General features: G+C 33.1%; 2 protein-coding genes across 2 annotated transcripts in view; both read right to left on the bottom strand.

Annotated features, from left to right (window-relative positions):
• Positions 1-1,147, bottom strand: part of LOC129234358 (uncharacterized) — a 4,594-nt gene extending 3,447 nt beyond the window's left edge. Inside the window, exon 1 of the mRNA XM_054868352.1 lies at positions 666-1,147. Coding sequence (XP_054724327.1) covers positions 666-1,147 — 482 coding nt within the window. The remainder of the gene's footprint in view (positions 1-665) is intronic.
• Positions 1,148-37,504: 36,357 nt separating this feature from the next.
• On the bottom strand, positions 37,505-56,229 carry LOC129234357 (uncharacterized). Its single transcript, XM_054868350.1, has 2 exons — positions 55,526-56,229; positions 37,505-37,700 (listed from the first exon to the last, which is right to left on the bottom strand). The coding sequence occupies exons 1-2, from the start codon at positions 56,227-56,229 to the stop codon at positions 37,505-37,507; spliced, it is 900 nt and encodes a 299-aa protein (XP_054724325.1).
• Positions 56,230-72,089: the final 15,860 nt, after the last annotated feature.

Genomic DNA, 72,089 nt, shown 5'->3' with positions numbered 1-72,089 from the left:
CCAAACGAAACACCAATAATTTCTCCCTTTCAATAAGCTTCCAAAGAAAAAATGCACACTTTTAAAATCAGGTGCAAAGTCACTAGTGCTGAAATCGTTGATAAGTTTAAAAATTGGAACAATCGTCAATCTTTATCTTTACTTATAATAAAGCTGAAAGTCTCTCTGTCTGGATGTCTGTAGGATGTCTGTGACGCGATTAGCGCCTAGACTGTTCGGCCGATTTTCATGAAATTTGCTACAAAGTTAGTTTGTAGCATGAGGGTGTGCACCTCGAAGCGATTTTTTGAAAATTCGATTTTGTTCTTTCTCTATACCGATTTTAAGAAAAGTTTTCCGAGCAAATTGTCACAACGTGGAATAGTAAATTACGAAACCATCATAACGTGGAACCGTAATATGGGCGAGACATTTAACATAACCAATTGTTGAGACATTAATCATCCATTATTTGTTAATGTACAGGCGAACCAAATGACCTTTTAATTTTCTACTACGGGCAAAGCCGTGCGGGTGCCACAAGTCAATAAAAAAAAAAAAATCTGGGTTTTACAAAAACATTTTATTTCAATGATTTTCTACTTTGGAGGGAGGTGAGCTGCCCTCAAGTGCCCCCCTCTAGATATGCCCATGCACACAAGCAAAAAATTAAAAAATAAACTTACTCGACAAGTTTAATGAAATTGTGTTCTTGATATTCAACAACTATGGCGTTGGAGCTCCTTCTGTATATCTCGCAAGTAGCTCTGAGCTGACATTGCGGTTCAATGACACCAAACCTCTCCAAGGACTCTTCCACAGATATCAGGAGATCGAGCAGTTGTTGGGCATAGGCAAGGTCCCTCTTGTTTCTATTCCTGTTGTGCAGCACTCTTCCGTCGTCGAAATTTTTGGCGAGAGGTTTGTTGCGATTTAGTAACATCCCCAGTGCTCTGGCGACAGGTATGCCGGCAAGCCCGAGCATAAGCATGTCGATGAAGCTGGAGCTTGGGCCGAAGTCCATTTGTCTTCGAATTATTGGGAAGTGTTGTGGGAAGTCTTCGTCGATGTAACTGTGCGGCGGCATCAGGTTGTGGTATGAAATCTGACCAACAGATGTCGCCACCACGTATAAGAGGAGTGTCAGCCATGCCACAAAATGAACCATGATTTCTGAAAGCGACAGAAATGGAAGCAATTACGTTAAATATGAAAGGCGTTGAAAATGTCTGAAATCATTTTGTTTGTCTAGCAAATATTTTGAACAAAATGTAGCAAAAAGTAGTATTCAATAGAAAAAAGTTTTAAAAATTTAATTAAAGAAAGAACAGCCTTTTTAAACGAGGAATGCACTTCATATTAAAATGAATCTCTCGGATCATAATATATACGAAGTCAATCATGTACACTTAAATAAGTTTTAAATACAGGGGAAAACACAGAAAGGGAATGAACACTACAAACCATTATTGCATGCACCTATTTTATTAATTAGAGGCTGTTATCTATTTTTCAGGAATCAATTTGACCATTTTGCTCCAAACTTGCAACATGGTTCTTATTACCAAAGAAATATGGTTGATTGTCCTGAGAGATTACGAAACATAGTTTTTGATTTTGTAACATTAACATTGAATATAATAACGGACCAAAAAAAAAAAAAACTGTCCCTTTCACTTTTAAGTTTTAAAACAATTTTAATTTCTCTTGACTCTTGACAATGTTTAAGTCCTGAATCTAATACTTTTAGGGACTGGTGAAGTGACTTAGGAAGTGTTGAACTCATTTAGTGATGATTTTTAGGAACTCCTTTCCATACTTTAATAAGATTATTAGGCGCTTTTCAGTAATTTGACAAATTTCAAATGCTCTTGACCTTGTTGTATTCTGTGGGACTTTAAGGACTTTTGCTTTTATTCTCAAGGTTTCCTATATCGTCTCCTCAGAGCAACAGTAAGATATCTTAGTGTTATTTCTGGGATTAGATATCTTACTGTTGCTCTGAGGTGACGATATAATGAAATGTATTTCTAGTGATGCAGGAGAGAATGTTGGAAAAATGTCAAGCTGCATCCCTTTTTTCCGCTAGTCGATAATGCAATATGAGAGATAACCCGCCCTTGCATCGCCGGCTGCGCAACTAAAATTCATTATCACTCCAAGTCCTTTCAAAACGACCGGGAAAAGGGCAACACCGTCACGCAGGATCGCTGCGAAATACGAAGATTGGGCGCCGCAGATTGGACGCCGTCAATTGTGCGTCGGGAACATTGGGCGCCGAACATTTTGGGCGACGGGAACATTGGGCGCCGAGCATATTGGATGATGGGAACATTAGGCCCAATGTCCTCGGCGCTCAAAGTGCTCGGCGCACATTGTCCCCGGCGCCCAAAATGCTCGGAGTCCAAAGTTCCCGACGCCCAAAGTGCTCGGCGCCCAAAATGCTTGGCGCCCAATAGACGGCGCCCAATCTTCCTAGACCGGGATCGCTGACAGCCGAGGCGGACCCCTTGTCAGTTTTGTCGCTGGGCCAACCTTCACCCCTAAACTTGCCAAGTCTATCCAACTCCGATTCCGAGCCGGGCTCCCTCAGCAGACTGACATCTAGCTTTTGACTAGGCTGACATAGCCTCTCGTCGGCTCTGCCGTCAAGCCTCATATATCGGTCAATGCTAACTGTGATTGATTTGCATAATCTATTTACTTTTCTGTTGCGAATATTTATTAACTGTAATAGTTGTGTAACCCAGTTTTTATTGATTTACAAATGGCTTTGATTTTTGAATCGATTTTTTAGATAGTCATGATTTATTTGTATTTTACTACTATCAGCTAAGTGCTAAACTATCATTGAAAACGTCTGGGCCCCGTTTGAAAACCCGTGGATTATCTTTACTCGGTTCTCCAAACTGTAATGATCGATGCTTTAAGGAACATTTTCTTAGCTGTAAGGCTGAGATCATCCTGAGCTAACTGTTATTTAAAGCTATGAACTCCCGTAAAAGGTTTCAAGAAATGACAATTGTTTAAATCATAGACTAATAATAAGAGTAGACCGAGCTTTCTCATTCTTGCTGATAAAGAAAATTGGTTCATAGATGTATCATGTGACTAGTGGAAAGTCTTGGCGAAGACTTTGGCAGCATGGTTGCTAGATGGCAACATTATCTATAGTTTGGCACTCGACATGTATTTTAAGACAATGTTTTCATTAAAAAAAACTTCCAGGTGCAGAGATTGAACTGTTTTTCTTTTAGTTATGCATTATTTTGACATTAGTTATAGTTTTTGATCAATTTTCGGTAACTTTTATTTCATTTGGAGCTGTCAGCGTTGGCGTGAACGAAATGGCGTAAACGTTTTGCATTAACGCAAAAATGTACTAATCGGTATCTTAAATTGAAACTGTAGGTAAAAATCTTACCGCTTGCTGATTCCTCTTGGTCGCTTGCATCTTTTATTGCTTAGAGAGTTATTGAAATTGACTAAAGAAAATGCACAATACTATCTAAACGAAAAACTCACTATATTAACAAAATATTTACAACTTAAAATAACAAATTTACAAATCGGACTCCATAAAAGATCATTCTTCCGTGTTCCATCAATTCTATTTATTTTATTTCGCGCTGGCGTTGATCGTCTGCTACGATTAACGCCCGCTGTTGCTAGGATATCCACCAGTCACATGGTTTGGTTTATGAGCAGCAAAAGGGTTGCCATAGCTCGGTCTACTCTTATTAGTCTATGGTTTAAATCTAAAAGTTATGCCAATAGGTTTATATAACAATTATGAAATTCTGCAGGAAGTGTAAAAAAAGAAATAATAATAATATTAAATATCATGACTTATTATTCAATATTTTATTGTAAAACTAAAAAATAACCCGTCACGGTGTGACAGGGGCAAATTGCTTTTTTATCAGTGAGATTGATCTCCGAATTTGACGTATTCCAATAAATATCTGTACCTCAAAGCCAGACTGACGTAAATCACCTTTTCACTACTTTTTAAGATAGCGTAAAAACGTTTATTTACTGCGTATAAGGTTGGGACTCGTGCTCTTTAGAAGTAATCAATAAATATAAAGTTTCTTTTTTTGTTTTACAAAATGACGCTGTCATGGCTTAGTGCAGAATTGGAATCTATTCATTCAGTGTGACTACCGATGAGATAGAAAAGCTAACATATGGTTTAGAGGCGGGAGTGGACGCATCAATTCGATTTCATGGATACTACGTTTTTAACCGACTTCAAAAAGGAGGCGGTTATCAGTTCATACCGTATGTATGTGTTTTTTTTTTTTTTGTCCACTCACAGCGTCTCACCTAGTGAACCGATTTTGATGATTCTTTTTTTTTAATGGATAGGGGATGGCTCAACTTAGGTCCCATTACTTTGTTTGACCATATTTGTCCTTTAAAAAAAAGTTATGGGCAAAAAACCATAAATTTCATGCAATTTCCCTATTAAATGATTAAATTTAAAACCCATTGTTATGAAAGTTTGGTGCCATACGACAGTAACATTATAGTGATTGTAATGATAATTTTGAATGAAGGCTTCTCTGAAGCAAGCATTAAGTTTCTTCAGGGGGATGTTTCGATAATAATCGGGAATCTGGCGCTGTCGTCTCATTTTTCGCGTAAATAATTTTATTTTGGTAACCTTGCTGATTTATAGTAACAATATGTGAATTATCGAAATCTTCCCTTCTTCAGTGCTATTGCTCCATAGTGGGGGTAAACCTAACCTGGAAGCGAGGTGATGCAGTGATTAGGATCTGCTTAGACTTCACAATGCTACCATTAGGTTTGCCTCAACTACAGTAGTATTTTTTTCGTTATCATCTATGCCAATAACAAATGATGGGGCTAAGTAAGAATACAGAATTGCATCATGAGCAACTTAAATGCTGTGAAATGTAAATTAGTTAGGAAAAACGTAATACTTAAATGGTTATAATTAAATTAACTACACATTAATTCCAAAGAGGCACAAAGATAAGTTTTTCGTGCCAATCGCTTAAAGTGTAACGCGTGTTTATAGTTTTTTTTTTTTTTTTTTTAGTATGGAGCATTTTTATGAAAAAAATAAGGTGAAGTTTCGTGATGGTAACTTCTTACTATTTCTGAAACACCTACATTTACACTAAAAAGAATGAAATAAAAAAATTTTGAAAAAAAAAATAGAACCGACTTCAAATTTGCTGTAAAAAGTGAAAAATAATTTTATTCTTTAAACACCATCGATAATGCTTTTAAACATAATTTTTGACGTTGGCGCAAAAACGATAGATAAAATCATGCACAGCCATAACTTAACTACAACTGTAAATTTAACCAGGCCCAGTTTCTTCACTATCACAAAAAAATATGCATTGATGACAACATATTTGAATAACGATATAAATGTTTCGTTCGTAATTTTGGATGCTTTTCTGAAAAAAATATGAACGAAGCATGGTTACACTGGATTTTACGTTTTGTTTTTGCGCCAACTTCAAAAATTATGTTTAAAAGCATTATCGATGGTGTTAAAAGAATAAAATTATTTTTCACTTTTTAGAGCAAATTTGAAGTCGGTTCTTTTTTTTTCAAAAACTTTTTTTAAAGTGTAATATCCGAATTACAGGTGCTCCAACATGGAGATAATGCTCTCACACTAATCATTTATAACCTATGGCTTCGTACTATGGTATGGATTGACGGACCTAAGTACATTCATTATCACGAGTTTCATTGTTTGTGACGTCAGAGCGTTACTCCATCAGTGATTTTGGCTATTGTACATATGACTATAGTTGGGGGAAAAGGCTTTATCGGGTGTGTAAGAGTCAAAAATGAAAAAAAAAAGAAAAAAAACGCATGAAAAGAAATTCTTGCGGCCTTTAAATTATATTGTATTGAAAAAATATTTATCGTGTAGTACTTCTTCAAATTCTAACGATTTTTTTTTCTTGTGTGCGAATGCTCATTTAATTAAGAATTAAATGCCTTTGTGCTGAAAAATAATAATGCCTTAACATTAATATGCATACATTTGCAGGAAATAGCAGACACGTGCTTTGGGGGTACAAGAATCCTTTTTCAATGCGAAAGGAGTGGGCTTATGGATGAAAAGACACCCGATAAAAGACCAAATTTTGTCGAGTTAAACCCCGAAACACACAAGTCTGCAGTTTCCTGTAAATTAACGTTGCATTATTAACTTTTACTCACAGAAATCTGAAAGGAACTAAGTATTCTTGCTGAAACCATAAAAACCTCATGTTTATACTAAACGAACTTACTTCACAGTATACAAACTTCAATTTTATGCACATATGGCAGTCTGAGCAGCAAATAAACACTTAATCACAATTTCTAGTTCAGGAATTTATCTATAACATTAATCTTTGCGCGTCTGTACGTGTGTGTCTGTAACCCGATCTCCTCCGGACTGGCAGTCTACTTAGTCAATACTGGTAGCATTGGATACAGGAAATTCAGGGGAAGCTATTTCGCCCTTGCTCACCCCTCCAAACTATAAGGGGCTTTGGCCAAAGATAAGGGCTCCGCGGACATCCAGGAATGTCCAGCAATAATATATTCCAACTATTAATATTTCTTTAACTTGAAAATTTTAAGTTGAAGCTCGTTTTTTCTTTTTTTTTTTTAAAATATACAATACAGACCTCACCTAATTAATTACAGAGCTGACCCAAAACACAATTTTCTTCTAATGAAAAAAAAATTTCATATCTAAAAAAAATAAATAAAGTAGGGACATTTTATCATATTACAAATGCACTAAATTTTAAGCGTAACATATTTAGATTTAGCTTACGAAAGAAATACTTTACTTTTGAAATTTCGCCAAACGAATATATATATATATATATATATATATATATATATATATATATATATATATATTGCTAGTTTATTCAGAAAAATCTTTTGTTTCAATAAATCGTTTCTTTATTGAACAAGATCATCCAGTCAATCCATTGCATGTACATTTTTTTTTCTTTTTTGACGTTTGAATTTCTTTTCCGATAGAAGCAAAAGGAAAAAAAAATGTGTAAAATAGCTGTAATTTTGTTGGTTTTTTAAAGTAAAATTTTTTCCAAAAAAATGTATCTCCTACGGATGTTAAAAGTCTTTCAGTTTTTTTTTAAATATCCTTTAAACAATAATGAGAGAGAAAAAAACCACACACACGCACACATTTCAACAGGTTCTGCGTCAAAAGTTCTCGACAATCAAGTTTTTTTGAAGCAAATCTATCTGTAACATTAGGATTTATATGGGATTCAATTTTCCTCCTCGAATCTAAGTGTTTTAAAACCAGTGTATTAAATTGACTCTTCTATTAGTTTCAGTCGTCAGAAAAAAAAACTAAGAAAATCCTTGCTTGCAGTAAAATAAATTGAGGTAAAATAAAAATAGAAAAAAGAAATCTGAAAAAACTAGTAAAGAGGTGAAACTTTATAGAAAAAAAAATCTGAAAAAATTAGTAAAGAGGTGAAACTGTATTAATGCTAAAATAACAATTTAAGTAATTAAATGAAATGTATATCTTTTCCTTAATGATTTTATTTTGAACAAAAAGTGATCAATTTAAAATTTGGCAGTAATTTACCTAAAAATTAAACAATTAACCTTACACTTGATGCGTAATTCAATTTATATAGTTACAGCTGTTTTTACCAAAAAAAAAAAGAGAAGCAAATGTGTGCGTTGTTTTTAGAAGGAAGATAATGGTGGACAATTTTGGTGCCAAGTTTTGCATAAAGGTGAAGGCTGATGAGGGTGGTTCTTTGTTATGCTGTTGCTTACACCCTATCATTAAGAACATTCTGTCTCAAGGAGAAAGTGTCGTACGTTTCATTTAAATTTTTCTTAGCTTAAAAATTCGTTCATATTAGATGTAGGATTCCTTCGCAAATTCATTCCTTAGAGTATTTGAATGTCTTGAGAGCGATGCGGAAGCATATGTAAAACACTGGCGTAAAATTTTGCAGATCGAAGAATTTGTTACATTCAGTACGGACTCTTTAAATTTTAGTGCATAACAAGAGCGTATCCAGCTCAACATGTAACGGGGGGCACCCCATGGGGGGCCCCGATGGGAGATCACGGAAGGTTACTGTGATCTTCCAAATATTTCTTATTCGGCAAAACAAAATTACGATTTGGCAAAAATATAATCAATCGGCGAAGTTTGGAGTTCCATTCAGCAAATCGAAAGTTTCCACCCTCCAAAAAATTTAAGTTCGGGGCACCCCTAGGCAGGCCCATCATTTTAGCAATTAGGGGACTGGTTTTAAGCTCCCCCTCACTCCAAGATTTTGTAAGCAATGTAATTCTAAAATAAAAGCAGAATTAACCCAACTAAACACCAATAACTTCCTGTTTTCAATGGACTCCCTTTGAAGATGTACACACTTTCATACTCAGTGACAAATTTACTACAGCCGAACGTACTGATAAATTTCGAAATTGAAGCAACCAGCTACATAAAGTTTTTTTTTTTGTTTGTTTTTTGGTTTTATTTAAAAATATTTTTTTTGGAAGAGGGGGGGGGGGGGCACCTGCCCTCTCTTGCCCAATTACGGATACGTGCATGGTGCACGACCTTTTGTTGCTTGATACATTTATTCAACAACCACAACAGGGTGATATCAACTGTATTTTCAAGAAATTTCTTCATATTCACTTAGTGCAACAGCCATATTTAATTGTTAACGTTTCTGTGTCAAAAATTAGATGTGGCCAAATTTCTCTGATTTAAGAAGTTTTCCTTAAAAATAAGAATGGCTTATGAATTTTCGTGTGAGATAGCTTCCAGACAACAAAGTACATTCTCGATTTGCGGAACAGTTTTTTTTTTCTGTGAAATAAATTTTTATCACTATATTTCTCATATATTTCCTTCTTATCTATAATTTTCATAATCACATAAAGTAAAACTGGCTTTTCCGAGAAAGTACCGTCAGAAAATGTGAACACTGTTGTCCTTCCTGGCATTTCTCCCCCCCCCCCCCCAAGAGGTGTTCTGTCATTCTTCCACTCACTAGAGGAATCTTGCAGGATTTAGAACAATTGAAAAGCTATAAACTATTTCCAAATGAAAATAACAAATAAAATCTAATTTCATCATTTTTATATGGTAGTGTCGACCGACCAGTAAGTGACCAGTTACTTAAAAAAAAGGTTTCAAAAGCTCTTACTTAAGATAAAGTGTAGTAACTTTCTTTTACCCGAATCCGAAAAGTTAACGATTAGAAAATGTTGTGTTCGTCCTATAGCCGTACTTGTTCATTCACTGGATTGCTATACTTTTTTCATCCATCCTCCCCCACCCCCTCCTGAAAAACCCCTGGTGCATAACAGTAAGAGTTCTCCCAATTTGTTAAAAATAACTACGTAGGGGAAAAGGGGGCACATGTAAGCATGGTATGTTTTACTAGGACAACGTCAAGCAAAAAATCTTTAAAAATTCTCAAGTAATAGCACTTTTGTCCCTACTTTGACCAAGCTTTCAGAGCAAGGAGTCAGTTTATGTTCCTGTTGTGACAGTTTCTTTGTTTTAGCAGATACAGATGTACTTTTATCGCTGTCTTCTTCGTGTAAAAACATATTTTAAACTAATTAATAAGCTAAATTCAATTAATGAAAACCGTTAAATGAACATTCACGTAAATTTATACCAGTGTTCAAATTTTGTAATTCAATCAAAAATTCTTTATTTTTGAAAGTTAGTTCAAAGGTAGATGCCGGGGCACTTGTGAACGCAACATGTAGGAGCACATGTGAACAGCTCCCTTATCCTCTCCGCAAATATAAATATTACTGTAAGTTTATTATAAGTGTTAAAAGAGATGAAGAGATTTATAATTACTATTTTTCTGCAATAAGTTTGTATATTTATTTTTAATTATCATTAAATAATTACTAATTATTTGTTTTATTATTTTTTTTTTTAATTCGTTAATTACTAAATAGTTGGCTAAAAATTTTGTGGCTCATAATATTTGCGAAGAAAATAAAGACAAAATATTTTCCTTCACCTAAAAACTGAAATTTAGAAAAAAAAAATAAATTCATCATCATATTCTGTATGATGCTTAAACGCACTATATAACAAGAGTATGCTTTACATAGTAAAATATTACTTGTATTCTTTATTCTTATAAGGTTTTTTCTTGTCGATCCATTAATAGTTCTATAATTTGGAAAAAATATTTTCTTAATAGACCAAGAGCTGACCCCCCAAAACGCGATTTATCTCTTTTATGGCTTGTGGCCGGTTAAAATAGTAAAAAATGCAATGAAAAAACTTTGGCTCTAATGCCCCCCACTAATTTTGGGTTACACGGCTGCGTGGGTGGATGAAAGATCAAAAAAAAAGAAAAATGTTAAAGTGATGAGTTAAATGGCTAAAAATTATATAATAACATTAAATTAAGGGGGTCCGGGACACAAAAATCCTCAAATTTTGCATTTTTTTTTTATAATTTGAAAAATTGCTTCGTTTTTTTCTGCTTAAGAGGACGTTTGAATCTTGTTTCTACCTTAAATAGAACGAAAGTTATAGTTATTTTTGTTGCATGCGTCTAACGAATGTGTACATAACTTTGAAACTTTAAACACGTTTTTCTCCATGATGCAATTTTTCCCGATTTCTTGCATTCAAGCTCTTATAAGTCAGGAACCGATAGAGATAAAGTAATGAAACTTGGAGCATATCTTTTTCAAGCAATTTACTTTAATTTTTATTCGGCGAATTAAAAAAAAACGTTTACTGCAAAAATTATGATTTAAAAAAAAAAAAGTATCTTCGAATTTTTCGAAATTTTTCTTCAAACATTTTTTATTTTTTATTGAATCAATATTTTTAAAATCGCCGAATAAAAATTAAAGCTTAGATATTTGTGCGTAATTCATTGAAAAAAAATTGAAAATTGTTTAAGAATATTTTGAGTTATAGCAATTTAAAGCAACCCCATTTTTTTGGAAAAAAACCAATTAAATTTAAATAAAAATTTTTTTTTTTCATATTTATGTTATGATTTTGCTTATTAAATAAATGATGAATCAGTTCAAAAAATTTCAAAACTCTAAAGTACATAATAAAAAAATTTTCAAAATGTGTCCCGGACCCCCTTAATAAGGAAAAACACGTAGCGAATTTCTCCCCCAGCTATGTTGGGGCGAACGTGGTGCCCCCCAGGGATAAAGTATCGATTATTAAACTAAAAAAAAATGATCACTTTCGTGGGGGGGAATTTTACAGGGTATTAGTTTCATTATTTTGATTGCCAAAAAAAAATCCCCCCCCCCCCAGTAACTATGGGTAAATTTGTCAAAAAAAATTTTTTTGTTCCTCTTTATTTGGTCCAAGTCGAGTATTATTCGAATGTTTAAGTTGCGAAAAAAAACCCCAAAGTTTGAACGTTTATTCGTTAAAAAAAAATCGTAGCAATTCCCCCCCACACACACACCTATGGGGGGGGGCTGCTACGTGGTGCGCGGTTTTAAAACGTGGTGCCCCCCCCAGGGGTGAATTATCGATTGATTAAATAAAAAATGATCACTTTCGTGGAGGGAATTTTACAGAGTATACATTTAATTGTTTTAATTGCAAAACAAAATCTCTCCTCCCCAGCAATTATGAGTCTACTAGCTGCATTGCCCGGCGTTGCACGGTCTACCTCAAAAATGTACGTGTATTCGGCGTTCCATACATTTTATACAATTATATAAATTTTCCCGTTTTCATTACATTTCTTATTGCTTCTCCACTACTATTATTCAAGCGCAATGTTATATAGCCTATAGCCTTCCTCAATAAATGGACTATTCAACACAAAATGAATTTTTCAGTTCGAACCCGTCGTCCCTGTAGACCAAGAGCTGAGCCCCCAAAACACGGTTTATCTGTTTTATGGCGAGTGGTCGATTAAAATAATAAAAAAATGTAATTAAAAATTTTGACTCTAATCCCCCCCTCCCCCGCCCACTATTTTTGGGTCACACACTGCGTGGGTGGATAAAAGGTCAAAATAAAAGAAAAATATTAACATAAGTGAAATGGCTGAAAATTATATAATAACATTAAATTAATTAAAAAAACGCGTAGCAAATCCCCCCCTCCAGCTATGTTGGGGCGAATGTGGGAGCCCCCCCCCCAGAAGTGAATATTGATTGTTAAAATTAAAAAAAAAAAAAAAAAAGATCGTTTTCGTGGGGTTGGGGATGGGGAACTTTACAATGTATTTGTTTCATTATTTTGATTGCCAAAAAATCTCTCCCCCCCCCCAGTAACTATGGGTCAATTTGTCAAAAGAAATTTTTTTGTTTCTCCTTATTTGGTCCGAGTCGAGTACTATTCGAACTTTCCCATGACCTCTTAAACTGCAAAAGAAAATTGCAATTATTTATTCGGTAAAAAAAAAACAGGTAGAAAATCCCCCCCCCCCAGCTATGGGGCGAACTTGTTGCCCCCAGGAGTGAATTATCGATTGATTAAATAAAAAAAAAGATTACTTTCGTATAGAGGGGGGATTTTCTCAGAGTTTACATTTGATTGTAGCAAAAAAAAAAAAAAAAAAAAATCCCCTCCCCCAAAAAAATTTTTTTAATTTAAATTTGAAATTTTGAAATATTTTTCAAAATGAAAGGAAGCAATTCATCGTCCGTACATCAGTGTTCAACTGTAGCCAACACAGTGAAGTCGTTATAGCTGTTGGTTTTTCTTTTCGGAGCACGCTGTACCGCATCCTTAACTGAAAACGTAAAAAAATCCTTTTTTAAAAAATAAATTTTGATGTTTTTATATTATGAGTGTTTTAAAGGGTAATTTTAAGTGTAGCCAGCCATTAGATAAAAGATTGAATGTCTTGACAGAAACTTTATTTGAAGGAATAAAAGTTTCAAAGATTCGAAAACACTGAAAACTGAGATTCCGTGATTTAGATTTTTCCGAGTTCTTAACAGAAGCAGATCATCAAGATTGTTGGAACATTTTTATCAAACTAGATAGACACTATCACAACCAATATGATGAAGGTAAATAAATCTATATGAATTACCAAATTATTATTTTAAAAATTCTTTTAACGCATCGGATTAACGCATTAAAATTTACAAGTAAAAAAAATCGTTATTGCAATTTTAACATTAAATCACTTTTGTTTGTGAAATAAACTCATAATTACTGGGGTAGGGGGAGATTTTTTTTTTTTTTTTTTTGCAATTAAAACAATTAAATGTATACTCTGAAATTCCCTCACGACAGTTATTTGTTTTTTATTTAATCGATCGATAATTCAATCCTGGGGGTGGGGGGCACCACATTGTGAAACCGTGCACCGCGTAGCAATCCCCCCCCCCCACAAATAGATGGGAGGAATTTGCTACGAGTTTTTTTTTAACGAATAAACGTTCAAACTGGGGTTTTTTTGCAACTTAAACAGTCATGCATAAGTTCGAATAATACTTGACTTGGACTAAATAAAGAGGAACAAAAAATTTTTTTTTTGGCAAATTGACCCATAGTTACTGGGGGGGGGGATTTTTTTTTGGCACTCAAAATAATGAAACTAATACTTTGTAAAATTCCCCCCCACGAAAGTGATCATTTTTTTTTTAGTTTAATAATCGATACTTTACCCCTGGAGGGCACCACGTTTGCCCCAACGTAGCTGGGGGAGAAATTTGCTACGTGTTTTTTTCTTATTAATTTAATGTTATTATATAATTTTTAGCCATTTAACTCATCACTTTAATATTTTTCTTTTTATTGACCTTTCATCCACCCACGCAGCCGTGTGACCCAAAATTAGTGGGGGGCATTAGAGCCCAAGTTTTTTCATTGCATTTTTTACTATTTTAACCGGTCACAAGCCATAAAAGAGATAAATTGTGTTTTGGGGGCTCAGCTCTTGGTCTATAATGACAGCTGCTGTACAATTCAAACTAACACAGTATTGGTTGCAAACTCTTGAATGTAATTAGTATTTCCGTATTTGCTTCATTATTCAAATACAAATACAAATGTGACGACCAGCAACAGGCTCTTGTCCCAGCTAGGCTGGTCCTAGTCAATTTATTAGTCATCATTGAAGATCAATGACCCTCTTAAAGCTATCCATCCCCTTGCTCATTACCACCTCTTCCCCTAAGCTGTTCCAAGTGCCCACAACCAAAGTAAAGTAGTAGTTTTTTCTTATTTCCCGGTTGGCCTGAGATTTAAATAGATTAAAACAATGATCCCTCGTCCTGCTTTCGGTGCAAAAATTTAATCCATTAACATCATTCATTTTGATAAATTTAAACAGCTGACTCATGTATCCCTTGATCCTCCTTTGCTCCAGGCTATACATATTAAGCCTATTAAGTCTAGTATTATAATCTAAATCTGAAAGTAACCCTTACTAGTCTAGTTACCCTTCTTTGAACCCTTTCCAATACAAAAATATCTTTCCCCAGAAAAGGCGACCAAAACTGCACAGCATACTCCAAATGGGGTCTTACTAAACTCCTATATGAAGGCAGAAGAACGTTCATAGATTTGCTTGAAATAGATCTATTGATAAACCCAAGCATTCTGTTGGCTTTGTTACTAGCAATGCTGCACTGCTGATTAAACTTGAAGTCCTGATTTATTAAGATACCCAGACCAATAACATTTTCTGCCTGACTAATGATTAAACCCTGTAAACGATAACTCATACGCTTATTTCCATGACCTAAGTGTAGCACTTGACATTTCCCTACATTAACTGCCATACCCTACCTATCCGCCCTCTTAGTAATATAATCTAAATCCTCTTGAAGCTGTTTTACCTGTTATTCATTTTCTACAAGTCATAACTTTTACATCATCAGCAAAACAATTCATACTTCCAGAAATATTCTCATTGATGTCATTCATAAAAATAATAAACAAGAGAGGCCCTAAAACTGAACCCTGAGGAACTCCGCTTAAAGCATCATTCCATTTAGAATGATTTCCCCTCATAACTACTCTTTGTTTCTTTCCAGTCAGCCGATTTCTAACCCAAAGTAAAGTTTCTCCTCCTATTCCTATATTAGCAAATTTGCTGAGAAGAGCAACATGCGGTACCTTATCAAAAGCTTTTTGAAAATCAATATAAACAACATCCACACACTTTTTGTTATCTAAAGCCAAGGTAATCTTGTCGTAGAAATGCAATAAATTAGTAGCACACGATTTACCTTTCCTGAATCCGTACTGCAACTAGTTAACAGACTATTAGTCTCTAAGAAATTTATAATATTAATTTTGATCAAAGTTTCGAAAACCTTACTAACCACTGAAGACAAACTTACAGATCTATAATTCCCAGCATGACCTTTAGACCCTTTCTTGAAGAGCGGCGTTATGTTAGCCAGTTTCCAGTCCTCTGACACTGTTCCTGAGTTATAAGAAACATTAAAAATATTTAAATTAACATCCACCAATTCCTCTGCACATTCAACTAAAATTTTGGATAAACATTATCTGGTCCCGGAGCTTTAGTTGCTTTAATTTTTTTCGAATGAAATCGAACCTCCTCCCTGGAAAACACAAAATCCTCAAGCTGCATAATAGCTTGTGTCTCGCTAATTTCAACTGTTGAGATCCAGTTATCGTTCAAGACAATGGAAAAAAAGTTATTAAAAACATTTGTAATATCCCTATGGTTTTGGATTAAATTTCCATGCTCATCAACCAATGGCCCAATTTGACTATTTCGAGCTTTCCCAGAATTAGCGTAAGTAAAAAATCCTTCAGGATTCCATCAATGTTATTTGCTAGACTTTGCTCCAATTCCATTTCCGAATCCGTACCAAATTATTGAAATTTCGTCTTGCCTTACAATACTGGAGCCTATCTGCACTCTGACCAGTGTACTTAAACTGACGAAAAGTCGCTTGTTTATAATTTAGAGCTTCTTTAATCTCCCTGGAGATCCACATGGGCCAAATTTTAGTACTAACACCTTTTCTCCTAAATGGAACATAATCCCCAACCGTTTTTGCCAGTTTTTCCTTAAATCCGTCCACTGCTGATCTACGTCGCTATTTTCCAATTCTGACGAAAAAAACCTTTCAAGCTCTGTCTATGTGCAACAAAATCAGTGTTGCATCATATTGTAACGAGGTTTTCATTGAAATATGATGCTCATCCTGCATTTTTCAATCGTGTTCACAATGTGCCCCAAGCTTGTTCACATCTGTCTCCAATAGGGGCATTTGCGAACAATTGAGGACAATTTTCAAAAATTCCATAAAGTAAGAAAATATTTAAAAAAAAAAAAAATATGAAAAAATTCCATGGCACAAAGAAAAGACTATTCAATCATGCGGACCCTTTTTCTGTAGGAAATGGGAAATATTTTCTGAGAAATTATGAAAAAAAAAATGTTCACACGTGCCCCTTTTCCCCTACGTTAATTAAAATGTTTTTATGGATCATCCATTGTTGAGCGCGATGCAGATATTGAAAAGTTAATAATTTGTACCAGCAAATGGTATCGACAATCGAGACCGATCATTATTTACCAATACTACTTCAATGAGTTTCCTCTTGTCTTAAGAAATATTATGTTTTTATGTTCGTGTAACGATTCATCAAGCAAAAAGGGGAGGGAGATCCAGATTATCAATTATTCCTACCGCGCTTTGAGAAGACAAAAAGTAAATGAATGCACGGAACAAGTTGAAGAACTCAGTCAAGTTCAGGTCAAAATACTTCGTAATATTCGTGCATGGGATTAACTTCGACATAGCGGACTTTTTTTCTTTGTTTATAATGCCTTGAGTGGGAAGATATACAGTGGAACATTCATTATGCAATTTGTGAGCCGATGACTTTTGGAATGTTTAGAAATTTACTGTATTGATCATTACTTATTTTTTTCTTTTTGTTTGATTTTATATTGTATTCAAATCGCCTTACCTATCGTAAAAAAACCAGTAATCATTTGAAAAATGTCAGTGCAAATCTTGAGTTTGAATAATAATAATAATAATAATATTTTCTTTCTCTCTGCTCTCGTTTTTCTTTCTTTCTTAGTTTTAAGGCAAGAATCAATATTATCTGCAGGTTATCGAAACATATTTGATTATCAGATATAAATTTGTGAAAAACGGCATAATAAAGAACAGAAGCTTACGAATTTCAACCTCAGAATGTAATTACTAAAGGGTCAAAAAAATCAGTAACGTTGCAGTAAAAGTATATAATGTAACAATTTTTAAAGATATTCCTTAGTTCCTACTACTGATGGATGAAGAGTTTAAAATTTAGAGAGTTAAATAACGAATGGCAAAAGTTTTACATAAGGTAAGAAATAATTGAGGAAAACAATTTCCTGTTACCCGCGGCACAATATAATCACTCTTTGATAAAAGGGTTTAAATCAAGATCGATTGTAAGTTGCCTTACGCTCTTTTCGATAAAAACTGATTCAATTGACCTCTCTGTTTAGTGCACACTGAAACTGAACCAACGTTGAAAATGCACAAATTTATCCTGAAAATTTCTTTCTGCATTTAAAAAAAAAAATCTTTTTCGTCCCAGTTTCTTTTAATTCCACTGAAAAATTTCTAAATATGACTAAAAGGGTACAAATTTGTGCCTTACAATATTTTACTTGTTAACCCATTAATGCCTAGCGTCCCTTTTTAGGGACGGTCCAAAAATTGTGTCTCAATTTCCCAAAAGTAAACATTTCAATTCAATAATTGTGTTCATTTATTACTTTAGTATTGTTTCAATTCGTTACTAACAGATAACAGCACATAATCGTTATAAAGTGTGTCCTGTAACCATTTTGTTATGATCTTCGTGAAGAATTTCATTGTTCACAATGTCAAGAACAAAAAAGTAAGTTTTCAAAATTTTTAATAAGTAAATCAATTTGTATTTGATACATATGTTACTTTGATCAATATTTCAGTTTACCTTTTCTTGCATTTTTGTAGATTTTAAAAATTTTATGGATTTTATAGCAATTTAAGAGCGTCCCTAAAAAGGGACACTAGGCAGTAAAGGCTGCATTGTTGAATCGTTGCTAGTTTCTTGTTCAGAATTCATAATTGGCCTCAAAAGAAGTTATTAAATGTTTTTAGACTAAAAAATAGGCAATATGTTTTATTTTTAAAAATTAAAAAGACTAAAAAAGGTAGTTTTATTATTAATTAAAGATATTTCAGTAATAATTTTTTCTGCAATTTCGAAAAATACTAAGGTAAATTTGAAAAGCTAACTGTTTCAAAATTAACTTCTTTGAAACCTGAGTTATTTTTTGACATTAATAATTTTCAATAACTCATTGAGATTTTCTCATTGTTTAGTCTGACTGTTGAAGAAGCCTTAGCACTTTTGGAACAGCTCTCTGATGATGAAGAATTCAAGGAGGCTGATATATGCATTTGTCCACCTTCACAAGTTAGTGAAATTACTGATGAAGACAGTGGGCCGGATTACTCAGTTGATGTTAATCAATTATCAGGTCAACAGTTGAAATCTTCTGCTACAATGACCATTAGAAAAGTTAATCAGGATAAGGTAGTATGTGTTGGAGATAGTTAGTCAAGTGACAGTGATGATGTTGAGCAGCATCTTCCAAGCAAAACGCAGAAAAATAAAGAAAAAAAAATACAGAAAGAAATTGGGTTAAGAAAGATATATCCATCAATAAAAAAAAAATAATGTATGGAATGTGGAAACACCAAGCTTTTTGAATGTTGAATGGACACCAGTGTCAATATTTGAAGAGTTTTTTACAGATGAAATATTGGATGAATTTGTTTTTCAGAGCACCCTGTATGCTCGACGGAAGAATCGGATTGAAAAATGCCCATTAACAAAAGTTTCGTTGTTCAAAAAAGAAAAGAGAGGAAGTTTTGAATACATGTTTGATGCGAAACAAAATAATGTCATGATGGTTAGGTGGAATAACAACAACGTCATAACTATTGCGTCGAATGTTTATGGTGTTTACCCTATAGTAAAGGCCAAGCGATGGTCAAATAGCGAAAAGAAAATAATTGAAATAGATCAACCAAATATGGTTGCCCAGTACAATCGTTGCATGGGGGGGGGGGGGGGGGACAGATCGCATGGATCAAAATATTGGCAATTACCGTTTTTCCATCCGATCTAAAAAATGGTGGTGGCCTCTATTCATTTTTGGTTTAGAAGCTGCTGTGCAGAATGCATGGCAGTTGTACAGAGACTGTACTTCATCAAATGTAAACCCATTGCAGCTGCTGCAATTCCGAAGAGAAATATGTTTGGCGTGCTTTAAAAAATATAATGCAGATCGTAATTTTAAACCTGGAAGACCTGTTGGTAAACCAGGGAAATTAAACTCAAGGGTACCAGATTTAGTTAGATATGATGGAGAAAGTCATTATGTTGTTGTAAATAAAACTCAAGTAAGATGTGCTTATTGCGGCAAAAAAGTCTATAGGAAATGCAGCAAATGTAGGTTTACATGACAAATGCTTTGTTGACTTTCTAACTAAATGAAACCAATATTTAATTGTCCTTTAAACTCAATTTACGATTTATGTTAATTTCTGTTCTTATTTATCTTATAATTTTTTTTTTTTTTTTTTTTCAAGTACTAAATCGTCGGCAAAAAAATATTTGTCGTTGAAAAAGCATGTACCCTCTAATGCCTAGCGTCCCTTTTTAGGGACGATTTTTCTGTTTTTAATAAAACATTTATTTTTTGCATTAGATTTTTTTAATTATTTTTCCTGTCTATTAAACACTATTTGCAACCTGTAAACAAAAAATCTTTGAAAAAAAAATGTCAGGCATTAATGGGTTAAACTATTGCTTGCGCATTCTCCATAAACTAAAAAGATACATGTGGTGGATCCTTTCTTAAATCCATAGCCACTTGAAACCACAGGAAAACAGTCGCTACGGGCGTTTGTCGTATAATAAAATTCTTTTTAAAAATAGAAATATCGCTAAGAATACGAGTAAAAATGATAAATCAATGTAATTGAAAAGATTTCGTCAAAATAATAACTAATATTTTTTTTTAAGTGTATTTTGTGAAATAGACAAAAGGAGTTGTCCGTTACTACTTTCGCCATTTTTTGCTTGCTCATACTAATAGTCCCACTATGAATTATTAAAAGGAAAATAAATGCTGCATTTTGGGAGAGAGGGATAAATTAAAACATTGAAAGCAGTTGATATAAACTCTAATTTAAAAGAGGAATCCCTAAATGCGTTACCCCCCCCCCCCCCTTAATCAACAATCAAATACGCGCAAAATACGGAAGAAAAATGATAAAATTATTTGCTGCTGTTTGTACCGAGTTCGGTAAACTAGGAATAGACACTAAAACCCTTTAAGGAATTTTAAGGGACTGTCCAAAAAGTTCCAATTTATTTAAAATTATAAAATACAATTTTTTTTCTCATGTTAGTGAGGCATCGGAATCCTAGACGGTGAAATTCCGGTACAAAGCACTTCAAGGGAACCAAATTGTGTTCGTTGTAACGGGAATTTTGTTGTACTGTTGTTCATTGTAATGAGAAAGAGGGGCACATGTGAACTGGAGTTTTCATTTCTTTAATTTTTAAAAAATATTATCAATTTCTGAGCCATTTAATGCATTTAAACTTTTTAAACAATTTTTCTCTCATGCAACTACAAATCTAACATTTGGCCTCTTATGTATCCTCTGAATTAGTTAATTTTATTTTTATTTACTCAATTTCAAAGAAAAGTCCGACCCCCAGTAACAGACACCGAAAAATCAGATGGAGATTAGACATCGGTTTGATGATTCACAATAATAGACAGGATGAGAAAAAGATAAGTAATAGACAAAATTCCCTTTTTCTCTTCAAAATGTGCAAAAGTTCATTGTTTTTATTTTTAAAGCCTTATAAAATTCAAATGAACATGGAGCACCATCTCACCTGGTGTGGTTGTTTATAACCTACCACCGCTGCCTTGTAAATAAATACCAACTGGCTCATAAAATACACTCGATAACGCTAGATGTCTGCACCTTATTCATAGGCCACAGCAACATCAGTTTTACCCGCCTAAAAGGCTTATTTAAATCCAAGCTTATGACTGTCGGTTACTGAACCTTTGTCTGTCACTAGTAACCTCACCCTAAAACTTTATTTCGTTACTTTATGGTATTTTTAAAAAATGTGTTCAGTTGTTCACTTATGCCCCTTTAGATGACACATGTGAACAAGCTTGGGCACGTATGAACACGATTAAAAACTACAGGATAAGCATCGTACCGTTGCCTCAGAGCAACAGAAAGACATCTAATTCCAAGAATAACAATAAGATATCCTACTGTTGCTCTAAGGCGACGATATTCTAACTAAAAAATTCCTTAATATGAAAATATACGTATACATCAATTACATTTAAGGATCTGTAACCCATACTGCCAATTCAAATCGTAAAGAAATTGTATCACTACGAAAATATTTTTTCCCAAATATAGAACTCACTTCACTGTTTAATTGTAGTTTTGTATCACGCTATGATCCCTGGATAGACGACAAAAAACTCAAAACGCTGCATAGTTTTTTTTATTATGTTAGATTTTATTATATAAAGATTATTCTTATAATGTATTGCTTTTAAAATTCATAAAATGCTGAAATGGTAAAGTGTTTAAAATGAATTCTTAACTTCAGTTTTTAGTTTAACAAAAATATTTTTTGTTTTTATTTCTTGTAAGTATTATATTAGGTTTGTTCATATGAAAAGGTACCAAACCTCACAAAAGCGTAACGGTTAACATATTTGCGTATATCGCTGTGGGAGAACTTAGCGAGCCATCTAGGGATAGGAATGGAGCATCCAGCGTGTATTGAAGCATGCGCAGTTGCTCGCATGCGCAGGAGAGATTAGAGGCTCTTACAAAGAGCTGCGTCCAATTGATGCGGTAGTGCGTATGAGGACACTTGTTGAATTCCCTTGTTGACACCGCTACTTACTGGTATCCTTGAGCACGGGAGCACCATTAACTCTGATGTATACTGTGAGATACTACAAAGCCTTCGCAGGTTCATCAAGGACAAAAGACCAGGGCTGCTCACGAAGAATGGTTCTGCTCCGTGATGACGTGCGTCCACACGTCTCCAGTGTCACCTAATTGGCACTGGCCAAATTGAAGTGGGAGCAGCTTGACCATCCTCCCTACAGTCCGGACATGTCACCCTGCGATTTCCATGTGTTTCATCCTTTGAGAGAGCATTTGAAAGGGAAGCGCGTCAACTTGGATGCGCTGTGGGCCTAAATCAAGTCTTTATTTAGACCCACAGAACCATTTGGTACCTTTTCGTTTGAACGCCCCTTATGTAACACTAAGTCATTGACCAACTATTTAGTAACTAAAAAAATTAAGTAAATAAATACTTTTTTTAAAAAAACCAGGAAATTTACAAGCTGATTTTAAAAAATAATGATTATAAGCATTTTGTGACACTTATAATATCCTACACTAATATTAATATTACTGAGAGCATATAAGAACTGTTCACATGTGTCCCTAGTTGCTGTGTTCACAATTGCCCCATCATGTACTCCAGAGCTAACTAGCAAAAATAAAAAATTCTCAATTTAATTAAAAATATTAAACATCATTATAAATTTGCTTGAATGTTCATATAATGGTTAGCAATAATTAAGTTTAGCTTATCAGTTAGTTTAAAATATGTTTTCACGTGAATGAGATTATTATAAAACTACAAACAATTATCAGGTGATAAGATAAATAAATACCTTTGTGCTGAATAGTAAAGTCAGAACAAACAACGTAAGTAGAAGCACAAATTTGTAAATTACAGCAAACACGTGTTTCGGCGTTACAGGGAACGCCTTTTTCAATGCAAAAAATAATGAGCTTATGGATGAAAAGACATCCGACAAAAGCCAAATGCTTTTGTCGGATGTCTTTTCATCCATAAGCTCATTATTTTTTGCATTGAAAAAGGCGTTCCCTGTAACGCCGAAACACGTGTTTGCTGTAATTTACAAATTTGTGCTTCTACTTACGTTGTTTGTTCTGACTTAATCATCAGGTGCTTGCTAAAACAACACATGCTAAAAAAAAAAAAAAAGTTGCCATAACGGAAACATTAAAGGGCTCATTGCTCTAGAAGTTATCTTACTAAAACGTATCATGTTCACTTGTGCCCCTTTTCTCCTATATGTTTTTAATTTTTTTTAGAAAGCCCGCGAAACATCAATTTTTACTGCATAGTTTACAGTTTCAAAAAGTTCAATAGCTAATGACAGAATGATGGATTTGAATTCCGTGTTTAGATATCATTGCTAACATTCGATTCTTGCAGAAATTCATGTGACAAGCCGTAAATTTTTTTTCCCCATGAGTCCCCCCCCCCCCCCAACACTTTCTGTTTAAAATTTTTTCAACAGATCGCGCTTCAGATAGGAAGCAGATAAGTCAAAAAGGAAGAATTAAAATTCACCGAATTTTTCTCCGATTGCGACATGTGATTGCAGTCGACGGTAGACATTTTGAAAATATTGTTATGTAATTTTTTTCATTTAAAATATTTTTTGAAAAAGTATGATATAATTTAATATATTTCTTTCATTTAAGAGCTTACAACCTGCAGCGCCATCTAATGTAACCTTTTTTGACTAAAATTTGCAACTATGGCAGGAAAAATTTACAGCCCGCCACAAGAGTGTTCTGCAAGAATTATTTTTTTTTTCATCATTAACCGTTTTCATGTTATAAATTTTTGAAAACAATCTATTTCAGGACACCCTGCATAAATGCGTTGGTTTTCTCCAGTCACATGATGTGAGTTTTTCACAAAGCAGTAAATCTGTATTTGCAACTTTTAATATCGTTCATTCGCTTTCCTCTCACTCTTGAAAGTTCAGGTTGGAATTCTAATATTACTCTTTTCTGCCTCTCAGAGTGAAATGCGAACCAATGTTCCTGTGTAATTATCGGTCGTCTGGATAGTTACTATCACCCCTCTTAATCAGGGGCTCGTCGAACGTAAATTATTGGAAGAGAGAAAATTCTCAACTTGTCGAATGGAACTCCAAATTTTACCGAATGATAAAATGCTTGTATACCCCATCTAATGAAAGTGACATACGGGCATTTAAAAATTGCAATATTGCATACGTCTCCAAAATTTGACGAATCATCAGACAAAATTTGCCGAATAAGGAAATGTTTTGTCCATTGGGGCACCCCTTCGCTCCATTTGTAAAAAAAAACCATTTGGAATAACCCTGTACATAGGGAAACTGTTGAATGATGGAGACAGTCTTTGACCTTCTAATGCTGCGTGCTCTCTTGGGTTTGGTCTAGTTTCCTAAACCAAGGGGATCAAAATCACAACAGCAAGAAAAATAGATTTTTACTGCATTAGGGATAAGGTAGAATAATTTCTAGATAATTTAATGAGTTTAGATAAGGTTTTGCTCTTATCAAGAAAGCAAGCTCAAACCATTATTGCTTCTTTTTACGAAATGTTCGGCTTGACTTAGGATAAACTTTTGAAATGTGTTTATTGGAGAAAATTGTTCCGATATTAGCAATGTGAATCGGAGGTATTGATTGCAGTAAAGTAAACTAGACTGTCAATTAGTTGGCGAGGAAGTTTGATCGGTATTTATTATGTACCGCAAAAATTGATTTCCCCTAATATTTGTTTACATTATGATTGTCCAAAAAATATGATTCCTATTAAAGCAATCGGTGATCATATGATAACAACCCCAGTAATTGGCACTTTAAGAGTTTGTCCTTTAAACTTACCTTTGTTTTCATTTCTTAAAAAAGAAATATTTACTTGTAAATATTTTTGTATCAAATAATGCAAATCTGTGCATCTATTCAGTTCACTAAAATCAAAAATATTTGAATAGATATTTGTATAAAACTATATGTATAAAAAGTTACTAAAATCACTAGTAATTGGCACCTGATACCCCCGTGTATGACACCTTGTGATCCAGTGATTGGCACATGTCAGTAGAACTGGAAAATCACTTTATTTTTCACTTTTAGATTACACACAAATTTCATCATGATAAGAAACATAATTAATGTAACTTAAAGTAGGTAATTTTACATAAATTAATGTTAAATCCCACATCTTGACGTTAAAAACGTATTTTAGAGAAGAAAAATTTGTAATGTTGTATGAAAAAAAATATCAAGATTATTGCTGTTTCACCAGCCGACATGCAGTTTTGATTTTAAGAATTATAGTTGTTTTCACATATAAAGGAACATTAAACTGATGATTCAAAGGGATCACAAAATTGAAACAGTTCTCTACAATCGCAATATGTGACTGTGATGGCCAAACATATGTTTTTTATTGTTTTTTTTTTTAGTTTGACAGTAGATTCTGGAGAATTCAAATCAATAGTATAACCCATATAATATTTTTGCTGCAAAAGTATCAGAAACCAAACTAGTGACACATTGCACAACACATTAGGGACATGTGCCAATTATTGGGGACTAGCAAAACTGAAGCACCACTAAATGGTCTATCATTTCTTCAAAAACCCCAAAAGAGACAAAAATTTACTTCGACCCTCTCAAAGTAACATTTTTCAACTTAACAAAACTTTCGACAACCAAAATTTAAAATAAATTTTAAGTCAGATTTTAAGGAATTGATGTGCATGCTTCCCTTAAGCCAGAAAAGAAGCTTTTGCATCAAAAATGGCTGATTCGACACAAGCCACAACTATGTCTCTTTCCTATGCACTGCTACCATTTAGTAACATGAATTGAAGTTATAATCTTTAAAGTAAAGGTACATTCAGCTATACATAGCCATCTACTTTTAAAGGATTGGATATGAATCTTATTTTAGGATATTTTTGTTGGAAGTGCCAATTACTGTTGACCTGCCAATTACCAGGGGTGTTACCCTACTATCAAAACGTTCATAAACCATAAAAAGCATTTCCTTGAAGATGCCAGAACATAGAGAGTGTTATAATAGCAACAACTTGCGAATAATTAAATGTAAAATGAATGGCAACGGTTAAATATTAAAAGTATAAGTTTAATCGTTTAGATATATGAAGTGTATATTAAGAATAAAGCTGGTTTCTTTTTTAGAATCAAATGCATTTCTAAAGATTAATTTACTGTGCATAACAGTACAGAGGGGAAAAATGAATATTCTCAGTACTTTTGCTTGAAAACTCTCGATCTCTAGAAGGAATAACTATTGACTGCTTTATAAATGCATAGCGTTGCTAGCATAGGAGCGAATGTTGTACCTTGGGACACTTTTCATATTTTAATTTCTAACGTCAATTATTTGAATCAAATTTAAAATCCAAAAGTCACATTAAAATACTCCAACATACTTCTATGCAATATATTTTTTTTTAAATTCAGACAGTTGGAAAATAAAATACTGCGGGCCATTTAAAGTAAAAGTTCCGAGCTGTCACAAGGTACAACATCCTATTGTACTTTGGGACACATCCCGTTGTACTATGGGAAAGGCTTCATGATTCAGGAAACAGCGATATACTTGAACCAGTTTTGCACCAGAAAACAAAAACAAATATTTTTTTCGTTCCAGTGAATTAAATTATGAATAATAAATTGTTATCTAACATTAAATTTATTTAAAAGACTGCATAAGATTAGAACCTTGTTCCACGTTCCTAAACATATCTTAATTATTAAGAACCATGCATATGTTGTACCTTGGAACGCGTCCTAAGGTACAAAATGTTTGGCTGTCCCAAGGTACAATCACCACGTGGTTTAAGAAAAACCAAAATGATGGTCAATCTAGATTCACTATCATTATTTTCTCATAAGCAAAATATTTCAAGTACTTCTCTTTTATAACAAAATAAAATTCAGTTGATTAAATTTACAAATACAAAGACTGAAAATAAAATAAAAGAAAATATTTACTTTGGAGTCATGACATTTTTTTTCTCTCACAAAATCGTCAGTTTTACTCATTTGATGCTGATTTTTACTTTGGCACCATTTAGGGGAGAAAGTTACTATTAGAGATTGCAAAAACACGGCTGCTAAAAGTAGATTCTTAGAAATTAGCAGTGTCCCACCCAAGGTACAAACGTCCCAAAGTACAGCACTCGCCCCAGAACATATTCACATTCGTTCAGAGATTTTAAACAAAGAAACTTTTAAACAGCGCTGCGTAAAATAAACGGCGCAAAACCTCACAGGGTTTCTCAACCGTAAAAGTCAGCGAACGGGCCCGGCCCAGGGGAGTATTTGACCAATGTTTCGAAATTTTTTGTTTGTGCACTAGATGGAGCGAGGAGAAGGGATATATTTTTTGGGGGAGTCGTTTTATCGCAGAAAAGTTGAGATTGGTGAAGTCGGGTAATATCTTCTGATAACACAGCAAGCGTAAAAATTCGAAAAAAAAATGGTGAATTTTACCGCGTTTGTGAAAATTTGTTTAACTTTTGCTCTCATGCTTTTTATTATTATTATTTTATAAATATTATAAGAAAAGTAGTTAACTAGTGCTTTTGCTTAGAGATCAGCTTTCGATTCCCCAACACTATAAAAATTGACAAAAAACTGATTTTTTTAATTTTTTTGCAAATTCAGAACAATTTTTTTTTTCAGAAGCAAAGAATTTTTAAAAAATAACAAAGAAAAGGAGATATTCTCCTTTTTTTAAAAATTCAGCTTTGCTGCGCGATCGGAAGATAATATCCGATTTCCATAATTTTTTTTTTTTTTTTTTTTTTTTTTTTTAAGTCGCTATCAGTTGGAACTTTTCCGCCCATAGCATAAACAAAAACATGAAAGCAAAAGTGGAAAGAATACCAAAGAAACGGTGAACAGTGAAATGTTTCTACAAATTTTTCCCGATCCGTGGCTTAAAAGAAATTAATAAATGCTGCCTGACGCTAATTTAAAAAAAAAAAAAAACATCAAGAGAAATTACATTTTTCGTGCTGTTTAATAGCATTCTATTTTGAAGTTGGAGGAGAAAACCTTCCTAGGAAACATGCATTGCTATAAAAATGGAATGCAGATATTTTCAATCCTTTTTCAGTTGCTGATTTTCCATTCAATGAGTCTTGCAATTCAAATTTTATTATTATTATTGCTATTATTATTTAATCGATAAATGCCTATCACAGTCCAAAACATTTTTAAATTTCTATGAATGATATATTCTTTTTAATAACACTGAAATTTTATCTTATATGTGTGACTGGTTCATGAAAAATTGTACAAAATTTCAATGAAAGAAATATTACCAAATTAACATATTAATATAGTTTTACTAGATTTTTTTTTCTCTGCTTTTTCAGTAGAATTTTTTTAAGGGCGGTGTCATAAAAATGAATGAAATTAAAGATGCATTTCTTTAAATTTTTTGCGAGATCAATTTCGCATTTCAAGATCGCAATTGCATGCCATAAAGGAGGAAAATGGCTTTTTTTAGGGAGAGCCTGTCCCCACCCTATCAAAAAGAATTTATATCGTGGTTTGTTCAGCTTTTTGACTGTATTTTCCGGACCATTAACCAAAGCTCTGCGTGTCGTAAGTTGGAGTTAGAGAAAGCGTGGTTAAAGTTGGGTAATTTAAAAAACAATATTTTGTAAAATTCCTCATAACATTCAATTTAGCAAACATATTGGTTTTAAATTTATTTTAATTTTATTTCTCTCTTCGTCGTAAATGTTACAACGAGTCACTATAAAGTTATTACTGTGAGCAGAAAACTGAAACAATAAATGTCCTTAATAATGAAGTTTTTAAAATACCCTGAAACTATTTTTAGTGATTGAAGAAATCCATTTGATACGTTTTGAAAAGTGACCGGAAAGAGGTTTTCTCATTGCTTTGTTACTTATATAAACTGTTATCTGAAAAAGCTTTCACTTTTTCAACGTTAACTAACGATGCTAAAAATTCAACATACCTGATCAGAGAGTATCTCCAGCTTCTTCTCGGAATTAGTCAAAGGACGGGCGAAAATAAATTCCACAACTCCTCACTTCCGAAGATCCGAAAGTCTCCCACAATGCGATTGCTCCAATAACCGCCTCAATAAAAACCGAATAACGGAATAAATGAGGCTTCCATTTAATATCCCTTCAAATAAGACGGACAGACAGGCTCGCTGAACTGTAAAGAGGCAGTGCGTCGCATCGCGTGTTCTGATAAACTTAATGGCTTTTTCGCTGCCGCAAACGAAACTGTTCCTCCGGATCTACCGAACGGAAGGACGTTCTAAGATGCTCTTCGACCATCTCTCGGTGTCGTGACCCTTTTTACTGGGGACCACGTGACACGACTCCCAATGCTTGCTCGCGGGTGCCAGCCTAGAGAAGACATCTTGCTGGTCGGTCATTGTGTCATCCGTTTTGTTTACTTTTGGGAATTTTTTGCGTGATTGAGCATCTGGGACATCTTTATGATTATTTCTAATATGGGATATATTTAAAAAAAATTCATCTTTTAATAACGCTGTCCCATCAGTGGCGGAACTAGAGTCCTCCCCCCTTCCTCTTCCTACCTCAGGCGTTGCCATTCTTTTGCTGAAACTAGGTGATCTGTATCATAATCGAAATTGTGAAAAAATATTCATGGTAAACTGAATGTCAACGATAGAATTCGGATAGCTTTCAAATTAAGTTACAATGTGGAATTGCTTTAGAAATAACGTTTCGAATTGATATCCGTGTCCTTGCATGCACGATTTATTTCTTGTTTCTAAAATAGAACAGTGCTTGATGCGCCTAATTTTTTCTTGACATTTCTTCAGTTAAAGCATTTTACTCCATATAAACAAACACGAAAGCAATGAATTGAGTTTAGGAAAAAATTAGGGCACATTTTTATCGATTTCCTTCTATATTTGACACAGTTTTGAAAGCTGTGTAGCACTCATTAAATGAAAGGCTGCTTGTCATCCTTAAACTCGTCAAAATCAATGACTATAATTCTGATTGATTGGGCGTAAAAGTACCAAATATTTTTTACGACGCAGATTTTCGATGTTTGGCTTCACTCAGCATCCATAGCACAACTACAGTCACCGTTTTTGCTTCATCATTGCTTATTTCTCTGTACAAAACTGCTTATGAGAGTGTCTATGTGTTTATTCTACTTTTTGTTACATTTAAAATCCCCCCCCCCTTAAATATAAATATAACAAAAGGTATGGTTGAAACTGGAAACCAGGGGGGAAGAAAATTTCTCGTTGGCTAAAAGTAGGGGACACTTGTCTATGGTGTTGAAGATTTTTTTTTTTTTTTTTGAAAACTCTAAACAAAGACGATTCAACGATCCCTCAAAAAATTCTACATTTATTTTAGTCAGTTTTCGTCAATTGCATGTGTTTAATATATAAATATTATACTAAAGATTTGGAAAGTTTCAAGAGGTTCCCCTTTTTCAAATTTCGAAGCCCATATTTTTTATTAACTATTTCCTTGCAAAAAGTTGGCGTACTTCACATAATTTCAATACAAGTCTCTTTTATAATGATATTCAATCTTTGTGCATAAATATTCTTAACGAATAAATTTGTTTCATCGTGTAAAATAGAAGTTAAATTTATTGTATGTTGTATTGGTTGAAGTTAACACATTAGCTTTCCCGTCAGTCATTAGTAAAGCAAATGAACTTTCCGTTCAGGCGTTTCAGTCACTGTTACTGACAAGATCGTTCAGCCGGTTTCATCGGTGATTGGCAGTATAAGACTTGACATGAAACTAAAAACTTTCACTTATGGTAATTTCAGTATCGTATCATTAATGTTTTTAAATATTAGTTATCAGAAACGTTGGTAGATTTGCTTTAAATAATTTAAACAAAATAACGGTCGTCCTTCGATGTGCTGCACGCGTGACGTAACTTGGATTTCCTCCTATAAGTGCACTGCAGCTTATTAAAAAAATGAAAAAATATCAATAATAACTAACAGTAAAAAATTCCACTGTCATTTATTCATGACTTGTTTCATGGTAAATTTAGCATCCGTTAGAAAAAATTTTCGTTGCAGATTATGATAACTATATTTTGAAAACTACACTAAAGTTACTTTCGGAACTCACTAAGTAACAGCAAGAATTAAACCCAAGGAATTAATTTAAATAGTTTACAAGCTTTACTTATAGGAATTCGCAACCCCAGAGCTCGAATACGCTACCTTGCGATGATTAATAATAGTAAAGAAAAAGGTAAAACATTCCATTCTACGTGTTTTCTTTGGGATAAATTACAGGCTTCAGACAGTTTGTGGTGTAATGAATTTCAAAAGAATAGAAGAGAAAGCTTCCTGCAAACACGATGAAAAATTACTGTCATTCACTAAGCGTCAAAGTAAGTTATAAAGTTATGGTATTTGTTTGTTTTACCTTTTTCATCCACCATTAGACGCCCCTATAGTTTATTGAGTTGCAAATTAGTCTGGAACTATTTTTCAATTCGTAAACTGCTGATGTTTAACTCCACATGTTTTTATTTTATTGAGCAATCACGATTGCTTATTGCTTTCATTTGACTGTTTTTGGCGTCCTTTCATTTTATTTTCCCACCGCCACCCATCCGCACCATCACCGTCGACCGGCTCCTCACGATGCTGCTCCTACGGCGAAAGCCGTCTCCAGGTTGCATCCATGTCCTACACACATACACACATTCATGCGTGCACAACGACACAAACACATATGCCTACACACACATATACACATACCCCCCCCCCACACACACACATTCATACACACAACTTCCTACACACTTATGCCCGCACACTGACACATACACACATGCCTACACACACATACACACACGCCTACATACACACACTCGTGACTGCGAAAAACATAATTTGAATTCAAGATGTCAAAATTCAAATTAATTTTTCTTTTTATATAAATGTTTTTATTTATTGGTTTATTCATGTTGGAATTTCTTATAATAAAGTATTTAAATTTGAAGGTCACTGAGAGAAGGAAAGTGGCACCAATAGCTATGCAGCAAAACTCTTGGTTTAGTTGCAAAGCTTTGATTTTTCAACTCTTAAACTGAAAAATCTAGTTTAAGAAACCGTATTACAAAAAGTTGCATCGTTAATGGGATAACATAAAATTTAAAATTGTGTCACCAGAGTAAGATAAAATTAAGTGTACATTGTAAAACAAGTCATTAAAAGCAACTAAAAGTTGCCTTAAAATGAAAAAAATATATCCATCCAAATAATTGAATTAAGTCATTAAATTAAAAAAAAAAATCCTCCAAATACTATAAAGAACAAGTCACCGACTAATATGACAAGTTCCATTAAAATGTAAAATTAAAGTTGAGAGAGGAGTAAAAATGGCAACAGCTATTTCAGCAATTTGGACATTTTTCCACCAATTTTGCATAATCCACATTATTAAAACTTACCCACAGATAGTTTCTTGAAAACGCATTTGTTCACCCTCTTTCCAAAGTATGAGGTTGAAACATTCCATCAAACTCAGTATTAATATTAAGTTATCAAAGTACTGAATTTTCACTGAAAATAATGTTAATATTCTATTATTATTATGATTAACATTTGCGAACTCAATTCTGAGTTTTGATTTATATCTGTTTGGCGATTAATAATTTTAGTTGCTGATGGTTAAAGGTCTAACTTAAAAGAATAAACGCTTTAGACAAAACAAACATTGACACTTTCAGCAAAACTAGTGTAGATGCTGAAACAAAAACGTTATGATTCAACAAAAACAATTCGAATTGCTCAAACTCAAATTTTAAGCAACTTCGAGAAAAGTTTCACTTATTTACTGAGAAATAGGCTGTGCACGCATTCTTCTCCACGTCCTTAGACACTTGATTAGGGGCACTCAAAGACGGCAGAGTATGCTCCTGTTTTACTATCATCCATTGTTTCCAGTCTATTGTTAAGTTCGTGCATTGTGTGTGTACGCTCTTAGTATTGTTTATGGAATAAAGTGATTTTTTAAACAAAAAATCAGGTAAAATTTTAAAATAATTTTACGAGGCACGGTTATTATACTTAATTCTCTTATTGGTATACCGAAAATGAATTGTTCCGCTTTTCCGTTACAGTAAACTTTGGCTCTCTAAACCAGGTCTGTCGAATTGGGAGAAAAAAATTCTAACGAAACGTGATTTTCAATAAAGGAACAAGCTTACAAATTTGCTAAGGCAAAGACGACAATTTTTGTACTTAACTGAAACCAAAAAAAAAATCGATTTAAATTTTTTTTAATTAAGTGACCGAATTGATCTTATCATGCAACCTCATACTTCAGAAAGAGAGTGAACCTATGCGTTTTGAAGAACCTATCTCTGGGTAAATTAGGATAATATGGAATTTGCAAAATTGGCCGAAAAAATGTCCCATTGCTGAAACAGCTGTTGCCAATTTTGCTCCTCTCTCACCTTTAATTTTACATTTTAAGGCAGCTTTTACATTAATTGGTGACTTGTTCCTTATAGTGTTTTTAAGATTATTTTTCTTCTAATGGTTTAATTCCATTATTTGTATGGATATTTTTTTTTCATTTCAATACAAATTTTAGTATTTTTTAATGACTTGTTTTGTTTTAAAACCAAGCATTACATTTAAATATTAGAAATATTAGTTTTGGAAACGTTTGACAAGCATATAAGTGGTATGTTTTGACGAGTTTGGCCGAAAATTTTGAAAACGCGTCAAATGCTCAAAGTTATGAAATTTTCTTTAAATGATTTTATTTAAGCTAATTAGTTCTAAAGTTTATTATTCAGCTAAGCTTTGACTGTGTTGCTATTAGTACATTAAAATGTTAAGTACATTCAATAGTATTCAATAGAATTTAGCATTGAAATCTACACAAATATTTTAAATAGCCTACATTTTCTTTAAAAAAACAATGATAAACGCATTCAATTTTACAGTGGTATTTATTCAAATACAAGAGGAACTATATACAGTATGGCAAACAAAGGAAAATAATACATTGTGGTTTTATAATGCATGAAGTAAAAACACAAAACAGAAGTTTTACACACATATATAATGAAAAGTATCACTCAAATTTGGGATGAATAATTTTCCCTCCGAAAATTTAGCTTTCTAAATTTTACGAAAAAACATGAAGAAATACAAATCCAACCGCAGTAAAAAGCTCATTGCGATTTACAGTACTGCTCCCCCCTCCCCCCCCCCCTCCCACAAAAAAGCCCACATACAAGAGAAGCCCTAACTACAGTAAGTATGAGTATTTAAAATTCTGTATCATTTTTAGAACATCGTGATCCAAAAACAATTCCCATTACGAACGAAATTAAACTTACAAAAGTAATTTTTGCTAAAATGCAAACCTTGTGAAAATTGCCATTCAAGAAAGAAAAAGTATTTGTAAATAAAGTAAATTTTTTTTTTCGCTCAAGTAAGAGAAAAAAATTGTATTTTGCGTAATATTAGGTGCGCAGTACAATACTTAATGCATCATTAACGTAATTGGGTACTTTTTAATGAAACTAATAACCATAAGTGGATATATTTTACAAAAAATTGGGGCTGTTTTTCAATTTCATTCAATAGTAATTTCAAGCAATAAGATAATAAAATAATATTCAATCTTTTGTTTTATTTATTTTGAGAGCGTAAAAAAGCAAGCGATTATTCAATATGCTAACTTTCCTCTGATGCATAAATTTAAACTAGTTTCCTGACCTGTAAACCCTCAATAGATGACAAATTATCATGAAATTAAAATCAGTACGTCATACGAAGAGTTATATGCACTTTTCTAAAAGGACTCCAAATCTGTACAAAATATTGAAATAACTGTTATTCCTTGATTAAATTGGATTAAAAACGGTAAGTTTTTTCTACTGTAATGTTAATTATACAGCATTTTTTATTACACTGACATTAGAGAAGACATTAAAAAAAAAAAAAAAACTAGTGCATTACGCTCGCCAGAGAAAGTGAAACAGACAAGACGTAGGCAAAGTGTGATATGAAATGTATATTGAATGCATTTAAACGGCAGCAAAAAATACTTACGATAAATGCCAAACAAATCTTTTTCTCTGTTTTTAAGCCTTTCTTTTCCTGCGTACTTTATTTATTACAACATTAAAAACCGATCATTAACGCGTTATGAATTTCTTACAATGAATGACAATTTATCATTGAACAATTTTTATAGTAACATTTCAACTTACATAGAACAGTGTGGCTCCTAAGTTGTTAAATACTTCAAATGGGTAATAATACATTTTGAGATTATATTCAAGCAGTGTGTGTACATCGTATGATTATAGATAGATCACTGGCTTCATGTACTTTATTAATACATTTGAAAATAAACTACTTCAAATTCACTACTAACTTGCGGAATTTTGTGAGACTGCAAAAATGAAACATTATTATAGCGAATATAATAAGAAAATATGCAATCTATATCTTTTTTTAAGGATTTGCTCATATGAAAACTTTTTCTTAAAAATACTACTTAAACCTAGTGGTATGAAAACTCCGGATTAGCATTTGGTATTTGGTTTCTTCATCTTCAGTGGTATAACTAACAGAAATATTTTTAATAACACGAGCTGTATAACTAATTTTGTATTCATTCTTATTTTCAAAAAAATATATATATATTAGTAATGTTATTTTAGTAACAAAGTGGTAATTATTACTATCTAAGTTTTTCGTGAATGACTCGTTCTCGAAGTTTCGATTACATTATTTACTTCTACTTAAAGTTACTGGAAAAAAATGATCCAAGCAAACCATGGAAAAACTTTAAAAAAAGAAAAAAAGCAGGATATTAAAAAAATTGAAATACTAATAAGCTTGGTACAGAACACTATAGATATGATTCTAGTTCTTTAAGTCATTGTGAGTTACTAATTCACAGCATTGTAAATTTATGGCGCCTCGTATTAGACCGTGATGGGGTCGTCACGATACCTGACTTTTGCCTCCTATTAACTTTAAAACAATAAAAGTTACTTTATTTCATGTTTTACAAACGTATAAAGTTTGCGTTTGATTTACGTTTTTTGCATTTTTCTATGACTTTATTTTCGTCTCTAAGAAATCCACTACGTGTAGTGGATTTCTTAGTATTTATTGCAAGAATAGTCTTTGATTAAAAGTCATTCTATTTAAAATGTTATATTTTTTATTCTATGCTTACTGAAAACCAATCTTTTCAGAAATTTAGTTTTTATTTACTTTAAAAGCTTATTCATTACGTACCATCTTTTTAAAAGCAAAATTTACTTCGTGTAAAAAGTTGAACGTTGGTTCGGATTTACTGTGGTTTTCTCATACTTTATAAACAACTTAAGAAGATTAAGTAAAATTTAAAAGTATGATAAAGTAATATTTTGGCAGGTCAAATGAGTAGAAATAACGAGTAAATAATTATATTTAAAAACCATCAGTAACTATAAAAATCGCGAGGACCTTTATTAAATTTGTAGCGACAAATTAATTGATGAAGAATTATTAACGCGTGATGAATTTGCAGCATATTGAATCTAAGCAAACAAGAACTTGTCTTCAGGCAAAATAAGAGTCCATTGGGCTTTTTTTTAAATTTTTTAGGTCACAAATTATTATGTCTGTCACCTAGAGCTACAACGCAGAAAGTGCAACAGTTTCATTCACCTCCGGCGAATGAAAACGTGCTATACTAATTGATTATGTGTTGATCGCAGCAAATGCAGAAAGATTACATGATCACTAAAGCACAAGTCAAAAATTTCCTGGGACACTTTGTCCCGCACGTAACAGCTGTAATGTTTCATTAAAATTAATAATATAAAAAGTTTGCAAACAAAATTTTGTTCCTTAAGCAATAACAAATGTGTATGTGATTTCAAATCTAAAATAATTCGTTCATTACCTTTTAAAGTTATTATTTTTTAATGAAATACATCAGCAGTTACGTGTGAGACAAAGTGATTGCTTTTCCGCGGAATACCCTGGAAAAAAAACCAGCAAACGTTTCAACTGTAAACCAGTAAATTTTGCAAAAGAAATCAATAAATTACAGTAAATGTTTGCATTTAGAAAATGATAAACGCTATTCCTAAGTTTCATCGAGCATTAAAATAATTCAAAAAATAAGGAATGATATCTCTATTTAAAAAAATCGGAATTTCTCCAGTTGCACCCCTGTCAGATAAGCATGATTTATCTTAGAATTAATTTTGAAATAATAATTTCGCATTTACCATAAAGTACCACATTTTAAAAAGTACCACACCCTCCTTCCCCCCAAAGTATTGAATTCCAGATCCACTAGAAGCATAAGATGTTTAGGTTCAAGAAATTATTGATTCCCACCAAAGTAAACAAGTGACCTCTATTATAATACAGTAAGGGACTCATTTTTATGTAATACGCAACTGACGGTTGGACTTGAAAAGAACACAATTGCCTCAGATCCTGCTGAAGTTCTTTGAGATGTTTTGTACTTATAGTTTATATTGTCTGAGAAGCAACTCATAAGAGAAGGGTTAAGAGCCATAGGAAAGGATTCCTGTCTTGCCGTTTGTTGTCATGCACTGTAATAGTGCAGTGAGAATAAGCTGTCGTGCAGTCTTTCTGGAACAGTCCTGTATGAGCGGCTTGAAGGACGTCTTTCATGATTTCTTTTGCTGTGTCAGAAACATCTAGTTTTTCCACTTTTCTTTCGAGACTGAAAAGAGAAGGAATTCAGTTAGCTCTGATAAAATTTAAAAGAGTGAATTCTACTGATTGCTTAAAATTATATCGTAAAGAACAAGATAAGTCTTTCAATTTTAGTACACCCTGAATTTTCGGTAATTAACTAGGGTAATGGCAAAACATTCTGGTAACTTAAAAATATTGCTGTGAAGGTTAAAGAAATTAGGAGATTACATGCAATATACCACGCAGCCCGGTCATCACACCCTGAGACTGCAGTTTCGTTCTTATTATAACTTCTCATTTAGGAATAGTGAATAACCGAGCAGGAGGCAGATGACATCTCAATGATGCTGAGAGTGCCAAGCATTGCCTTCAATTCACGAGTTGAACGCATCGTGCTGCGGACAATCTCAAGTGAGGTGAATTCACTTTGTCTACCAGTTTGTTAGCACTCTCAGCTTCAATGAGTAGACATCTGCCTCCGACTCGGTTATTCACTATTCCTGACTGAGGAGTTCTCATAAGAACGAAACTGCAGTCTCAGGATGTGATAATTGGGCTGTCCTGTGCAATGCATGTAGTTATGCCTTAGCCCTGGCTTAGGGGAGGTAACTTACTGCCAAATTAAGAGGAGTTGGTAGCCTAAAACTTTTTAAAATGTCTGTTTTTATGCATTCAAAATATTCAAATCAAGAGCTTAAAAGGGTGCTAAATTCATGTTTTTATGTTGATTAAAAGAAACATAATTTAAATATAAATGGGTCAAGAATGTAGTTAAGTATACGTGCAATTGTACTTTCAAGAGTGATTTTCTCCAATCGTGAATTTTAACAACTCGTATTCCTTTTTCTAGAAAACTACTTCGCACATTACTTTGAAATTAGCGTCACAATATGTTTTTAAGTACACAATTTTACTGCAGTGAAATTTTTGCTTTAGGGTTCACGCTTTTTTCCTAAACAGCTGTTTTCATGCTCGGAAACGGCTGTTTTCTTTTCATTTAAAAAGTAACAATCCGTTAAAAATTATTAAATTATGAACTAAACAGAACTGCCTTAAAATTTCCCTTCAATAAACTTTTGGATATCTCTTAAAAACTTTGTGAAAATTATAAGTTTCTGTCATTAAAATTGTTTGAGAAAAATGTGCATAAAATTTAGCAATTCAACAGTATGCGTATTAGTGATGTTCCGGTTATCCGTATCTTTATCCGCGGATATCCGAGGGAAAATAAAGATCCGTATCCATATACGTATCCGTTACTTTTTTAACGGATTTTAAACGGATCTTTTCTATTCTAAAAATTTTTAAATATTTGAATAAAAGACTCTTAAATTCCATTTGAATTAGGTTTTAATCCCTATTTAAATTATAATGTATCATTTCCGAATTCAATTTATACTCCCTCCCCAACGCAAAAAGGAAGGGGTAATAAGTTTTAAAAGTGTGTATCTGTGTGTCTATTTCTGGCAATGTAGCTCCTAAACAGATGAACCGATTTTGATTTCTTTTTCGTTCAAAAGGTGACTTGATCGAAAGTGTTCTTAGCTTGGCCTCGTTTTTGTAGAACTTTAATTACCAGGGATATTAATTGAAACCGACTTAACGTTTTTCACAATTATGGTAGTAAAAACTTATCCGTACGGTAAAAATATTGACCCTAATTGAAAGAATTAAGTTTTCTGCGTTTGATATTTGTTTGGAACTTCCAAGTTATGTACAGTAGGAGCTATAATCTTGTTAAGTAAATTTTAAATGCAATTCTAAGCCTTTATACGCGTGATTAATAGCGATTTCATAGTCGAAAAATAAGGAGAAAAAGCTCAATGATTTAAAATTTCTATCTGCTGTCAGTTCATATTTGTTAACAATGTCTGTTCTGACCCGCGAAATTCATCTTAATATGAGGTCGGCCCTCTGGGATTTTTTTTTCTTTTTGTCTGAATTTTTAATTTAATATTAGTTTTTGTTATTCATTTGGGGTTTGTGTTATTCCTCATTTTGGTTTTTCTCGGCATCTTTCAAAAAAAAAGAAAGATACTAAATTCTCTATTTACTGTTTGTAAAGGTTGTTCCTGGGCTCTGTTATTTCCTCGGTCGGAGTAAGTTCGGTGGAATGGGTCAGCGCTGCAGTTATGCTGAAATAAAATGCGAAAAATTATTTCTAGCCCGTCCATTAGCAACTTTACACTCTTGCTCCTGTATCCTAAATCTACCGAGCAGGCTAGAAATAATTTTTCACATTCTATTTAAGCATTAATGCAGCGCTGACCCATTCCTTCCAACCCTCCCTCAATTTCAACGGAGATTTCTTTAAAGAGTAAATTATAGTCTTGATTATATTTTCGCCGTAAATGATTTTTTGAAAAAGCAGTTCCAATACCCTGACGGGAATACCTTCCGTAACCAATTTTATTCTTGGACAGTTGATCTGTGTAAAGAATTTTCGAGGTCCGTATCCGTATCCGCGGATCTTGACACTAATGATCCGGATCCGTATCCGTATCCGCGGATCTATTTTTTTAAAGATCCGGCACATTACTAATGCGTATACAGGATTTACCGTCTCTCCTTAAACTGAGCGAAAAATTGATCGTTTGGCCATGTTCATTGGATGTAAAAACTTCTTATAAGCAGCCCTCTTCCTAGGATAAGGTTATGAATCATTCTCGCTATAATGGTACAAATCGTGTCTGACACTTCTGAATAATAACCACCAATAAATCATTTTTGTCTTGTTTTCTTTTTTTTTTCTTTTTTGGGTGGGGGGGGGGGGGTCAACATTTTGTGTGCTTAATCAAATATCAATGAAGAGAAGATAAATAAATACATACTTTTGTGCTGAAAAGTAAAATAAGTAATAACAACGTCAAAAAACACAAAGTGCAGATAATTGCACTCACAATTTGCGATGTTATGCAATTTGTGCTTTTTGACGTTGCTATTTTTTACTTTACTTAAGTATCAATGCTTCAACTCATACATTATTATAGACAATTAAATGGAGAACTAATTAAAAATGCAGGGTGTCCAATCGACACATTTCAAAAATTCACAGAAAATCGGCTAATTGTCATCGTATGCCGTTTGCGCCATAACGCTTTACAGGTTCAAGAATTTTTTTTATGACATCGTAAAAAAAGAAGAAGAAAAGCGTAATTGTAATTTAATTTGCGTTTTTATTGAATGAAACAAATTCCTACTGTGATGCTACAGCGATTACTTCTAGTTATATTTTTTATTTTTATTTTTCCCCCTTCTTTTACGATATCATAAAGAACCTTGAACCTCTGAAGTATTCTGCCGTGTGCAGGTAAAGGGCAGTAGCTGCAAAATTTTCATTTTTTTCTGCATTTTTGTCATCTATTGTACGTTAGCTTTGTTGTACAACCTTGCTTTTTTTTCCGGTGAAAAAAAGGCGTGAAAAAAAAAAACGTCTAATTCCAACATTGACCTATTGTTAGTATTGAATCCACCACACGTTTTTTTAAATATCTCGAAAACTCATTTCTGCAGATACTGCCGTTTACCTGCACAGGACAGTATTATGGCACAAATTGCATATTCTTTATACCAGAGGTGTTGAATTGAGTTCATTTAAAAAATATTTTTCCTGTTCATTTTGTTTGCATAAAAATAAATGTCCTTTTTTTATTCATTTTTATTGTTACATCTTATGAAGTTATACTAAGTATTATAACTGTGAAGTTTTCATATTGCATAAATGATTCATTTTTTGCTGACAGCTTTATGTGTTATGTTTTAACATTTAAAGTTTTCCTATTTATTGAATTTCATGTCGTGTGACATTCAATGCGAAAGAAAAATCGGAAGTAGATTGAAACTAATGCAAAACTGCAAAACTATGATTTTTATGAGCATGGTGTGATCAAATATAGAGCATAGAAATTCGTGAAGATATATATATATATATATATATATATATATATATATAGATAGATAGATAGATAATTATAAATGTTTAAAAAAAGTTTTAAGTTCGGTTGTATTCCTTGATTGCAAAAACTTTTGTAAGAAGTAAATGCAAATTTTCCCTCTTTCATATTTTAAAAACTTTTTATTTACTTAGTTTTTGTTCTTGTTTTCATTCATAAATCATGATCAACGTGTTTGATGTCAGGTCTGTGCTGGTATTTCATGAATTTTTACTTTTAATATTTTTAAACAGCGAGAGCGAGTCACAAAAGATATATTTACAAAAAAAAAGCCATTTTCTCTACTTTGAGGTTAACCTATCTCCAAGAACTGAATGATATTTGTTATACTTTCCATTCTCTCATTACAGCAATATCATAGTTTTTAACATTCATTTGAAAGCCTTTCAGAACTTCCTATTTCACACAGAAGTCTATTAAAAAGCAATCCGTAATTTACGCCTCCTATTTAGTAAAATACTTGGTTCATGACTCATCCGTCCCATCCTTTTAACCCGGAAAGAACAAAAGCCATTAACGCACCATCAAACAATCGTCCATTATTCCTATCAGGTGAAATATTATTGGTCAACATCGGTCATTCCACTCAACTACAAGTGTGAAGAACTAAACGAATCTCACTGCCAGCGGCGAAAGCCGCGCTACCCAACACGACCTTCCCAAAACCACGCTAGCTATTCCGCCTCTTTGCGGAATACGAAACTAGCCGTAATATATTACGCGGAACGAATACCATGATCAACACTTGACCAGTTTGAACTACATGCAAGATAGCTATTAAACCACATGATGCTGGGCCACGCACTAATAAACCTCTCCCTGCTATGTTTGGAATGCCATATTTGGGAATCTTACCATTGTCGTGGTGATGATCTTAATTTTGTATTTATCAATTAGCAGTTTTGTGGACCTCCGTGGCTTGACTTGTCGTAGAGATGAAACAAAATCCCGGTGATGCGTTTCCGCTCTAGTAATTTTATATGGTTAATTGGTATGATGTAACAGTTAATATAATCTCAATTTACACTCAATTTACATCCATTCAATGAAACTTACCATTGTTTTCGGAATAATGGATCTTGTTGATTTATCATTAGATTGGGAGTACATCCTTGTTCTTAAGTTGTCCGTTAGAATCTTTTTGCCCCCTCCCTTGTTTTAGTAATTACGCTCTCTTCATTACATAATTTTAACTTATTTTCCTGAGATTTAGGAGAAAACAATGTATAATAGAAGTAAAACTGTATTTCAAAAAACTTAAATACAGTAACTTAGAGAAACTAATTCTTTCGTAACTTTGTCATCATTTTAGAGTCGACTTTTATTATACTTTTGTTTTTTGATTAGTAATTATTAAAAACTACCAAAAACAAAAATCGGCATTATTTCTCTTAATTTAAGCAGTCACAATCTTACAATGGTTATTTTCTGATTTCTTTCTCATCCTTGTCATCACACCGGTGTCAACTTTTAGCTATATTGTCGATGTGGATTACAAACTGAGACTTCTAAACTGTCTGTTTTTACTTACAAAAAGTAGATTTCTTACATCTGTTAAGACTAAGTAACGCAAGTTTTCAGAGATTGGAGGGTGAAAACCATACATCATGAACTATGTTTGAAGAATTAGGAATAGCATTGATAATACTGATGTAGATAAAAGTAATAATAATGCTGCAGATAGTGATAATAACGTAGTAAAAATTGACCTTAACAATGTGGGACAATCTTCAGTGAATTGATTTTATCTTTTTTTTTTTCATGTCTGTTGTTGCTATGGTTAATTTAGCTCACTAAAGTGAGCAACTATTATATTGGAATGAGTAGTAGTTTATTTAGTTATATTTCAGTTTCTCATTTTTAAGGGTTTTATTTTGAGGGATTGCCCGGTTGATGTGGGTTTTTTTTTTATCTGTCGCTTGAATTTAGCCCACATTTTCCTACGAACTCTAACATGCAACTATTACGGTTATTGGGACCAAACACAGCACTGATGAGGCGTCACCTACGTATCCTTTATTTTAAAAAATATTTCAATACTTTTTCAATTATAGCATTCAGTAAATAAGCAATTATTATTTTTACAACACAGGACTCCGTGGAACAACAATCGCCAAAACCTAATTAGTAACAGTTTCCATCTGGCTCAACTAATTTTGTTCTACTCTACGGATTGCATTTTGAGTAAGAGAGGCTATGAAACAGTTGGAGTGGAAACATAATTGTTCCCAAAACTCTCAAAATAAGTGGTCATAGTGGGTCCTTAATTTGTAAGAATTATACTTATTCAAAAATAGAAAATGTTTACGAATTCAAAACTTTTTTCTGCATATTTTAAATGCAAGAGAAAGGAATTACTCAAATAACGTAAACATCAATCAATTTTATCATCATTTAAAAAAGAACCAGTGCTGAAAATCGGAAATCTTTAAAGTACTTTATTTGAAGTAATTAAACAATTTAGTCCTTAAATATTGCCAACGAAAGATCAAATTCAAAATAGGAACATGAAATAATAAATATATAATGGGTGCTGTCCGCTGTCGGATTATGACATGAACTTTCTTTGCCATTTTGTTCGATTTTATTGATTACATTTTGCATTACACTCTATAAAAAAAAAGTCGACGCACCAAGAAGGAGTGATCCGATTGAGACGAAAATTGGTGGATAGGAAGACAATGCACAGAACAGTAAATGATTAAATTCTCAGAACAATTCAATAATTTATGTCAGAGTTACAGTAACAAGTTCAATAAGGTATTGACCCGCCTCTAGCCTGAATACAAGCTGAAGCACTTCGTGGCAAACATCGATAAAGCTCCTGGAAGGTGTCCTGCGGTGTTTCCGACTAAATTCGCTCCAATTGTCGGACGAGGTTATCAACATTCCTTGCCAGATGCAATCACCATCCCATCATATCCCAGACATGCTCGATGGGATAGAGATCTGGCGATCTGGCAGGCTACGGAAGATGTTGACAAGCTTGCAAACAGTTCATTGCAATACGTGCCGTATGTAATCTGGCATTGTCTTGCTGAAAACCAGCCGAGGGTACTGCAAAAGGAACGGCAGCAAAACAGGTCGTTGACGTACCACTGTAAGTATACCTCTAATTACGACCAAAGGGGTCCAGTTATCAAAGGAAATGGCACCCTAGACCATAATGCCTTGTGAGGGCCAGTGTGGCGTGCAAAAGTGAAACCAGGCCCAAGGCAGAGGCCCCACCTCTGCCTTGGGTGTTTCCAAACACGTCTTCGATGATCGTCATGACCCATTTGGAAGCGGGATTCGTCGCTAAAGACTATACGTCCCCAGTCGGCACCATTCCAACCTGATCGAGCCATGCACCACTGTAATCTGACTCGACAGTGTGTAGGCGTCAGTGGCAGGTGGCGTAAGGGTCCGCGCGAGCGCAGATTTCGTTGTCCCAACCGTCTGTAAACGATGGGACACTAGTGTTTGAGTTGAATGTCTGTTGGTTCGTAGAGTTGAAGAAAGCGCTGTGACAGCTGATCGGACAATCACTCTGTCATCACGATCTGTTGTGACCCTAGGTCGACCGCTACCATCCTGACGCTGAACTCTGCCATTTTTTACCCATCCTTGCCAGCATATTCGAATCGCCGCATCATTTCGACTCAAATGACGAGCGATTCTCCGAATTTACCAATCAACCTCTTTCAATACAATGATACGACCTCTTTCAAACTCTGACAGTTGCTCGTAATGAGCATGAACCATGCGGCGAGGTTTAAGTTGTTGAAAGGTAATCTGAATCGCAATCAAACCGAAAGTTTTAACAACTGTAGAAGGACTGCTCTTTATATAGATCTGCTGGATGCGCAGTTTCGATGCACTGGAGATCAAACTATTCATTCATTGGACACCAAATTTTAATCATTTGCATATCTGGTCAAAACACTCATGCATACAAAATTTCAAAGCAATCGGATGATTGCTTCTTGGTGCGTCGATTTTTTTGTTATAGAATGTAGACAGGTCACAAAAAAAGTTGGAATGCAAACAGACATTTTGCATCCTGTCAAAACGGGTTGATCATAACAGTCCCTCAAATCACATTTAATTCGCACTAATTGAAAAACGAAAACTTTCACGAATTCAACACTTTTTTCTGCATAATTTGGATGGAAGAGAAAGGAATTATTACATTAACACCAATCAATTGTATGAAAGTCTTTTTGAGCATATTTAGTTTTTTAATACTGCCAACAAGTAATAAAATTCAGAGCAGAAGCATGAGACATCAACAAATTGATGCGCACTGTCAACAATCGGGTTGCGGCATGAACTTTCTTTGTCTTTCTGTTCTATTATATGGATTACATTTTGAGTTAGAGATACCTCAAAAAGAAATTGGAATACAGATACAGTAATTTTCCTAAAATTGTCAAAATGTTTGGTCAAAAAATTGTCAAAATAAAAAGCTTTTAAATTGCGAAAATCTACATCAATTTGAAAATCGAAATTTGAAAGAATACAGCATTTTTTCTGCATAGTTTGGCTGTAAGAGAAAGGTATTATAACATAAACACCAATCAATTGCATGAAAAGCTTTAAAGTACGTTAACATTTTAAGTACCCAATTTAGGTTTTTAATATTTCCGACAAATGATAAAATTCAAAGCAGAAGCATGAGACATCAACAAATTGATGCACGCTGTCAACGATCGGGTTATGGGATGAACTTTCTTTGTCTATGCGGCGAAATTTCTTTCAAGGTTATACAAAGTCATAAACAGCAAAACGGACAGAAAGCCGATTGCGAAAACCATTGTTGTTGACTGATAAGGTACTAAGGTACTGTTCCACTGACAATGACCGAAATTAAATGAGAAAATTATGGGAATATTGAGAATACTATTGTCTGAAACTTTCACTGAATTTATTCTAGGGTGAGTGAAAAACGTATAAACGGGTTGAAAGTGTTTAACAGAATATAATGGGTGATAAACAGAAAAAGAATGAACTGGGTAACCTTAAACTAATGATACCAATAATAAACAATAGCGCAGCAGTCTTTGAAAGATAAAACTGAGCAAAGTGGCAGAAATTTGATTCCATCAATTCGCAATGCTCGTTGAAATTTAAATTCACCTAATAAAATAGTTCAGAGGAAGGAATTTAATTGAGGAATTGTAAAGCAAACATAAAATTGAGCAAAACTGCCATAATGTCCATAATGTCAGGCTATTGTTATAGCCTTTACTCTCATCTACTCAATCAGGGAGTTTCAAATGGACAGGGCAAAATATACTTATGTCCGTAATTTATTTTCTTTTAATTTATTTGTGAAATGCATTTTCGTAAAAAATATTACCCTGTTTGAAACAAAATGAATTGAATTGAATAAATTCCACTCATCCTGAAATTTTGATTAATTTAACGATTAAATTTTGAAGAAAGAATTTTTTTAGGAGGTGAAACAGAAGCATTAGAATGACAAATTTCAAAATTTTGCTTTCATTACTTTATTAATAAATTTCACTACTTTGATTGTTTAATTCAAGAGAAAGTGTTTAATTAAGGGGAAGCAAATCTGAAACGTAAAAGTAAACAAAATGTAGGAATTAACTTATATAAACTTATATTTTTTTGAGAAATTTCAATTGATCATCAAATTAAGAGGAAGGAATTTCAAAAGGAGGGTAGCAAAATTGAAATATAAATATGATTAGAAGTTTAAGATTAATGCTTTTATGAATCCGAAGTTGGAAAAGGAATCTAATCATTAAGTATTTAACATAAACTTAAGAGTGGGCAATTTTGGAATTCAATTTTCAAAAATTCATAGTTCACTTTTAGTTAAGTTTAACCTAATTAGTTCACTAAAATTAAGTTAACTTAATTAAAGTTTTTTATTGGGGAGAAGAAGTTTAATTGACAGAAGTAAATCTGAAACATAAGGGTGAAAAGTAATTGATAAAGAGAATGCACAGGGAGCAGCATGTTGACCTAAAGAAAAGTATCAGATTAAATATGTAATTCAGTAAAATTGTTCTACAAAATATGTCCTACTACATACAAGTTGTTACGAAACCCTACTTAGAAAATCTAAACTAAATGCACGTATTTTAAGAAAATGTGCAGAGGAACATCCTAGTATGCATCTCAATTTAAAGAGTTATCATAACCATTAAATTCCCGCGGCATTCATGTTGGGAAAAGGAGAAAAACGCCAAAAATAACTCATGAAAAAGTCATAAAAAATGATAAGGTACAGCCGAGTAAACAAACAGCTTAATTTAAAATGGGTTATTAACATGAATGTTTGTTTCCTAGTATGTTTCGAGTAAGACCAAGTCGTATTTTAAACAGCTCTAAATATCAGCAAGTGATTTTCCACCAGAAGCACGTGATTATAATAATGATTTTTCATCTTTTTATTACAATAAGTGTTTTTTCTCCCAAAGTTTTCAAAGTAATGTATTACATCTGTATAATACTATGCTGGATTTTATGGTTCACTACCTTTTAAGTAGATTCTTCCTATGGGTCGTCCACAAATGATGTCACTATACTCTAAGGGGGTGGGAGAGGGGGCTAGCGATATTGGGGCAGTTTGTGACAAGGGGGATAGAGGAGTACAAGAAGTGTGGCATCGCGCATTTTCATAGCAATAATGCCAATGAAAAACAGCGTGACATGCGACAAGGGAGAGGGGGTAAGTTGAAGTGTGACATTATGTGACACAGGGTGGAACGGAGTCGAATTTGATGGGAAAAATTGTGGCTTCGGTTATATATATATATATATATATATATATATATATATATATATATATATATATATATATATATATATATATATATATATATACAGACAGCTTTAATCGCTTAAATATTTAATTTTAACATAGTTATGAATCGGGATTTCATGAAGACGATGTATAAATGTAAAGACTTTTTTAGAGAGACGTGTAAACGATGATCTACTCTACTTATATAGTGAAATCCCATTACAAGGAATATTAATACAACGAAGTATCCATTTCAACCAGGGTTGCGGAGTCGGAGGAAAAATGGCCTACTCCGACTCCTGGATTTTGAACCGTCCGACTCTGGTTCTTTTTTTTTTTTTTTTTAAATTTTTTTCTTCACATGGGATGCGGGAAAAAATTCCTAATCGGTGATTGAAATATTAGTTTTCTTTTTTTTTTTTTTTTTTTGAAATTTTCGCGTCGTGTTTTATTGCAGACCTAAGATGCACACAACGTTGGTGATTTTATGTGAGAATCAAATTTTCCAAGAGTTGCGATTTTTAAAGGAAGATTTCTCAAAAACCTAATTTTTAAAATGAGACTGATTAGTTTGCTCCTTTTAATGTTTAACAAATTACTGTTGATCAAATCGTGTGAATTCAATTTTTGAAAGCTGTAGCTTTAGAAAAAGAAGCTTTCTTGCAAAGTTCCTGGGTGACACCCATCTGGGAAGGGGGGAGGGGCGACAACCCAAGTTAGTTTAAGAAATTATAAATATTTTAAACAATTTTGTTCTTAAATATTTCCCCAATCAATCTTTAATTATATTTCGTTTATAAAATTTCAATGAAATTATATTATAATACGTTGCTGGGAGAGGATGGGTACGTATGCGACTGGAGCAAATTTTACACAAAATGAGTCGGTACACAACTTTGTACGAATAGCTTTGAAACTACCAATATTTATTCTCCTCTCAGTTTTTAACTTAAATTTTATTGGCTCCTTTAGAGTTAGCATTAATACACTGGTAGACAATTGCTAAGGATGGATTCCAATGAGCTATGAAGCGCGTAAAAAATAAGTTTTAATCGATGCCAAGTGAAATAAGCTAATGTCAGAACTCTAAAACCTTGTTATGACGATCATTTATTTTGCTCTGAAATCCAGTAGGCGTTGAAAAGTGTTCAAAGGACGAAGCGGCCATTTTGGGTTGAATACGCAAAAGTGAATAAATAATTATCTCCCCCAGGCGTTCCGGCGTAAGATGTCAATTTGGGATATGGTTACCATAGAGAGCGATGCAAGCTTCCACACGTCATCTGATGCTTTGCACAACACTATCCAGCAGCTGCTGGGGTAATTTATCCTATTCTTCTGTCAGTCACGTATAAGGGTGTCCTTGCTTATTAGAGGGCGTTGTCGAATAGCAAGACTGCTCCCCAAAGCATCCCAAACATTTTCAATATGATTCAGATCTGTGGAACGTGCTGGCCATCCAATCCGTTGAATATTTTGAGTGAGCTAGACACTCCTGGACTGCGATTGTTGATAACATGTTACGTTGCCGTCCATGAAAACGAATTTATCGCCCACAGCACTACAGAACACGTGAACATGAAGCAATAAAACAACATTAATGTGTCACTAACCGTCATAGTCTTGTTTGGAAGCAGACAAGCGACGTATGGCCATTGATCATAATCCTACCCATACCATGACACAACTTTCAGATACTATCATAATCCTACCCATACCATGACACAACTTTCAGATACTATCATAATCCTACCCATACCATGACACAACTTTCAGATACTATCATAATCCTACCCATACATTACACAACTTTCAGATACTATCATATTCCTACCCATACCATGACACAACTTTCAGATACTATCATAATCCTACCCATACCATGACACAACTTTCAAATACTAGTCCTTTTCTTTAGTGTATAATGTACCACTCTCATGCCAGGTTAGTTGTCGTCCACAATTAGACGACAGACTGAACTTGCTTTCATCTGAGAATAGTACACAAGTCCAGTCGACTTCTCTCCAAATGCGATGCTGAAGACATCATTACAAACGAGCAAAACACTGACTTGTAGACAATGGGATGTACAAAACAAGCTGACGGGCGTATAGTCTTGCTGCATTCAAACGTCTGGCTACAGTTTTTCGGGATATTTGCTTGCTCGTAGCTGCAGGAAGCTGCTTTGCTACCTCAGTAGCTGTGTTGTGCTGGTTCCTTTTCGTTGCTAGCTCTAAGTACCAATCTTCTGCTGACGTCGTATTGCGTACACGACCTTCGTCGTGACTTTGCTACAAATTTCATTTATTTGAAATGATTTCAAAACTCTAGAAACAACCCTATGGCTGACGTCAAACTTCCTGGCAACATCTAAATTTTTCTGACCTTCTTCGATGTTGATAAGCACACGGCCACCCATAAAATCATCTAAGAGATGTTGGGAAGACATACCGAAAAATGCAAGTTCGTCAATTTATTCTGTGCCGTCCAATTTTGCTTTTGAACAACAATGGTCATCCCGCGACCAATCCTTTATACTGCTTATCAGCGCTATCACGTGACCAGCAACGTCGTGAGTCTTAAATTTGCATTCTCACAACATGTCTTACTGTGTCCCGAATTAATGCCAATTTCCATATTTCCTTGTTTTCCATTTTGTGGTTGCTAACGCTGCTTCTGCCATCCGTCCTTAGCAATTGTCCACCAGTGTATGAAGATTTGAAGATGAACTTCTTTTGAGCGTTGTAATCAAGAAATCATGTACTGATTTTATTCCATATATTTTTATGAGAACCAAGTTTATTGAATAATCTTTTGATTTAAAGCACATGTGTTATATTTTATTGATCCTTTCGGATTAGCGCTTTCGTACCGAAACTTATGTGACTTTGCCTCCCCTTCAGAAGTTTCCACATAGGCTACGGGTTCCAACTTGCCCGTACTTGCTTGACAATTGCAATTTTTACATTGAGGCAAAATTGCATGCTTGACTGCAACAACGTTACATGTTACAAATTCCAAATTTTACAAGGAGTGTTTTTTATGAGAGCGCGATTAATTTTGAAAAAGCTGCCAAGAAAGTGTCATACCCAACGTTGATCCACTGTAATAAGCATTTTCCTTCAAAAGATAAAGATAAACAACAAATCATACGAACCAACTTACATTATTTCACTGGAAAACCAACTTTGAGAAGAAATCACGCCTAACGGTGTTGCAATCGACCATTTAAATGTGAACTATCGAAATATCTACCATTTTGGAACTACCTATAAAAATTAATTTTTCAAAACTCCAAAATGCTATTCATGTTAAATTCATGTATTAAAACCAGGGGTTCCCGCTCCCCCCTCCAAGAGCAAGGGCGCATCCCTCCCCCCTAAGCTTCACAAATGTACCCCAAGAGTGAGAAACTTAAAAAAAGAAAAATACCACTAAAAATTTTAATGGCGCATTCTGCGCTCCCCCTCTTCCCCCAGGTGGGCAACCATTAAAACCAAAATGTCGAATAACGAAATATCGATCATCACAAACATAAATAGAAAGACAAAATTATCGACTATCGAAACATCGATCACAATAAATTACCCACCATTGGAGTCGTATGGGAACCCATTAGGGAACAAATCAAAAAGGAAAGGGACAAAATTATTCTTAATATCTAGTTTTGAATGCGGCAAATTCCTCTGATTTTTCAAAAATAGTTCGTTCACCGTAACCGCTGCAACGTTTCCTCAAACAGCGCACTCTCATTGACACCTTTGAGTGAAAAAGGTCAATAGAAGCTACTTGGAATGAAAATGTCTGAGCTGTACTAAAATGACTTACATCGGTGAAGTTCACATCTTTGCGCATTGAACTAGCGGTTCCTTGTGACCCCGAAACACGAGCATGCAATTAATTTTTCATGTTTATGCGTTGCAATGTTGTATCTTTCATATCCAGTTTCTGCATTTTATACTTTCCCACTTTCGTGTTTTCTTTTCGATTTGTTTATTCATATGTATAGCATAACTTCAATTTAACGATTTCCTCAACTTAAGGGTACATTTGACTGGTCAGGATTTGATTGCATTGAATGTATAGGCTCCTCGATTAAACGATAATTTTTTCCTGTTCCTTAACAATCGATAAATCGAGGTTATACTGTACGTGTATGTGTGTGTAAACCTAGTTGCGCATATTTGTTTTATGTTATCTTAATTATTTTAATTGAGAACTTTACATGACTTTGTAAAAATTTTTACAATTAGAATTGTTGACCTATATTGATCTATTTGCTTTTTTTACGTGTGTACATATGTTTTTCCCCCGAGCGCTTTATTTACGACGAAGAAACTTGCTGTAAACGTATTTCTGTCTACTCGCTTTGCCTGTATTCAAAAGTAACAGGAAAGCGAAAGTATTTGTTAAAATAGTATATATTTTCTCTGTTCTCTTTTTTTTTCGATTGTTTTCCAATTAAGATAGGGGAAAAAACTTTTTCTGCACTTAAACACTAACTTTAATTTTAAAGAGCGTGAATTACTGATATACTTGCATTTTTATTTTCATGTTTTCATTTTTGAATTTTCCTAACTCATTTGTTTTCCTTAAACGTTTGTTACAATGATCAGTCAGTTGGATAAATGGTCTTTTTTTCTCTCTAACTAAAATGATTTCCATCAGGAAACTTTAACGCCATCTATTGGTAGAAATAAGAATAAGTTCTCAAATGATGCTTTCATATTCGGCAATTTACCTAAGTATTTGTTTGCTTTTAAGGCCGTTTCAAGGCTTTTTACTGCCCTAGGAAATGGTTGAAAATCTCGACAAACTTTAATATCTTAGCACTAGGTACACCCAGAATTTAAATGCATTAATTTCTTAAAACCATGGAGGAAATCCCCCTCCCCTCCCTGATCTCTTATAATGACAGGCGTGCACGCAGATTATCGTACATGAAAAAAATCAAACAAAACTAATATTAAGCATCGTTAAAGAGATTTTGTCTAAGAAAGGAAAAGTTATCTTTATGTTACGATATTAACTTAAAATTTACCGAATCGGGAGCAAAATTTGCGAATAATTGCGAGGTCACATGTTTTCTGTGAAATCCCACCGGGGATCCCCTGCTAAGCACTTTAGCCAAAATTGAATGCAGTGACTATTAATGCAGTGACTAATAAACTTTCTAATTACAATTTATATTACATTTTAGTTTTTTTTTTTTTTTTTTTTGGTCGGCGAAAAGTTTGAGTGTGACTTCCCTGTTCCCCAACCTTACTAAAAACTCCCCCCTCGATCGAAAACCCGCAAAAAAAAAAAAAAAAATACCCCCTAAAAATTTTAATGCAGCTATCTATGCCGTGAGCAATCCACCCCCCCCCCCCTACCCGTGAGTAACCCTGGTAGCAAAATGTACTTTAACCGCACCCATCAAATTTTTATTTATGCTTGGTTAAACTTCTGAATAATTTTCAACATTTGGGTCGGGTATTTTTAACATTATCTCTTTATATTAAAAAAAGTAAGGTCAAAGAAATTCTGAAAGAAAGTCTGTGGTGGGCCTGCGTCCAGAGAACTCCATAGCACCTACAGCCTTGAAATTTTGTACAAAATTACTTCGAGTCCCGGTGGCTTGCACTTGGAGTTTTGTTTTTTAAATTTCGAATTAGCTTTTTTTTGTAATTAATTTTTTAAGCCCAAATTTCGCGTTAATTGCCAGTTAAAGGGGGAAAATTACTTCCACATAGTAATATTATATATCATTGGAAAAGGTGGTATTTTCCGCGTTCTATGCAATTTGTTTCAGTGCTCTAACTCAATTACGGCGGGAGTTATTTGCGTTTTTAGCTTAAATTTTTTAAGGCTTAGCGGATATTTAGGCACCACTTTCTTTATTAAATCTATCAGTAAAAAAAGAATGAATTGTCCCAGTTTTCTTTTTGACACCACTGGAAAAAACGGCTTTTTTAAATTAAGCTTCTATCTCCAAAGGAAAAAAAAGTTACAAGCCGTTTTAATCAAGTTCGAAAAATCTCATCTCCATTTAAATTATTGATGTTTTATTTGGCGTTGCCGTAGTTACGTCTTTTAGATTCGTTTGTTTCTTCTTTCTTATTCAAACATTTTAAGGTTTTCGATTTTAACATGAAAGCGACTTTTCAAACGTACAAAACTGCAGTTTTGCAATGCTCAGGAGCCCCTTAGCCCTTACGGCTCTACAACTTGGTACAAGTTATTTTGAAATCCGGGGAAGGGGTTTTTTTGTTCCAAAGGGAACTTATAATGCGTTTTTAATCTGTTTATTTCTAATTGATGATTTAAATGTTTGCGAATCGAATAAGATTGCGAAGCAATCTTCGAAGGTTGGGGAGAGTCAGCGAGCAAGAGGTGGAGCCCCCTTGTTTCTTAAAAAAGAACTTTCTTTCTTAGCTCTTTTGCCATTCCCAAGAATCGACTGTCTAGTATTGCCTATTGGTAGAGACGGCCGTGAATGCTTTGAATGTAATTTTCAAAGATAAACTTCTTATTTATGTAAAGTCTAAGATTTTTTTGTAACTATGCGTCGAAAATATAAATTAACTTTTGGTATTCTAAAGTACGCAACAATGGTTAAAACCCCTATTTTATAATACGTAGTATTATACGCATATCTCTCATCTTAAATTCAAAACAATCATTGTGCTACGATATTCTACGGAAGGCCCCCACTCTCGGTTTTACAAAACATCATTGGTCTTTTTTTGATATTGTAATTAAAGGGAACTAGCAAGTGTCCGTAAGAAGAAAACGTATTTTAACTTCAACATACAATTATTCAACGCACCCAAGCCTGCCACATATGGTTATAGTTCAACACAGTTTTGAACAACAGAAACAGCTAGAGCTAACATTACGATTACCACACTTCAGATTAATATACGTATTTAGAAAATGCAAAGAAAAAACGTGTATGAAGAAATGTCTGCTGAACTCTTCCTTTTTGAAAATACCAAAAAAAAGGAGGGGGGGGGGGTTGCGTTTCATTAATGACCATTGGTAGGAAAATCGGTAATGCATTTGCAAGATTATAATTTATCAATTTTCATTATTAAAACGTGTATTGGAAAATTAAATATTTATGCTTGGTATTAGATAATCGATACAACTTACTTTAATAGTTGCATAATACCGGCTAAGAAAGACCCTAAATCTGGATCGAATGAATGATGAAGTCTGCAGACAGCTTGTCTCCGGCAGTCCGGCTGCCTACTGGTCAACTGGTTGAGGACATCGTCCGCACCGTGGAGAAAGTCAAAAGTTTCTTTAAAGCTATTATTTATCCTTCTGTGGGGGAGTTTGTTAAGAATTCTGTCGATGACTTGACTCTTGATGAAAGATCTTTTGTACCTGAAAAACGTTGGTGCTGGATTAGCCTCCTCACTGGTCGCACTTCCGGTACCAGAAGTGGCACTGCCGCCGCTGTTACCACCTAATGACAAAGCGTTAGCAATGGCACCAGCTATTCCTCCTCCCCCTCCCTGATTAGAAACTGAACCGGGTCTGTCTGATCCCGGGGGCCGGAAGAAATTGGGCATGTTTGGAATGATTGTCTGTAAGCGGTCTTGAAGAGCCATGAAAAGTGGCATGAGCACACCTGTTGCTCCTGGCACGGCCATCAGTAGAGGGAGGAATGGTAGCATGACGATAAAGCGAGTTGCTGCCAGAGCAAACTGAGAGGGTGTGAGTGGACTTTGCCGAATTTGGACATCGCTCCGGGCTTTAGGACCAGGAGCAGAGAGGATTGGTGGGATCACTGCGTGTAACAGGAGACATGTGGTCAGAAGACAAACCCAGTAAGTGTTGACTTTGGACATTTCCTTGCCACCTGCAAAAACATTTAAGAATATTAAGTTTCATTACTTTCGTATTGATTTCATTGAATAAAAACCGATTATCATTTTCTCAAAATGATTAGTGAGTCTGTATAGTAAATTAATACTTCTGGAGAAGGGGATGTAGCAGTTTTAATTTGAAAATTCACGTTGTTACATTTTCTTATATTTTTCTGATCAAGGGTATTTCTTTATTTCATAATTATGGCAATATTTAATCATAAAAAAATAAATAAGGGAAGGGGGGTTATGCGAATATGGTGTGTTTTACTAACATAACTTGAAATGAAAAACCTTGAAAAAGTCTCAATTAATAGTAGTACTAGCTCTACCTCTTTGTAAAACATTTAGAGCAATGAGCTATTTCAAGTCTCTGTGCTGACAACTTTGTTTTGGATGGTGTTTGGAAGGAAGGATATGATTTCTCATCACTTACTTTTAAAAATGAAAACACAGTTTGAACTTGCTAATAAGCCAAACTCAATGATTGCACACCATTGTATGAACATTCCGATACGTTGACGACAATTTTTTTTTTCAATTAAAAACTCTTTATTTTTGAAAATTAACACTAAGTTAGCTGATGGAGCACCTGTAAAAACAAAATCTGTACCAAATATGAGCACTTACAATGCGTGCCTCCATGACATTAAGCTCTGTATGATCTTCTAGCTTAAAAGTTTTTTGAACATTTAAAATTGTTTTGTTTTTTTTCTTTTGTCGATTTCTAAATTTTAAATGATTTTCTAAAGAATTTCATAAATTAATAGTTGGTCATAGCAGTAAGTTACCACCCCTAAACCAGTGCTAAGGCAGAACTAGAAGCAATATATTCAAACTTGTGGACATTTTTGATTTGAGAAATTGAATATATTTTTTGAGAGATGAAGGGGAAAAAAAAGAAATTTCCCTTGTGTCCCTCTTTTTCTTACCCTTTTACTTAGGGTAGATCGGGGCACGTTTACGCATGGGACACGTTTACGCAGTGCCCTTTTTTCAAAATGAGTTATAACTGGAGAGCCAACAGTCGTAACATATCGATGCTGCTCCCTAGCAAATATCCTCACAAGTTTTTTAGCATCGGTCGAGCTTCGGTCTAGCATGCAAAAAGAATAATCTGTTTCTTACCAAGCAGAGTAAATTTGAGTTGAACGTTTTGAAGCTTATTGTGAATAAATAAAAATTAGTTAAGAAAGAACGAATGTATAAAAATTAGCAGAATTTTATCCTTTTTTGAGAATTGTATTTGTGTGAACTGAAATGTTATTAATTTTTATTGCACGGTTAAAAATAAATTCAAACTTAGCGACGGGGCAAGCTTACGCGCTGACGTTTGAGCACCTTTACGCACGATCTTACCTGTGCCTTACTTCTAAACGTGCCCTGACGCTTTTTTCGCTCTGAACTGTCTCAAAACTTTATTTTCAAGCTATTAACTTTTCAAAATCACCATTTAAGTTTTAATTGAGTTACAAATTCGTATCTTATAGCTTACAGGCATGTAATGCTGTCTTTATGCCCGTCCAGCTTTTTACTTCATACACTATTCAGTATGTAATAAATTTGCTTTATTTTAACGATGGTAAGACATTATGTTCAAAACACTAACAGGGCCACGTTAGGTGTCAAAACAAATATGCGTAAACGTGGCCCGTGTCCGGGGCATGTTTACGCAACCGAAACGAACTCAAAAATAATTTTTTTAACGGTTAAAAACACAAACTGAGCAACAGCAGAATGTACCAATTTCGACTCCTTTAACACAGTTAAAACATAAAAGTTAGAAAAGTCATTGAAAAAAATCTTCGTACACGTGCCCCGGTCTACCCTACTTATTTGCTTTCAATTATTTATTTTTATTTGTTTTCGTTTTTCCATTCTTCTTCCATGAGCTTTTCTAAAGATATTGAAAAATTTCTTGGCATTACAAGTGCCCCTTCTTTTCTCATCTACTTTTCGCATATGATGATCGTGACGAAGCATTACAAGGAGATTAATGAATCAAAAGCTTGTCTTACTTTTGAGAATTATATTTTGACACTTATCCAGAAGACATTTAGTTACAGAAGTAGATCATTTTCATTTCAATCAATGAAAATTTAATTTAGGACCTTTTTAACGCAAAAATAAAAATTTTCTGGCAAACTGTTTCCAAGCATATACTGTAAATGTAGTAAGAATGCGAATTCCTTTTTTAGTGCGATTATTTTTTAAATTTTCCCCTTTAAGCTGTTTCAATTAATGATTGTTTTACTGGGAGCACAACAGGCACAGAAACTTTAATTACCAAGTGTAAATCGAAATATATTTTTCAAATACATATTCCCAAAAGGCAAAAAATATTTTTTTTCGAGTGGAGTAAATAACTATCAAAATTATATGAACCAGTCACTGAACTGAGGAGTCTATACATTTAACTATCATAATAAATCTGTCAATGGGTCGAAGTACAGCTCAAGCAGAGCTTTAATTGCCATTGTTCTGTATTTATCATACTTCTAGAAAATCGCCAGTCAAGATGTGACGGGTGAAAATTGCTTCCACATATGAGCGAAGTAATTGCCTGTTTGGTGATATTTTGATCGTTGAAATTTTAACCTTAACTCCAGTGGATGAACCCTAAACTCCAGTAGGTAGCGTTCATAGTTGACCATTCTTTCGTTTCTTTATTCCCCTGAAATGACAGTCTTACCAGTAAAACAGTTAAGTTACCGAATCCAATTCAGCCTTGTCACAATAAAGCCTTTCTTTGTATTTTAAACATTATCAAAACATATTATCAAATTATCATGTCGTGGCGTGAGTTTCATTGTTGATGACGTCAGAAGTGTTACTCGACCGTTGGCTAGTATATATATGAGGATTTTCCTTAGGCAACTTTAAATATACTTTACATTATGTAAATCTACTACTAGCACTAACATAACAGCACCAAAAATGTACTAATTGAGCAGATTTATGCAACACATAAATTATCGGCAAAACTGCTCAAAAAAATATACGAAGCTCTCATGACTCTAAAAAACGCATGTTACCTGACTCTGATGTAGTATTTAGTTGCTAAGGAATAACTTTTAAGCTATTTTTTTACTTTCGAGAAATTAAAATTATATAATCTACTAATAAATTGTTAAACTTTCAACTTATTTTTTTCTTAAACGTAATTTTTTTTCTGCTGCTAATCAAATTGATATATTAAACATAAAAAATAAATAACTCATAGCGGTCACATTTTGCTTACTTTTAGAGCTTATTTTAAAATATTCCTTTTTAAATTTTATTCATGTTAGCGAACATAAAATTGCGAAAAATTCTTACATTTTACCTCAATAGTAATGCTACGATTGCGCTTGCATGGAAATATTAGACTAAGAACAATTCTAATAGCTGTATTTGCAGTCTTCTTTTTCGTAAAGAACTCCTTAAATGCTATGTCAAATCATTTAACAATCATCATTGTTTAGAGTAGATGCAAAAAAAAAAAAAAAAACTTTTGTTTTTTGAAAAACGGGTTTTTAAAATTTAATTAAATTCATTCATTTTAAACTTCAGAGAAGGAAGAACATGACACGGTTAGTCTAGAATACAATACAAATCCTTTAGGAGTTGAACTGGTACGGAATATTTGTTTTCAACGCCTTCGGCTGTAGGTGAATACTTAATTCACACATAACAGCTCTCAACTTTGAACTAAAAATAGACCACTTACACACAATGATGTAACTGGAGAAAATTTTAAATGAAATGACAGATTAAAATGCAAAAGTCATTGTTGTCTTGACCCACTTTTCTGAAAAGATTGGTTTGACCTGCGTGACTGAATAAAACGAAACTAAATTTTTAACAACAGGTTAAAACATAATAATGATGAGTTTAGTGCTTGAATTCTTACGCATGTCACTTTGATTAGAAGCTGCTACACACACACACACACACACACACACACACACACTAGTGTTTATATATATATATATATATATATATATATATATATATATATATATATATATATATATATATATATATATATATATATATATATATTAATTTCAAAACGTTTTTTAACAAGTAGCATGGTAAGCGCCAGTTATTTGATAGGGAAGAGGAGCACGTGTCTTTTTAGCCTGCTATAATACTTATTGTAGGAGGAATTATATTTCACAAAAAAATTGGCTTTAGATAATTTTTAACTTTTTTTTTATTTATTTAAATCATTCAGGAAATGCTTACACTTTCTATTTTAAGTAAATAAAAAGTAAAACAAACTCAAACTTTTGCAATTTTTGGCAACCTCCAAACAATTAAAATTTCTTTTCCACACCCTAATAATTTATCTCCATTATTTTTCCAGATTTTTATAGCCATATGTATATGGACAATTCCATGCCACTAGGGACATCACAGTAAAAAAAAGAAGAAGAAAAATCATTGTATCAGTATTTTTTTTCTTTTATATTAAGTAAAAAAGAATGCATTTTTATAAAATTATGCTAAATAGGTTAGAAACACATTTTTTGTAAGTTTTATAGGCAAGTTGTGACAATACTACTTAGTGTTCATGTGTTAAATTAGCGGTTTTAAAAGGTAATCTTTTTTCTTTTTCACTTAGGAAAATTATTGATACGTCTGTAATCTTATTTTTTTATCGAAATTTAGTTTATATAGGAAGAGATTAGACAAAAAAAGAAACGTCAAACTGTTATAATTGCCTTCTGAACATTTTTTTTTAGATTATGTCTCATATATAAATGTAACTTCAGTCACAAAATTGTACAAAACTTTGTACTGCTTAAACAAAATCAAACCCAAGTTTATAAATAGTCCTATTCTCATCATTTATGATGATATCGTTGATATTCATCCCTTAAATATTTAGAAACAGTTCAATTTAAGTATTTAAAACCTTTTTAAAATATTTAACATCAGTAAAATTTCTCTTTTCGTTAATATATTTTAAACAAATTGCACAAATGGAATTGACTGCTGCAGAAAGGCAAAAAAAAAAAAAAAAAAAGGGCGAGATAAATTAAATAATAAAGGAAAATATGAAGATTACAAAAATGAAAACAAAGTAGAAGCTAAAAGGGGCAGAGTAAAATAAATAAAAGAATTAAAAGGAAAACTAGCATAATTGCCAAAGTTAGTTCAGAATAAAGCTAAAAAGAGAAATTTGAAGAACCAGTAGAATAAGAGTAAAAAGAATTTAAAGCATTGAATTCCCAGGTTTTAATTATCAACTGCATTTCCCTTCTTTAAAATAACGAAACATTGATAAAATCTGTTATTAATTCAAATCGCTCCTTGTCATATCTTCGCAAAAGAAAACAATAATTGTAAAAAAAAAAAAATATCACCATGAAATTAGTCAAGCAGATTCTCCAAGTTCTCCATGTATTACATTTGAATAAATTACTGCATTATTGATTCAGAAATATTTCTAAATGTCACAGTTTCATGCAAATTTCAGAGGTATTACGATCCGATTTGCAGTTGTGTTGTAAAGAATTATATTTGAGTTAATAGGGTTTTCTTATTCAGAAGCTGTAGCAGGTGTTTAGCAGCAACATTTTTTTACAGTAAAGGAGGGAATCACTTCCAGCAGAACATGTTCCAAAACTGTTAGCTGCAATTGGAGAAGGAGATCTTGTTGAATATGACAATCAATTCTATCACGAGAAGTTATAGGCATTGAAAACTAGGAGTATTTATTAAGTGTCCAGATACAAGCAGTAAGTGGCAGCCAGATTCAAGCCAGATTTAGCAGTATTGGAAATATCCTGACAATGTGGATGAAATATATTATTCACACGAGAAAGGAATAAAATACTTAGCGCACTAGATGTAGTAAGTGAAAGAGGACTTTTTATTTCATGAAGTACGTTAAAAATATAACTTTTAAAACTTTATAAATGTACTTTTCTTGTAATTATTATTATTATTATTATTTTTATTATTATTATTTTGTAACTTCAAACAGAACATATGATGATTTTATTTTCAGAGAGAAATAGTTTATAATTGCAGCAATTTTTTTGTAAATGTAACATCAGACACAAAATCTTTGTAACATCAGTCACGAGTATTACATAATTTCTATGCTTTCAATTTTTAGGTTTTTTTCCAATGAAACTAAGTGTCTTCATCAAGTCTAAAATCTTTATTTTAAGGGGAAGAAATCTTTTTAGATTTTATGTTATTAGTTTGAAGAGAATTTTAAATTATATCAGTCACTTTTCTCTATGTCTCTTCTACGTAACATCAGTCACATTTTTATTCTCCTTAATTTCATTAAAAAAAATCCTCATGTCTGAAAACGAATGTGTGGGTAGTGATGTAACATATCATGATATTTTAGATCAATGTCAGAAGAAACAAAATTTAAGTTTAAGACAGTACTGAATTTATAAGTTAAAAAATAGAGTCAAATTTTAACGTCAGTCACCATGGTAGAACCCATATTTATGTATTTATTTAGCTTTTTTATACAAATAGAACTGCATGTAGGTACGTAGAGATAGATAGTTGAATATTATGTTTATACATTTTTATGGTTTTGCGAAAAAGACCAGAAATTATGTAAATACAGAGCTACCACTTATTATGTGTTTAATCAAATAAAGACTTTTCAAGCTTGTTTAATGTAGAAGAATGACATTTTGTGTGTTTTTACTTCCTTTTACAAAAAAGGAAGTATTGTATTCGCAAAAAAATTTTTACTCAAAAATCGACCTTAATTTCCATTTTGCTCACCCCCGAATGAATGTTGATTTTTTTCCCCCAACTCGACCACATGTGGATAAGTGCCTAAGAACGTACAGACACGCGAAATATCCATTTTGACGATTCCCGAGTTAGTTAAAACGAGTTTTCTCGTGACGTCTGTATGTGCGGATGTGCGTATGTATGTCGCATAACTCAAGAACGGTATGTCCTAGAAAGTTGAAATTTGGTACGTAGACTCCTAGTGGTGTCTAGTTGTGCACCTCCCCTTTTGGTTGCATTCGGGTGTTTCTAAAGAGATCGTTTGCACCTTTTTGAGGGGAAATCATTGTTAATTTCGATGAAACTCAAGTGATTTTACGATTTGTCGGACACTAGTTTATTATTAAAGTAACAGAAAGGAAAACCAGGTAAGAATTTTATGAGTAACCATTACATTTTTTGTTTCATTAATAACAAAGATTTAATACTGTGGACACCATGCAGAACCCACCGCCCGTCCCTACGGTACCCCAGGGTGCCGCGGCACGCACTTTGGGAGTCATTGCGTTAATCAATAATATGAAAGCTATTAAATGTTATTTCAGTCTTAAGATAACTAAAAAGTTCTGGTGTTAGTTAAAAGTACAGGTTTTATTTGTGGAAAGGGGTAAAAATGTCTCTCTTCAACAGGTATTATAAAAATCGGTATCTTTATTGAAAGTTTGAATAATGATTTTTTTTTTCTTATGTTTAAAGTTTGGAAAGAAAATTCCGCAGTTGTCCAAAGTTTATAGCGTTTTATCCTCATTTTATTTTAATTCCCACTAAAAGGAAGCAAAAACACAATTTAAAAAAATACTAGTAATCAAAGCGATGGTGACTAGATTATTACAATTATTTGCAGCTTGTTATTATACTGTTATTTTGAACCGGTTAAATCGAGTAGAAAATGTTGATACCAAAAGCTAACTTTTCTGTAAGTAGTTGACGCTTAAGAAACTGGCATTCAAATTTTAACACTTTAAGTAACTTTAAATTGCAAAAAAAAAAAAAAAAAAAGATGTTAAAAACTTAATACTGCGAAATGTTACTTGATGTTGAGTAAAACATTTAACTATTTTCTTTTTTTTTTTAATTCGTGAAAAAAATCATTAGATTTTTATTCTTAAAAAAAATCGTGAATGAATTGGCTGCATGATATTTTGACTTCAACTTGTCATAAAAATTTAAGTTATTTCAAAAAAGCTATTTCTATTTTCGATAATCAAGCACAAAATATATTTACTTTGACTAATCATCATATTAATTTATTTCTGGAAAAAATAGTACAAAGTTGTCGAGAAAGTAATTATTCCAAAGACCAGGAACGTTTCCTTATATAGGTCATGAACTCTCTTCAGTAAGTTCATTGCCACTGCAAAAGGTCATCCTACCTCAGACTTGTTGTAACTTTCTAAAATGTTTGTTTCAATATAATAAAACAGGAGATGAAATAAAATAAATAGAGAAATAAAAATGATTAGTTTTATCTAATTTTATATTAGTAAGTGTAAAAAACATAAGCGTAACTTACATTTACTATGTCTTAATCCAAAATGCCCTTTTATTCACAGAAAGTAAAACTTGTGAAAACCGTCTTCTACTGAGAAAATTAGTTTGTAAGCATGGTAATTTAAAATTAACCTATTGCTTGACTCATCTTAATATATTTCATTTAATCTTTCTGTCGATGTTATTTAAAAAAAAAAAAAAAACCGACTTGATTTCATCAAGATATTTTTTCTAATATGTGTACATGATTTTCCCTTTTGCACAATTCCACATCATTCAAAATGCTCAACTCCACGCCCAAATGTATAACAATCAAACTAATTTTTTCTCTCTTAGCCGATTAAGTTTCTAGAAAACCTATACGTAATATACTGCACTCAACTCCTCAGCACAAAAGTACAATAAATGAATTTCTAGAAAGCCCATGCATACCAAAATCAAAGTAAACTTTTCTCTCTTAGCCAATTGAGTCTCTAGAAAACCTATATGTAATATAATAATCAAAGAAAATAATCCTTTCCTTGCCAAACCGACTAAACCCTCTGCATTGTATTGTCCCGTAAAAAAAAAAAAAAAAAAAAAAAAAAAAAAAAAACATTTTCTGTATATTAACTTTATATTGATTTCTGGTTTCAGGGCACATGAAAATTAGTTCTTATATCTATTAAACTGCATATCAATCGATAAAATTTATTTTTTGCCTAGATAACATTTTGCCGAGAAAAGGATGACTATGAGAAAACAATCCACAATGCGGAAGAAAATATCCCTTTTCTTTGAACTAACTAAATCACGGATCATTGACTATTCAAAATACTTTGGTAAATAAGGTGGCAACAAAAGTGATATAAACATCTTATTTGTCCGCCAACATTATTCGCTAAACTTTTCATCTATTTATATAAAAGTAAAGTTATTTTATAATTTAAATGCACGAAATTATTATTCCTTACTTTCGTTCAGGTTTCCCTTAACTCATGCACTCAAAACACTCATGCAACAAAACTCAAAACCAACAAGAAAGCATAGTGAGGTAACTACGAGAAAGTAATCCTTAATGCACTGATGATCAAAAAAAGTAATCCTTTCTTCTGAAGCAATTCAATCCGCCGTCTTCTGATCAATTAAAATACTGTGATAAATATAGTAAAAAAGATGGAACGAACGTCTTACTTGTCACTATGGATATTATTCCTTAAACCTCTTTTTAGTTATGATCAAGTAAACATAGTCTATAACTTCAATGTATATAAATGCTATATCTTACTTTCATTCAGTTTCGTGTCAACGAATGCACTCAATAAAAAAACATAACTCGGTAATTACGAGAAAGTAATCATTAATGCAGATGTTCAGAGAAAGTAATTCTTTTATCTGAACCAATTAAATTCACCGTCTTTTGACCAATAAAGATATTGAAACAAGGATGAAACAAACGTTTTACCTGTCACTGGGTTTTATTCCTTAAACCTTTCTCGAGTTATGATAAAGTAAAATTAAGTTCTAATTTCAATGTATGCAAATGCTATTTCTTACTTTCGTTCAATTTCGTATCAACCAATACACTCATTGAGGTGATTAAGAGAAAGTAATCCTTAATGCACTGATGATCAGAGAAAGTAATCCTTTCCTTTAAACCGATTAAATTCACCGTCTGTTGACCAATAAAGATATAATAAAAAAGATGAAACGAACGTCTTACCTGACGCTTGATTGTATTCCTTAAACCTTTCTTCAATTACGATATAAAAAATTAATTAATAATTTCAATCTATGTAAATGCTATTTGTTACTTTCGTTCAGTTTTGTATCAACCAATGCACTCAACAAGAAAGCATAACGCGGCAATTAAGAGAGAGTAATCCTTAATGCACTGACGATCAGAGAAAGTAATCCTTTCTCTCCGAACCGATCAAATGCATAGGCCATAAAAACGCCTCCGTAAAAAGAAAAGTGAAAAGAACATCTTACCTCAATCTCCGAACCATCGAATATGCCACTCTCGAATCTCAACCTGCCTGACACGCTGACCTAGAGAAAGAATGACCGCTGCTTTTATAATGCGGAACTGGAGGAAAATTCCATTTCGGAAGAAACATCCCGCGGGGGATTCTTGATCCCCTTCTATTTCCAGAAGAAATGAAGAGGGGTTGATGCGCCACCATGACATTAACCCATTTTGTGATCTGGTGCAAGTTATCAAGGCCAGGATCGGCGATCGCGGATTTCTGATGCGGTTGCATAACCGAAAGTGTGGTCCGGCACAGATGCTATCGCAAAAAGTAAGGAAACAGTTTTCCTTTTCAATCGAGTGGCGCCTTTGGGTTCGTTAAGGATGACGTTCAACACTTTCTGTCATCACCTCAGCGAAAAAACAAAGAGTTGTTGTCAATAATAGCTCTTTACACAAAATTACTCATTGCTAAATAATACCAAATTGTTTTAGATTGAAAATGATTCAAAGTTTGAAAATATTTTGATGTAGTCCAGTTTTTAATGAGATTTTAAGTTCGAATAAAAGGAAGGAGTACCAAAGATTAGGCTTTGATTGGTGAAAACAAAACAGTTTTAGTTTTGAAAGATGAAAACGGCTGTTGACCCCCTATTTGGACACTAAACTTTTGACACTTTTGTACCCTAAAAACGCAAAGAGCAATGCTTAATTTATAAAAGAATATTGTGTATAAAAGTAAGCTAAATTTTTCTTGCACAGGTGAACTAAATAAATTCCTCAGAGACTAAAATTACAATGTTTCGCTTCTTAAAACCAAACTTAGTAAAAGTTAATGATTTAAAACGGTTAAAATTTTAGATCTTAACTTCCTTTCTTTTATTTTTTTTAGGAACTAAAAATATATTTTCATACGTCTCTCTCAGAAGGTTTGTTTTCGGTACATTTGAGTAATTTAGGTTTCTTACCGTACCATTTTTAAAACTAAGGTTGTGCTATCCCCCCTGGAAGAACTGAAAGTGCTACTGTCAACTTTCAAAAACTAAAATTAAAGATGAAAGCGTTTTGTTTGACCAACTAGTTGGGGATCAAGCGTATCACCTAAAAAGATACTTTCTTTGTCTTCATCTTTTGCTTAAAAACTGCACTTCGGTGCTTTTCAGAAATTGAATTTCCAAGATAAAAGCAAAGTTTTTTTTTCTCAGACAGAAAACTTTCTGTATTCCTAGGTATACATATCTAGCTACTCTATTTTTGTATGAGAGATAGGTAAGGGTCATTCTTCAAAAAGTGTAACTTTTCTGTCACACGCCCGTTTACAGAAAAAAATTTAAGCAAAAATTCATTTTACAATGACTTTTCATTTCATCAAAAATACATCTATTCAAACCTGCCGACAATTTTTCAATAATAATTTTTATTTTAGTTTATTTTTGGTTCACAATATGTAAATTCTCACCTCCATGGCATGTCACACACCTTGTGTGGCTGTTTATGTTGCTTAATAACTTGTTTAATTAATAGTATATACTTATTTATTCATTGTTCCTTTCACAAGTGTCTCAAATACTAATTGTTTAAGTATATTTAATTTTTTAATATTGTGTTTTAGTTTGTTTTAGAAGAATAAGGAGTCATGTCACACAAAAATTTCTCACCTCCGTTACATAAACACAAAATGCCATTCCTCATTACCACGTGGCAGTAGTGACATCAAATTTTATTTTTCATGATACAAGGGAGCCCCCTTGTTTATTTTCAGCCATAGTTGAAGTTGTGAGGTTTTTGTCTAAAAACAAGAAGATAGATTTTGCTTTAAAAACTAAGTGTGGTTGAGCTTGAATTTCATGATACAAGGGAGCCCCCTTGTTTATTTTCAGCCATAGTTGAAGTTGTGAGGTTTTTGTCTAAAAACAAGAAGATAGATTTTGCTTTAAAAACTAAGTGTGGTTGAGCTTGAATTTCAGGGATGTAAATTAATGTAAAAAAAAGAATAAAACATATTTTCATATGCTTAATATGTGCAGATTGTAGCAACGAAAAAAAAATTCCATGAAAAATGTATCTATTAAGTTTATATTAATGGAAAGATCCTCACCTCCGTGACAAACCTTATTAATGTAATTATTTCTGAGGTGAAAATAATGATGGAGGGGAAATACATCAATAATAGGCCTTCTACCAATATTATAAACTGTCAATATATCCTCAAATTTACTAAATACTATTTTTAACATACATTTGAAAATACTAATTAAGCCATACTTTAATTAAAAGAGCTTAATATTATATTCCCACTAATCAATAAAATAGCTGATTGTTTGCACAATTAATAAAATTACTACTTTGATATTAAATTGGTCTCGATTTTTAAATATTAAAAGTTTTTTCTTTTTTTTTATTTCCGTGAACAAGGCATTTTTTTATTTTTTTATTTTTGAGTAAAATAATTGGAACTTAGCTGGGCAATTGTTTATAGTTACTTCTGGTAGGTAACACTTTCATGTGAGAATGAAAAAAAAAAGAAAACAAAAGGTTTCAGAACTGAAAATTATTTGCGTTCAAAAGTTACGTTTTCTGGAGAATGACCCGTAAGCGTTATTTTAACTGTCAGAATTTAGGATTCATTAAAATAATGTTACAACATCAATTTGATTACGTTTTCAATTACTCCGTGTCAAGAAATGCAGAGCTTCGAGATATATATTTTGAGGAAAAGGCTGAACTCTTTAAATTTTTATAATTTAGAGCAGAATATCGGGATGCCAGTGTGAATTAGATCTCCTTGTAATTTTGGCAGTAGACAGTACAGCATAAGAATTCCGCAACACGATTGATTTCGAATCCCGAACAGGGCACAAATCTTTTTGAGCCTCCTTCCGATCCATAGACGGTCAACAGTAAATATATGCATTTTTAATGCCGATTTTATGTTGAATTAGTTATTAAATAAATTTTTCAGCTTCAAAAAAGAAATAAATCAAGATTTTATCAACAAGTAAAAAAATGAACTTTACTGTTTATTTTTCAGTTGCAATCAATGTATATCAGGTTAATTGGAACACTTTCTAATAAAAGCGAAAAGAAAACTTTCCATTTTCCTCATAGAGCAAAAACAAGGTTAGTTTTCTTAATAACTGCGAGCAAAGCCATTAACCGAAGGAATTCAATATTTGACCTCTATGTTATGAAATCAAACAGAAAAATCGTACTTCGACGTCAAAGGAAGGCGGCAAATTAATACAACGCCGGTCTCAATAACCAGGTTAGAAAGTGCTATTGAACGAGGAGATCAAGTTTATTAGGTCATAAGATGCGTGAATAAAAATAGAAATACACAATAGTTTTTATCTCCTAACAAGTTTTTCTTTACTCTTGGTTTCTTTTAAAAAATTCTCCTTCTTCCAGTTGATTCAAGTCATGTAATTACGCAGGGCAGACTGTCACTGACTTTTAAATAGCTATACTAAGTTCGAGTCATATTTAAAGTGTTTCCGTGATTGAAATTCCAATTAATTTATTCAATATTATGAAAAATTCTTTAAGCAAGTGAAATTACTAATTTTTAACGATTAACAACAAGCCATGCTGTTAAAAAGCAATTTTTCTTTAAGTGAAGTTAACTAATATTTAACTAATGCAAAGTAGTAACACCCAGTCTACTGCCTGCGGACCACATCCAGCTCGTGGAGCTGACCAGTGTGGCAGTTTGTTTGTTCGACTTTACAAAACGAAAATATTGGATTCTGAAACAGAGATTCAAAGACAGCAATTCTTGATTTGTAATTTTCTTTTCTCTTCCATGTTTTTCCATGTTATCTACATTTTTTTTTTTTTTTGTATTTTAACCCGGGAAAACCATTCTAATATGAGGTTCGTCCTTCGGGTAAAAAAGGTTGGGCACCGCTAATCTAAAGAGTGAAAGAAACAACATTTTTTTATAGATTTTGTGTTCATACATAGGGTACCATGTTCATTTTAGTGGTGTTTATAGCCGTTTTATTAGCCACTTTTGAGCTTAATGTTGATAATCGGGAAAAAAGCAATGTTTGGACTCAGTCAATATCAGTCAATGTTAACTAAATCACCGCGAGAAAAAAATCAGAAAAGTTTCAAAAAATGGACAGCTAATGTGAGAAGTTTATGCCAGTAACATACCTGGTAAAAAGAAGGAAAATTTTCCTCTAAAAGTCACTAAACGTCCTAAAATCTTTCGGAGAAACTCAGTAACCTTCCCGGTAAAATTCAGTCAAGTTTCTGGAACAAATTAGAAACCTTCCGAAAAAAAAACATATTTGTTTATAGTAGCTTGGGACCTTCTCAAACTAAGATCTGTAATTAGGAGTTTAAAACATAAAATTTTGTTCTAGTTACGTAGAAAATGACATTTGAACTGTAATGATAGTTGACATTGGATGCAAATTATCTCAACCTACACTCCTTGGTAAAGGAGATGTTTCTGAAGACGTGAGCCCTAATGTTTTCAAAAAGAAGTAAGAATTTGTTAGTGGTATTTAACAATCTGTAAAAAAGTACATGTGATATCGGTTTTCTCATTAAATTCACTTCATCATGCAATAATTTTAATTTTCTTTTTGTCTTTTAATGTAATGTGTTTAGTGCGGAATACATGCGGCCATGATAGAAAAGGAGTTTTCAAAAGGGAAGAAAGTGTTCAAAAGTATTCGATGTGAGACATAAACAACACATGTAACATTGTCAAACACAAATTTATAATATTGGAATATTTTGTTTAAGTTACCTTATGTAGCATGTATGTTCTTTAAAATGATGTAGTTTGTTTATAGCTGGAAAAAAAAATAGTGTCATTACTGCTTTTAACGTGTTGAAACATTAAACCCTAGTTTTCTTGTTTGGAAAAATTTGCAAGCAATGTAGGTGAAAAAAAAACTTCAACCTGTAATATCTTACTTAATCATTATTTTCTTTTGGGAGCGTAATTATATGGAAAAAAAAAGATCGTAATGATATGCATTTATACGTTTTTCGGGAGACGTTGTAAATCATTGTTGTATCTAAATACCAATGAGTCAAACAAAAAAGTAACTTTTAACTTTAAAACTTCCCTTTTTCAAAATTTATAGTAAGAAGTAAAAAACATGTACGCCCGAAAAAATGAAGAAAGCCATTTAATGCATCAATTTTATTAACTATTTTGCCAGTTCCAACATGTGCACAAAAGCATCAATTTAACTAAATTATATTGACACAGAATGCAGGAATCTATAATACCTTACTTAATCATTTTTTTTTCTTTTGGGATCGTAATGATATGTATTTACATGCTTTTCGGGAGGCATTGTAAATAATTGTTATTTCTGAATACCAGTAAACGAAATAAATAAGTAACTTTTAACTTTAAAACTTTTCTTCTTCAAAATTTATAGCAAGAGGTTCAAAAAACATGTACGTCCGAAAAAATAAAGAAAACCATTTAATATGTACTTTTTATTAACTATTTTACCAATTTCATTCAATAATAAATCTATAACATGTGTACAAATACATCTTTTTAACTAATACAATTATATCGACACGAGATGCAAACAACATGTAGCGTAAATATAAAGAACAAAATATATAAGTTTGAATATTTATTTGAATTACAAAACAAAAT

This window comes from Uloborus diversus, chromosome 1, assembly GCF_026930045.1.
Source record: "Uloborus diversus isolate 005 chromosome 1, Udiv.v.3.1, whole genome shotgun sequence".
In the NCBI taxonomy this organism is placed as follows: Eukaryota; Metazoa; Arthropoda; class Arachnida; order Araneae; family Uloboridae; genus Uloborus; species Uloborus diversus.
This window is presented reverse-complemented; position numbering and strand designations above follow the sequence as displayed.

Coding starts and splice junctions, on each gene's coding strand:
- LOC129234357 (XM_054868350.1), bottom strand. CDS start 56,229: ATGTCCAAAGTCAACACTTACTGGGTTTGTCTTCTGACCACATGTCTC. Junction 37,701..55,525: donor GGTATTATGCAACTATTAAA/GTAAGTTGTATC, acceptor TTCTCTTTTCAG/TCTCGAAAGAAAAGTGGAAA.